The 60,948-nt window shown below is 41.3% G+C and overlaps 2 protein-coding genes across 2 annotated transcripts; both read right to left on the bottom strand.

Moving 5' to 3' along the window:
- Positions 1 to 443: 443 nt before the first annotated feature.
- Positions 444 to 14,592, bottom strand: LOC310938005 (alpha-tectorin-like; the record flags this gene model as incomplete). The annotated part of the gene is made up of 24 exons (XM_083902396.1): positions 444 to 651; positions 747 to 849; positions 2,049 to 2,208; positions 2,286 to 2,537; positions 2,825 to 2,985; positions 3,066 to 3,250; positions 4,584 to 4,703; positions 4,809 to 5,086; positions 5,272 to 5,555; positions 5,659 to 6,048; positions 6,187 to 6,383; positions 6,509 to 6,909; positions 7,249 to 7,403; positions 7,511 to 8,109; positions 8,200 to 8,752; positions 8,870 to 9,453; positions 9,548 to 10,124; positions 10,212 to 10,612; positions 11,833 to 11,998; positions 12,102 to 12,197; positions 12,290 to 12,568; positions 13,814 to 13,929; positions 14,430 to 14,447; positions 14,544 to 14,592. The coding sequence occupies 24 exons, from the start codon at positions 14,590 to 14,592 to the stop codon at positions 557 to 559; spliced, it is 6,219 nt and encodes a 2,072-aa protein (XP_083758522.1). The 3' UTR covers positions 444 to 556.
- A 9,059-nt stretch (positions 14,593 to 23,651) lies between these two features.
- On the bottom strand, positions 23,652 to 37,810 carry LOC310938004 (alpha-tectorin-like; the record flags this gene model as incomplete). The annotated part of the gene is made up of 24 exons (XM_083902395.1): positions 23,652 to 23,811; positions 23,907 to 24,009; positions 24,096 to 24,255; positions 24,333 to 24,584; positions 24,867 to 25,027; positions 25,108 to 25,292; positions 26,131 to 26,250; positions 26,347 to 26,624; positions 26,810 to 27,093; positions 27,191 to 27,580; positions 27,719 to 27,915; positions 28,041 to 28,441; positions 28,798 to 28,952; positions 29,060 to 29,658; positions 29,748 to 30,300; positions 30,431 to 31,014; positions 31,109 to 31,685; positions 31,773 to 32,173; positions 32,813 to 32,978; positions 33,083 to 33,178; positions 33,271 to 33,549; positions 36,281 to 36,396; positions 37,647 to 37,664; positions 37,762 to 37,810. The coding sequence occupies 24 exons, from the start codon at positions 37,808 to 37,810 to the stop codon at positions 23,717 to 23,719; spliced, it is 6,219 nt and encodes a 2,072-aa protein (XP_083758521.1). The 3' UTR covers positions 23,652 to 23,716.
- Between the last annotated feature and the right edge of the window lie 23,138 nt (positions 37,811 to 60,948).

Raw genomic sequence — 60,948 nt, 5'->3', positions numbered from 1 at the left:
CCGCAATGAATAACAGTTGATAGTTTTAAAGCAGGAGCTACTAAGCTAGTGAAATGTTTATTGGACATTACTGGATACAGACCAATAAGTGTAAACTGTAGAACTGCAATCTGGTCATTAAAATTATAACAAATGGGATTTATTTCTGTTTTTTTTACTTTGGTGGCCCTCAGTCCAATGTTGGGTTCCTAAATTGGCCCTCAGGTATCAAAACTTTGAGAACCCCTGGATAGATGAAATGGATCAGAACTACCATCATCTCTTGGATTTTATGATGATTGCTTGGAGACAGCGCTGTATACATTTATGATTAATTTTTTTATTTTGACAAAGTTAATTATTTAATGCTACATTTAAAAGTTCCCAGGAAACAAACAAAAAAACCAAGATCTGACACAAAACTTGATTTGCAACTTTAATGGTAATCACACACTTGATTTGATTATAAGAATCCCAACAAAGAAAACCCACTCATTTACTAACAATAACAGTAACACAAATAAATGAACCATGAACCTTACAATGACAATAACTGTAATCACCATCTTTTGTCCTCTCAGATCAGAACTTTGACCACCAGGAAACTGATGAGCAGGGTCAACAATGGGGTCAACTGGCCTGGGGCACGGCTTGCTTTTTCCCATGTTCTGTCTGCAGCAGAAGAACCACAGGTTAGAACTTTATATGAACTGATAAAGCTCAGTCTCTTCTATAACATTATGATAGTTAATCACCAGTTCAGTTACCTGCTCTGATTTTCCTCGTGTGTAGTGGTCCGACTGTGATGCTTGTAAAATCTTCAGGAGACACATCCCTCTCAACACGTCTGTGGTGACCTGGGTAGCAGTGCTGCAGGAAAACAATCGTAGAGGTTACTAAAAATTCACCTGTTTAAAGGGCCCATATTGTGCAAAATCAACTTTTTAATCATTTTAGTACTGATATTTGGGACTAGGGGGGCCATACCAGTCCCCAAAATATGAAAAAACAAGACTCAGTCATGTTTTAGTGGTTCCATTTAGTGTAAGTATAGGCGATAAAACATGCAATGTTTAAACCTCCCTCGGAATGACGACATAGCAAGCATTTCACCGTGAATGATGGCACTCCGCCAGGCAGAGTACTTCAGAGCTCTGTGAAATACGAGAGTGCAGGCGAGGGAGGAAGAGTGGCTGCACAGCGGAGCACAGTGTTTTACACAAACTTCCAGCCTCAGAGGATTTGTGTGTCCAGTGGATATATTTTATTTATGAAAAAAATGTTCACAAGCTTCACAAGCCCTTTGTTGTTGATCGTGTATGTAAATTATTATGCTAGAAAAACACCTTGAACGCAACAGTTACGTGCTGCTGGAGTTAGCGAGTGACGTGTGGATCAATAATATGAAGAGCACGCGTTTGAAAGCACTGCAGAAAGATGTAGATGTTGTCCTACATTTCTTCTCAACCAAAGGCTTCCTTTCTGTCGTGTTTCCACGTTCTCTCCTCATTATTGATCCACACACGTCACTTGCAGCTGCAGTAACACTGGTGCATTCAAGGTGTTTTTCTAGCATAGGAATTTACATACATGCTGCGCCGCGCGGCGCATTAATCGTTTCTCTTCAATTCTAATGTTTTTATGATAGCGCGAAGCCAAAATCGTGGTCACTCTATGCATTACGGTGAAACACAGTAACAAAGGGTAAACGGACATTACTATGGGGTATATGGAGCGGGGGTTGGGGCGACACTGCATGACAATAGGTGATAAGTGGTGACAGTATGGCTGTGGATAGTAAGTTAGATCGTCACTCCCCTGGAAGCAGTGGGTGTGTGTTTACCTGGGTCTCATTCACATGTAAATGACCAGGCACAAAACCGAGCATTCTGAAAAGGGCTGTTTTGGCAGAGTTATTGAACTGTTATTGTGCTTCATCCTTATGATATTTTGACTAAAGCATGACACAGACATGTTCATTAGGGCATCAGGAACTAGTTAAACTTGGGTATAATATGGGCTCTTAAAAAGTGTTCCCCCCTTCGTGCAACAAACGCATTGATACGTACAGCTGTGCAGTTGTTGTGTCTCAGGAGACAAAGCTGGACATGGCAGTGCAGGTAGATGGATGAGAAGTTGGTAAAGGTAAACATATCGAAGGAGAAACGGGACACGGTGGAGACGCCGTTCTGATGCAGCTCTACTGTGCCATCTGCTGGATTAGGACACCTAGAAGACGGTGGAACAAGTTAAACCAATCCAGTAGTAGGAAATCGACATGATTCAATGTGGAGTTGCTAACTTACTCATCCTGAATGAGATCCCACTTAACAGGGTAGTTGGCCAAGTTGACTGGCGTGGCCCAGCAATTTTCCAGAATGCTAGAAATCTGGCGTGCATCGACTCCTTCTGTTCGCACCTCGATGTACAACTTTTGGTCTATTTCCATTTCAATGTTGTTGCTGCTGCTCAGTGGGTAGTGAAAGCCAGCATCGCGGTAGGGGATCATTCTGACTTGATAGCGGCCCAAGCCAGCTGGAAGCTTCTTGCTCACAATGCTACGAAGAAACAACATTCAGGTAAATGTGATTTACGTTTAAAAAGAAACAATTCATGAACATGTGAAAATGCAATATTATTTTGTCATTTGAGAACTAAATGTCTTTTTTGTATCGTTGATTTAAGTTTAATAAGTATGTTAATTAGCAGTTGTCAATAATTGTCATTGCAATTACCAAGTCTAATATGCAGATGTAGCGACTCGACAGTTAACTGTGGACAAATGCTTAATATGAAAAAACACTGAGTTATGAAATTGTTATATTCAAGGAGATGATAGTGTCACCTTTCTACAGGATTGATGCCCACAGACATGGACAGGGCCTGATACAGAGGATATTCACAGCAGAAACGGAGATGGATATTCCTTTGGCGGCTGATCAGACCATCGTGAGGATCCACGTCACCCTGGATGACGTTCTCGTACACGAAATGGGTTCCGTTGCTCTTTAAATTGAAAAGACAACGCGGCGTAAGTCGCATGCAATCTATTATACCGATGACGTAACCGCGTGGACGCACTGTACCTTGAGAACCGTCCCACACAGCTCCTCGTCGTTGTTAAAGTGGAACACCAGTCGTCCGTCCTCGACAGAACCTGCGCAGGAGGGTTCTTGGAGATGGAGTGCACTGGAGTGGAAGCCAGCCTCAAACAGCTGGCATCTGGACACAGACATGGTGCCTGTGCTACTGACACAAGTGATTGAAGAGTCTATGAAAAAGGAGAAATAAAGCAGAAATGCATATTTTATATAAGCCATGGGCTTATGCCTGGTGTTTGTGTGTGTCATTTCAAAAGCAGAGCAAAAGGACCAACACCTCAGCTTATGGCCATGTTCAAATTGTTTCAACATTGTTTCTCCAGAGCTACATTATCTTTACATCATGTATAATTGCTTGTCCAACTTTTAACTCTGCATTTTTTTCCACACATGTCCAATTATCCCCATCTCTCAAGTGTATTGAGTCTCTGCAGCCCAGTTTCTTTCTTGCTTCGTCTGTTACGTCCGGTTCTGTTTTACTTTGGTTCAGTCTGTCCAGTTTTTATTCTTTCTGTTCTGTGTGTACATGCTTCTCGAGTTCAACGGGAATTTCTTACGTTTTCTGTTAGGTTTTTTTTTCTCCCCTACTTTATAATATATCCTTACAGCCCTGGTTTGTTTTCATCTCATATAACATTTTGAATTTGTATTTTAATTCAGAATTGTAACTTGATTTTTGCACTACTTTTTAACCTTTTAACTACTTTTAACCCTATTACCAGACTGTTTGATATTATTGCACTAGTGTTGCCCTGAGTGGAAGTGTGTATGTTGTTTTTGGGGAGCTACTGGATAAATTAAATTCTATCTATCTATCTATCTATCTAATCGTTTTTTTAATTATTATATACAGATAAAAACAAATGAACGATAAACAGTTGAAAGAAGGAAAAAACGATAATTGTGTAAAACTGAAACAACAAAATGCTATAGTTGTGATTTTTTTTTTTGTATAATATGTGCTAATGCTGGAGAGGGGCATTATCACTCAAAAAATAATACACAATTGGCTGCCGTTTGTTTCTAGACTTCACCCAAACTCTACATTGGGACTGAGACAGGACAGACCCCAGTATGTTTACGCAACCCTGTCAATCAAAAAGGGGCTCCGCCTTTCAAACAGTTCCTCCAACCATCAGGCATGAGTCCAGCGTCTGCCCCCTCCCACTGCTCCATTTACTCCCAAAGACACTGAGCTTCCCTGGAAGTGATCGTTTTGCTGCGTTCTTCCAATCACCATCCAGTTTACGACAGTGAAAATCACCTACTCTGTGCATAGAGCTTCCACTGGTTTTAAATAGCTAGTAATATAGTTGATTGCTTTCTAGCAAAGTTTTAGTTGTTAAATACAACTGTACAGGGTACATGGTTGACCAATATGACATTTTAAATAGAGCAGCTGTCCCTCGACTTACTTCAAGCAAGTCTAATTGCCTACAGTTGACTCCTTGTGTCATAATAGATATGATCTAGAAAACAGAGTTGAAGTGGACCTGGCCTCACCATAGCTCTCATTGTTGGCCCGATGGTGGTGTTCATCACAGAAGCAGCCATGCACACCGTCCCTCTCGCCACACCACTCATACTCTGTGCAGTTCAGGTTTTCACACGGGTCTGACTCAGCTGTGGATATAGCAGAGCATCTGTTAGAACATCTTTAAATGCATTTATTCGTTTTGTTTATCGTCTTTTTTTTTTTTTTTTATGATTAGTCAAGTACAAACGTACCACAGTGCAAAGCCGAGCGCCACTCGGGGATGTCCAAACCCAAAACTGAACAGGTTCTCTCGTAGGATGAGATGGCACTACACAGCATGCCATTGGCCGGAGTGTAGAGGCAGAGATCATAGACACAGGAAGTGAAAAATGGTTGTGCGTTAGAGTGCAGGTGGCAGGCGCTGAATGGGCCTGTTGTGTTTGTGATGACACTGCAGAGTGCAGTGTATTCTTCAATATAGATGCAGTTGTCCAGCCCATTATCGTTCCGTTGATCAGTCAATCCGCATCTGGAAAAGACATTATCCATGTATCACTCGATGTCTTTGTTAACTTTGCCACAGCGTACTTTCCTGTAATTTGCCTTTTGGGCATGGCTGATCGTGGATAGTTGGATATTTACTCAATGAACTGCAAAGTTTTCAACTGACAATGACATTATAATCATACACCATTTTCTTTCATAGCAGCTCACCCTGGTTTGCTTGTGGATGTCTTCCAGCTGTGCCCAAACTCATAATCGTTTCCTGCCAGAGTCCCATTTGGCAAGACTTTGTCATCTGCAGGATTATTGTTGAAATTTCCACACATCCCCGAGACTCTGTTTCGATGAATTTGGCTCACTCTGACCAGTAAGGTACTTCTGCCATCAAATTGGACGACCATGTCATCGGCATCGACCACTATGTAGCTTCCCTGCCTCAAAACCTGTGCAAAGTTTCCTACATTTGTGGGAAGAGCTACTTCACTTCCATTTACCTGGAGGAATGAGATAATAGAGACCGACACAAGTCAACAAAGGGAAGAGGAATTTCTACCAATGTTTACAAAATTCTATTCTTGGAATTCTGTTCGGACTTACTGTTACTATTCTGTTGGATCCAATCCTTACGTACACAGTGTCTGTTTGATTTGAGAGATATATATCCACTGCTGATACAAACGACACATGGTTGTTGCCGCGGTGCTTGTTGGTGGCTGCGACCTTAAACTGCCTGTTGCTAGTCCCATGGCTCTCAGTGATGACGTAAGAGCATGTGCCCTGGAAATGAGCCAGTGCTCCATCATAGGTGACGTAGTGTGGGTCCCCCCATACAGTGCAAGTAGTCATTGCATCAAAGCAGCCCAGATTGCCCTCTCTGATGGTGCACTCTTGTGCAGGGGTGCAAGATTCGGAGGAGCAGCGCAGGTCATTGGGGGCGTGACATTCACAACGCTCGGCGCAACCCTGTGTCCAAAACGACTCGCCAGCCTGCAACGCGTGGGAAATTGAGCATCGGATACAAATACAATGAAAATTGCCGTTTAGAAGAAGTGCAACATTCATCGCTTTCTAGTCAATTTCAGAAAACAATTCTTGTGTTTAATTCTTATTACAGTTATGACTTACATTGTAGTAGAAGCCATCATATTGGCAGCCACAGCGTTCCACAGGGACACACGTCGTTCCACTCCTGAGGAAGCCCTCATCACAGAAGCAACCCTCAGCGCAAACCTGCTCACAGGTGGCATCAACACTGCTGGCACAGGTGTGGCCACAGTCAGTGCCACACAGCTCATAATGACTGTTGGTTGGACAGCTAAGGCCTTAATAACACAGAAAGGAAATGGTACCATTAAGATTGATGTAAGCAGCCCTTCAAGGGAATTGGTAAATTTCTGTGATTATTTTGAACTAAATATTTCACTGGTGCATTGCCTCGCTGACTTACTGCATGAAGTGTTCTGTCTCCAAGGGTAGATTCGAACATTGGCCGACTGACAGGCACTGACATATGATTCAATGGCCCTGCACAGAAGATCGTTGCCCCGATTTCCCGATACGCAAATGTCAAACACGCAGTCGTTGAAATATGGTGTTGGTTCCACCTCATCGTGGCAGAAGCTGAAGGGGCCGTTGGTGGCTTTAATCACTTCACACTGAATTCTAGCGGGGAGATCATTGGTGCACCGAGGGCATGAAGAACCACAGCCGTCACTACAGGTGTAGTTACTTGCTACCTTCCAAGCTGTTCCAAATGCATCTGGAGTGGTGACAATTGAGCCAGATGGGGTGCGGAAGTCATCATTCGAGTTTCCATTGAAGTTCCCACACAGTCCACATGTGTGTCCTCTATAATAAAAATATTTATCAATGACAAATTAATGAATCAATATATTATTACAAATGAATATCTTAACAATTTAATAATTGTGATTTAAATTACTTCTTTCCTTTGGGTTTGTGCAACAGAATTAGCTATTTTCTTTTTCCCTAACCTCAAAAATACACTAAATTCATACCAACGGGCCATATTCAGGGGTTGGCCAAAACAACCCATAGTTCCATTTCAGTTGGAAACCAGGTTGGTTAACTCGGCAGTAAGACCATGAATATCAATATAAAACTGATCATCAGAGCTTAGAGAAGCAGATTTCTTGAGTGATTTGAGCTGTGGTGGACTGCACATACCTGTAATTTGGTGGCACCGATATGGACACCCTACTGGATCCATCGTATGTGACACTGAGGCCAAAATCAGCATTGATAAATGTACGAGATCCACTTGCAAAGACGGACACGTTTCCACTCAGGAGAACTGGTAGATTTGCAGTTATTCCATTTATCTAAAACATTAGAAACACAACATTGTAATAGGAATATGTTTTCAGCATAATAATCCTCAAGATGAAGTACTCTAGGTGACAAAGGTTGTAGCCTGGGTTTTACTCACCTCAACAATACCTCTCCTCTCCCTAGACATGTGCATGCGGTAGCCCATCACATTGACAAAAACCTCTGCTGTAACTGAAACTGACAATCCGTTCCATGCTTCATTCTTGGCTTCCACTGAAAATTGTTGAAGTCTGCCTGTGTCATTGCAGAGGGTTGCTAGAACATAGCGGCAGGTTCCTTGGAAGTCATAGGGCTTATTATCAAATGTAAGGTAGTGGGGGTCTCCAGAAGCAGAGCAGGAACCATGAGGATTGGAATGGCAACCAAAGTCACCCCCCACCACACGGCAAGACTCTTGGGGACCGCAGGACCTTGGAGTGCAGTGCACTATCGAAGTTGCGCCATTACAGTTACAGAAGCTCTGACATTCCTCGTCGTCCCAGAACTGTTCACCACTTTGACGATAACGTCCATTGTGATTGCATCCGCAAGATGTTGGCGGCACACACTGGTTGCCATTGAGAATAAAACCACTATCACACTGGCATCCCTCCTGGCACACAGTGTCACAGGTGAAGGGGAAAGAGAGGCTGGGGCAGGTGGAGGGACAAGGAGTTTCACAAAGTGCATAGTGGCTGTTTAGAGGGCAAGTTTGTCCTGGAAAAAAAACGGGTAAATACGAATATGTCACCACACTATTAGTTTTACAATGTCCAAAGGTTATTTAACAGAAGAAAAGGTGCTTACCACAGCCAGTTACATTCCTCCAGTCCGGCAAGGTTACACCCTTCTGTTGACACATGAGTGCATAGTCTCGTAGGACCTCACATCTGGCTGACACTGGATCTCTAGTGGCTGTAAGGGTCTCCGTGCACACTTCCATATACTGCTGTGGGTCTACCATGGGCCAACACTGGGTAAACGGCCCATTTCTTGAGCCAATAATTCCACAGTACTCATGAGATGTGAAATTTGTCCTGGAATTATCATGTACACTTTCTACACAGTGTGCAGAAAGGGAACCGTCTCGCCAGCTGTCTCCAAAGGCCTGAGAGCTGTTGACCAGAGCGCCATTGGGTGTGCGGAAGTCATCGTATGAGTGACCGTTGTAGTTGCCACAGAGTCCCCCAAGTGAACCATTGTAGACGCCAGGTGCAGTGATGCGCACAAAGTGAGGCCAGACTGTCTGCACAGTCACACCAAAGGAGGTGCGGATGATGATACTGTAGATGCTGCTGTGGTAGATTTGGATACGGTTTGATGCTAAGTTGAAAGGTAGTCTGATCAGCTGACCGTCAACCTATGGGGTGATTTTAAAATTAGGACTCAGATAATCAACAATTTTTACACAAAAACCATATGCCTTATCATTGTTTGACATTAATTTTTATAAGCTTAAAATGTTTTTGTTTCTTACCCGAACTGTGCTTTGATTTGCCATCTCAATGGAGATTTGTGTTCCCTCTGCCTCAAACTTGAGTAACCTGGCAAAACTCTGATGGCCTCTGGGCACTTTTTCTGCTGTTACCATGAAGTGAGGGTGATTTAACAAGCCCATTGCTTTGGCAAGAGTCAGGCGACATGCTCCAGGATACTGAAATGTCAGTCCATCAAATGTTTGATATGACCCTGGGCCTCTTGTCCAGCATGTGGCATAGCTGTTAGGTCTACATCCTCTTTCTCCTTCCTCCACCCTACATGATTCAAGTGGACTACAACTATGCGAGCTACAGGTCATGGTGCCTATCCGGCAGCTGCAACGTCTCCCACAGTCATCACCTAGGATCACGGTTTCTCCAGAGCTGTAGTATTGACCCTCAAAGTTGCAGCCACAACGGGCATGAGGGACACAGACCCCAGCACTAAGGATGTAGCCTGAATTGCAGATGCAGCTCTCCTGGGCAGGGAGAGGGCAATTGTGGGTGGAATTGGGATTGACACACGTAGCTGGACATCCTGTTCCGTGGGGCTCAAAATGGCTGTTGGCTGGGCAGGGGATTTCTAGACAAAAAAAAATAAATTATAAAACAACATTGACCACAAGGAATTATTAACAATGTATTTTGAAATGATGTTAAATGATTGACCAACATACCACAGAAGCCTTGTCTCCTCCAGCTCGGCAACTGGATACCATTCCGCTGACACTGACTTGCATAAACGTGAAGGGCTTGACATAGAATGGGCTGGTATCCTCCTCCTACACACAGATCATACACACAACTCTGGACGGCCTGCTCTCGTGGAAGGGTTCGATTGCAAGCAGCAAATGGTCCAGAAGGGTTTCGCAGGATACCACAATGATTTGCATCGCTGTATAAAGCTGTCTGCTGTGCAGTACAGGAAGCACAGTCCAGACCTCTGCATCGGACCTCACAGCCAACCTCAGTATCTCCTGGTGCTCGCCAACTGTTGGCAAAAACCACATCGGAGGTCTCGATTTCTCCACTGCGACTTCTGAAATCATCGCTCCGGTCGTTGGTGAAGGTTCCACAAAGGCCGCAGGTAGCATTCTGGTAACTGTATGGCACGCTGATTCTGACATAATGATATGCATCGTAAGACACCTCCAAGCCAAAGTCTGCGCTGATGACCACAGAAAATCCTGACTGATAAACATCGATCGTGCCATTGCTTAGGGAGAATGGAGTGGAAGCAAAGTTTCCATTGACCTGTCAACGCAGACACAGACAAAGAAATCAGCGTAAAAAAAGACCCAAACAAAAACACTGCAACAAGAAAGATAGTCGTATGCTAACCTTAGCCCTCCCACGGTGCCCTTTGACAAGCTCAATAGTTTGATTGTGAACAAACACTCGAACCAGTTTTGTCCAAGAGACTCGTGTGCTTCCCCGGTGCTCATTTTTTCCCTCCACTCGAAAGTAGGGCAAGTTACGACCACATTGTTCTGAGAGAACGTATGTGCATGTTCCCTGGAAATGAAACAAGGTCCCATCATAAGTGATGTAATGAGGATCACCACTGACGGTGCAGGTGCGTCTCTGCACTGTCCTGCAGGCAAACTTGTATGTAGCCGGTCGGCAGATTTGGGAAAAGCCGCAGGTTTGTCTGGAACACTGCAGGCCAGCTGAGGTACAGGTGCACCTCAGTGCACAGGATCTGTCAGTCCAGAATGAGTCTCCGACCTGCAATGTTTCACCTTTAAAGAAAAAAAAAAAGTTATTTGAAAGACTTTCATGTTTAACCAAGGGGGGACGGGGGTTACTCAGTATATGCTGCCATCATTATAATGTGCGCGGATATTATGGAATCGGTCTCGCGCGTCCTCAGATTTTAGCCGTGAACGCGATAACTGGAAAGGCATTTGAGATTTTATTTTTTTATTTTTTTTATGGGTCACATACCCCCTGTAGATGATCCCTATTGATTTTGAGCTGTCTACCATTATTATTATTAATTAGTTAGAATATTCTTTCTCCTCGTCTTATGCAAAGAGTAAGTTACTTTTGCATACCAATATATCCCAATATAGATTAAAATTAGTTTTCAGAGGCTACAGAAAACATCTGTGTTGAGATGTTTCTGACTCTTTAGATGGAGTGGTTATGTTTTGTCATCATGAGCCCCCTTGTGTAAAAGGGTTAGGGTTAGTACCAGTTTGATCTAATCTTTAGATCATGGGTGTCAAACTCTGGCCCGCGGGCCAAATTTGGCCCGCCGTGTAATTTCATTTGGCCCTTGAGGCAATATCAAATTAACATTAGAGCTGGCCCGCCGGTATTATTATACACTTATCTATGTGAGCAACTTTTCTCCTCAATGAAGATGACGAAAACGTCTCACAGGATACGTCTGACTGATGAACACCTTCGTTCGATAATGAAGGTTGCCTCAGCTCAAAGCCTGAACCCCGACATTTATGAACTAGCATCCAAGAAAAGGTGCCAGGTATCTGGCTTGGGCACATCAGATTAGATCAGTGTGTCGCAAACTGAGCAGTAAAAAGGCCTGAATGGTTGATTTATTCATTGTTATTTTATTTTCAAATGTATTAGCTTGTGGAAAAAGTTAATGTTGATATTTACCTCAGAAGGCTGCAAATAGAAAAGAGGCATTACATTTTTATCCATCCATTATCTACCGCTTATCCTGTATTTAGGGTGCATTCAATTTTTATTTAAATTTTATTTGATATGCCATTGATATTTTTTTTTAATTATTATTATTATTATTATTTGAAACTCGATTTTGCATGTCACTATAAAGTAATATAACCCTTGCTTGTTCAATATTCAATGCAAAACTTGTTTGGGTCCCTATTAAAAGGTTAATTTGTTCAACCTTGGCCCGCGGCTTTGTTCAGTTTTAAATTTTGGCCCACTCTGTATTTGAGTTTGACACCCCTGCTTTAGATCATACCTTGAAAAGTGCATCCTCTTGCACCATGGTCTAATTGGAAGGCCCAGCGTCCAGGTACATTAACGTTGCTTCGCGTGCGGAAAAGTGAATTTGGGTCTGATGCACGTGAAGTGAATGATCCACTGATGGTGGCATGGTGTGAAGAATGTATTGTGTCATATCCACCCTGCAAATAGAGAGATTTGATGAAATGTAACCTTTTCCTTTTTTTCACATACCCAAAGAAAGCAATATGACAATGTACTTGTAATTGTTTTTTAAGCTCTCACCAGTATATTGCGTGATGTGGTAGCTATCGGCCCATAGTTCATCAACACAAATGAGCTGCTGCCACCAGAGATGAGGACTGCTTGGGCTGTTGCTTGCTAAAATAATTATTTCAAATAGAAATTGCTGAAATACACTTACCCAGCAGTATTATTTATGAACATGTGTACAAAAAAAAAACTTGACTTACTGTGCCAGTTCTTGAAAAATAGGCCACTTGATACCATGTTGCAATAAAGACCCATTGGGCAGTAAAAGACAGTCTTGGGAAATAGGTGTTAATGTCTCGTGTAGCTTGTTGGACGACGCTGCCGGATGTGGTTTGAAAGTAGAAGATATGACCGTTACCCCTGTTGTCCAAATCTGACCACATGGCAGCAATGATGTCTCTTGTTCCATGAATTGGAAACCGCTGTGGTGTGTAGCTGCTGTATGAACTGTTAAAGGTCAGGTGTCCATTATGGTTCACCTATGAAACACACAGTTTTGACATGAATACAAAGTGCACATTGCTAAACTAAAGCCTTATCATGTCATCAGATATCAATACTTAAAGGCGCCATATGTAAGAATGTGGCCAAAAACGGTTACTACACTCAAATTCAAAAATACTGAGGTCTTTTAGGTTTCGTTTTCTCCGCCATTGCAGCTCACGTAACGACGTAACTGGCAACCCGTGGTTGCTCGGCAGCTGAGACTCTACTAACTGCAATGATTGGTAGACGGCGGTAGGTGGCGCCACATGACAAAACATGATTTCAAAACATAAACATGATTTGCAGTCTGCAAAAGATTTTTTTGAATGGAAATATTTTGTCTGTAATGTTGTTGTTGGTGAGTTCAGTTTGTTATATGAACATTATTTCTGAGTCATGTGACATATTAGGAGGATGTTATGGCCAGTTGCTTTAAATTTATTACATAATGCACCTTTAAATGAGAAAAAATTGTGCAAATATTAAGGTTTCTACTTAACTCTAAGTTAAGAAAACTCTAAGCTTTACACGTTCAAATCATCAAAACATTGTAGTTTTCCCAGAATGTTGCTTCTAGAATGTGTATGAAGTTTCATCTACATGTATTTACTTTACCCACAGTCTGACAGCAAGGAGGAAAAACGATGTTTTTTTTCAGCTCATGTTCAGACCAGTGAACTACATCATCAACCATAGACTCCATTCATAAAGCTTTGGTCTTTTCTGGTATAACAAAATTAGATTAAGATAGAGATAAGGTGACTAATTATTATTATTTCAATTTGTATTTGCTTCATTCTCTATGCACTCTGATCAAAATTCCTTAGTTCCATTCCGATCACATACCCTGGTATATACAGTACAGTAGAACAGTATTTCTAAGTACCACATGTACCTGCAGCATTACATCCTACTACAGAGGCGGTTGTTCTTGTCTGTGAGTTTGTCACATCGGTGACATTGTGATTTCAAGGAATTACGTAAATAAAAGATGACTGGACATTTTGAGAGAAAGAGAGAAGCTCTGTGCAGTGGTTTTTTCAGTCAAATAACCTTTAAAATGCAGTATATGAAAGGACAACACTGAAGAAGCAAAATATGACATGAATGTAAACACAACATACTAAAATACTGCTTAAATATCACATATGTAGTAGATAAATAAAAAATATGATTTCACCAAAAAAACTGTATTAAAATTTCAAAATGCCTTTGAGAGATAATGAATGTTTACATACATAGATCTGATTATACGTCCGTCCGAAGTAGGGAAAGGGTCGCTGCAGGACAATTCGAGGTGAACTTCCATCGTCTGATCGAGAGCTTGTTGTACCACTGACTGGGTAGAGAGGCCCTAGAAGAACCAAAGAAAAGTACATAAAACATTTTTTTGAGATTGAGGGTTAAGCCAGGAATTGGAATTCACCCCAAATGATTTCCGTGCATCTGTGAAAGCAGGGTTGGGTGTGGTGACAGATACAGCGCCGTGCACTCCCTGCCACACTCTAACCAACCATTTGGCTCGCAGTCAAACAAGCAGTTAGTCGCCTGAGGTGTCAAAGTGTGGCATCTCAAACCACAACAATGGCCTCGTCTGGGATTAATGTTACATGTTTGTCAGCAGGGAGTGGAAACTAAACCATAAGTGCACTTTTTGGTCTGTTTTAAAACGTTTACATAAGCTGCAGCTGAGGATGCATTAATGCTACTCATTCTAACTGTCAAACATGAAAAACAGTGGGATTAGTTGTAATTCTGTGGTAATGAGTAAAAGCCTGCGGTTACACCTGCTTCTGATCATTTACCGTATTCTGTGATTGGTTTATGAATTTAACAATAGAAGCTTCAACTTACCCTGAGGCGCCGCCGTCCCTATTAAAACAAATTGACATAAAAAAAAGGTCAGTTAATGAGTCTATATATGCATTAAAATAAATGAAAGATTATTTGATTGAATCAAATACTCACTTATCATCATCACCAGAAGCAGCAGAGGCAACAGGATTTGATTTGCCATTTTGTAAAGCTCAAAATTCAAACCTGCAGATTCAGATTCAGATATTGTAAAGGCCACATACGAGCACATGCATTAACATACATCACAAAAAACAACAACAGCGCATCAGTTAAATCAGGTAAAATATGATGTGTTAAATTCCAGGTAGAAAATTAATAGGTTTTAAGGAGATTGCTTATGTAATAAAAGTGATGAAACATGTTTGCATGATAGGACTATTATGTTAATTTCATATTGTTCCAGACAAGTATTAAATGTGAAAAGTGTGTTAAGACACAGTGATTTCATTTATAGAAGCGCAATTATTTCAATATCTTTTGTTGATTTAAAACAAACAAACAAAAAAAAAGATGAAAAATTTTTCCAGATCCACATTTGATTAATCTCTGCACCAAACCGTAACCGATTTTAATCATTTGATATTTTCCTGTATAAACGTAAATAAATTAAAATGCAAAGTCACCAATAAAAGTTTTTAAATCTTTAGAGCAACAAGTAATGATTGACAAAATGAGTGAATTACCTGCTCCAAACACTGCTGTACCCTTCAATGGATGAATGCAGCGCAGCACCAGTGCTTTATACATTGGAAGCTGGCACCGCTCCATCCACCTGTGGTAAGACCAGTTTAGAGGTATTTTATATGGTAAAAATCTCATTGCTTCCTCATAACAAGTGATTATATCATTGTAAGCACGGAGGACAATAGCGAACGGGGGAAACAGAAAGGATGGGGAACAAAAAGGTGGGTGGGTTTTCTTAATAAATACCAGCAACATAGACATTTACAAGAACACCACAGACAGAACTGGAAGAACGCAGTAGAAATGGCGAATGATATAAAGAAACACAATGAGTAAAAAGAATTAGATTGGTCTCTCGGTGTGAGATAAATCACAGAAGAACTGGAACTAGAACCGACTGGAAGAAAGTCTCCATTCTACTATTGGTTCTACAGTTATGCTTTAGATATATCTGCTGTACATTTGGCTATAACTGTAACTGACTTTTAACTGTGGAGGGCAGCATTTAAACTCTCAGTGTACAGACTGCAACCGCAATTTATTATCCAAAGAAGAAGGGGAACCTGTGAGTTATTGTGGGTTAGAGACGGTCTCTTTTCACACAGAGCACGACTTCATGTCTCTGACATGATCATGATTGAGTGGTACATCAAAACAATGATAACAACCTACTCTAAAAGTAATACTACACACATACATGTATTTATGTAATTAGTTTATTTAACCCTGAGTGATCACGCGGCACAGATCTGTAAATTGCTGTGGGAAATAATGCACAACTCCTTATATAGACATCCTGGGGGTGTGTGTTTATAGGTCACATATTCAGGCTTCATGATTCATTTTTCATCACCTTTTTAGTCGTAGCAATAATTTTAGAAGTCGCAAAATACACATTTGCTTTGTTTGATTTGTTTTTTTCTTTTTGCTCATAAAAACTGTGACGTATTTCCAAATTTCACAAATTCAATCAGATTATAAACATTTTGAGGACTCTTTGCTCAGGTGTGTTTATAAAGTTGGTCAAAATGAAAGAAAAACGTTCATCAGATTGTCTGGGTGTGCTGCAAAAAAGGATAAAAGATATTGTACATTCTTATAGCCTCTGTATTTACTGTTTGTTTAAGTATAGTAATGGAAAAAGAAGCTGTAATGCTCTGTGTTATCCCTGTTGGGGATATTGCACATAAAAACCCCCCCACAAAAATGACCACTTAATATCAGATTTCAGTTTTAACGCTAATTCTCTCAGCTGGTTGGAACAACTCAAGGACAGCAGTGCAGAAACATACACAACACTTATTATTTACTGTATGCCATTATTTATGAGAGAGAGACTTCTGGTTTTTAGTTGTGTTGCTAGTTGTCAAAGTGGTCGTCATGTGTGCTGTCAGGGTTTGATGGAACAGAGAGAGACGGACAGAGAGATGAAAAGTCTCAGATTATCCAACCATTTACATTTAATTTAACTTCAGTTTAGTTTATTTTCCCAAAAGGGAAACTTGTCTTGCAGTCAGGTACACATAGTTAGCACAATTTCTTAATCTACTAATTCAATGAGATTTCCCGGGTTGTGCCAATTTAACAAACGTATTGCTCTGGGAATAAAAGAGTTCTTTGTCCTGTTGGACTTAAAACAGGGGACTCTAAATCGCTGGCCTAAGGGAAGAACCTTAAATGAACAGTGAATATGAAAATTAAAAAAAAAATTAATTCATTAATTTAACTGCTGATTTCATTAAACCTCATACTTTTTTATGAGGCCACTTCCTCATGCCGTGCCGCCTCTAAGTAACATCACACGTACGAGGAACTGACCTGCCATTTTTTTCCCATTATCGATTGTTGCAAGAGTTTGCATGACAGTGGAGGTGCCACACATTAACAGGAAGTCGGACCCGAAGCCATTCAAACATAAGGTCTAGAAGTACACGACAAAAACAACTCATGGAGTAGGAAAACCTCTCCATCAAGTGTCAAAATCAATGAGTGCACAGTTTTTAACAGACATCGTCTCTTAAAAATGACATCCCCCACACCAAAAAAATTGCATTCACTTACATTTCTTTAGGGACTTTTACTTTCTCTTTCTCTCTGAACAGCTAAAACACAGATTGTATCTGGTCGGGGACAGTAAGAGATCGACACAGTGACAAAAAACGTGTGTCTTTTGCTGGAAAAGGCGGCCTAACTACAAGATAACACATATCTTTGAGATAGTGAACAGCCATGTTTTCACTGAGTCTATAGTTACAGGGGTTTGCACAGACACTCGCTGTGTTACTGTGTACAACCAGACATACCAAAACTATTACTTTAATTGTTACACTTCATTTAATTAAAAAAGTAAGACTCTTCAGTGCTCCATGGCACGCAACCACCTTGTTTTGTACTCTGTTTCGTTTCATGGTCTCTGTGAAAAACCAAGTGACCGACTGCTGCCAAGAAAATGTTTTCTCACATCGTATTTCCTTCTTAAGTTAAGTCTTAAGTTAATCCCAACTACAATAACAACGGTAAAAGTGCCTGTTCTGTAGTGTCCTCTGAACGTAGGTGCAGCTCCAGAAGGTAAAACGTGGCCTTTCACAGCCACGGCAGCACATGAACACATATACTGTACCACATGTTGCCAGATTATTCTGGTTTGTTTACAGCGTTTACATTGTTAGGGTTAAGGATAAGGTTGCAATAATTAGATAATAATGATGTAGTTATTTTAAGACTAAAGGAGTTGGCAGCTATTTTTCTAATGGTTTAAACATTGGTTATTGGTTTAATATAATTATAATAACAACAACAATAATAATAATAATAATATATGTGTGTGTGTGTTCAAAGGAATCCAGATTTCAGCTTTGGTTTGTTTTAGTGTTGTTTTCGACAGTAAAGGATTTATATATAAAACATTTAAGGACACTCTAATTTCAAAGTTTGGGGACACTAACCCTAACCCTAATAAATATAAGATTTAATGACATTTTGCCATTTTCTAGCATTTTATGGATCAAACAACTAATCAATTAATTGAGAAATGAATGATTGACGAGATTATTTGGTAATTTGGTAAACGTGTTGGTTGCGTCCGCACACTCTGTCCAGCTACTGTATCTGCTGCATTGTTGCGTGTAATCAGCTCATGATAAGGACATTTCTGATATAGGTGTGCATGATTCAGATAATCTCAAAATGAGTCAGCCATTTACTGGGCGTGCACTGATGTCGTGAAGAATCTTTCTTTTTAATCTTTTCCCTAAACACCTCATGCAGCAACGCCAAAGAATGGAATGAAGCTTGGCAATAATAAACGTTTTCCGCTAAACTGCAGAGCAAACGGTAAACACAGTAGAACATGTTTAACAAAAAGCAACACGCAGGTGATTCTCTTGTCAACAGTTTGCACTCATCATTGCTAACCCAAATGTATTTGTCTTACAGTTTAATTTGTACAGAAGCGTACTGCATTCACCTAAAAACATTTTTGTTTATTTGTTTTGCTCCTCAACTCATACAACGGAAGCAGGTTGATCATGTAGCCCACTAGCCCTCCTGCTCAGTTGGCCTCCCTGACCATTTATAGTGCTAACACATGCAAATGTGTCATGTTGACGAAACTACCTTCAACGACTTCAGCATTTAGCAGACGCTTTTATCCCAAGCGACTTCCAAAAGAGGAAGAAGTCTTGGAAGGAACTCCACTAGGAAGAGTGGATTGATAGAAGGTGAGAGTGCTGAGGTGGATCCAAGTGCAGGTTGAGCGAATCTGGAAATCTACTGACCAATTGCATTCGACTTAAGCCATCCCACGTGACGCCACTAAAAGCCAATCAAATCTGTGCATCCCGCTAAATATTGCGACCCTGAATACGGACAGATGAAGGCAGTGAGGAGCGAGTGACAGACAGGGAGACGAGTGAGCGATACAGCGATAGAAGACAGAGAAAAAAGAGAGTTTACAGCGAGAGAAGACGGAGAGAAAAGTGCGTTTACAGCGAGAGAAGGCACAGAGAAAAGAGTGTTTACAGCGAGAGAAGACACAGAGAAAAGAGTGTTTACAGCGAGAGAAGACGGAGAGAAAAGAGCGTTTACAGCGAGAGAAGACGGAGAGAAAAGAGTGTTTACAGCGAGAGAAGACGGAGAAAAAAGAGTTTACAGCGAGAGAAGACGGAAAGAAAAGTGCGTTTACAGCGAGAGAAGATGGAGAGAAAAGAGTGTTTACAGCGAGAGAAGACGGAGAGAAAAGAGCGTTTACAGCGAGAGAAGACGGAGAGAAAAGAACGTTTACAGCGAGAGAAGACGGAGAGAAAAGAGTGTTTACAGCGAGAGAAGACAGTGAAAAGAGTGTTTACAGCAAGAGAAGACGGAGAAAAAAGAGAGTTTACAGTGAGAGAAGACGGAGAGAAAAGTGCGTTTACAGCGAGAGAAGAAAGTGACGAGTGAGCTCTACAGGTAGAAAAGAGTGTGCCAGAGAAAGATAATTAACATGGCGCTCTCTAAGAAGAGAAAAGTCAGCGAAAATAGAGCTTTCAAACCAGAATGGACGACTCATTCATGTTCAATCTTCATCCTGGAAGCACAAACCCAGTCTGTCTCATATGTTCAGAGACGGTGGCACTTGGCAACATGAAACGCCACTATGAGACAAACAACATTTTTGACCAAACACACCCACTCAAAACTGAACTTAGGTCACAGAAAATAAGCACTCTCAGAGCTTCTTTTCCTTTAAGAGAGAAGAAAATAATACATATGTTCAGTGTTACATCTATATAATTGCATAAAAGTGACAATAAATATTGTCTAAATGTTTTTGAATTGTTCTTTCTGTATTTGATCTGACAGTCAGTTGTTGATTACATGCAGACTACTAGGCTACTTCAGTATATATCCCACTACTAAATAATAACGCAAGTTAGACATTATGATGTTCTGGACCTTTGCTTGAGGAGATTTTCTCAAAGTGGACCTATTACAATTTTAGTTGATTTTCCCTGCTGTAGAGTTAGGTAGATCTTTCTTATTGAATAGTGCAAAGCAACGTGACAGAGGCACGATCTGTAAAGGTAAACTGGTCATCAATCATGACATAAACATGTCTGTGAGACTGCTGTTAGAACAGCCACCTTTTATTTGTGTCCACGCTGGACGAGGAATCGAAAACTAAAGACATTTCTTTCACTGGATATCAAACTGGATTAAACTGGGATCATCTTTGATTTCAAGTCAGGGATCAAGATGGGAACCTCCCACAAAAAAATCTTGTAACTACAGACCCAAAAAAGAAAATCTCGTAAAAACACAGTCTTTTCAAAAATGATTTTAGGTGAATTCAATATTTTGGGTTATTGGTTATTGCTTTATTTGATCTTCAGGGTCAACTTGAGGTCTGCGCATGTGCAGTGGTTGCAGTGCAGTTTGCTGTGAGTTTGCTGGTTCCAAATTCTACTTAAATAATTTATTTAATTGAAAAATGCGTCTCTGCTTGGTCAGCTACAAATACAATTTATTTTCTGGGGTGGAATTCCCCAAGTGTCGTTGTCCATCCCTTTTTATTTCCTGCATGTTTAATATGTGTTGGATAAGGGCCACAGTAATAAAGACATAAGCTGTCGTGCAAATAAAGATTGCCTTTGTTCTACCGGTGTTGCTGCTCCAGCTTTGACAACTGTGTCTAATTAAATTTTTGTCATTTTTGTCTCATCAAAGAAAACAGTGACTAATCTGTTGGTACTTTTTGTGCCATCAAATTTCACATTGTGTCTCTGTTTAATTAAAAAACTCAACACTTGTCATGTTTTATATTGTATAACTCTGCCGTAGCATGTCATGTCTGTTACTATGCTTATATTGTTAATAAGAACTGGAGTTCATCAGTGCATGGCTGTAAAATACAGGAGGAATTACATATGGAAAAGTGCATTTATCGTCAGAGATTTCATAATGGGAAAACTGGACTGGTCTACCGTATTATTGACTTGCAGAAGCAAACAAACATAGTGTGAACCGATGAAAGGTTAATCATTTTCGGTGTCAAAATAGCTTCAGGCTCCTGTTAAACTAATTGGAAAACTGCAATTTACCTGGCAAATGCTTCCTTCCAGGTTAAGCAATCAACAAAAACCCCTGAAGATGAGTGACTGTTTCCTGATTTAAAAAACAACAACAAAAAAAGAGTTTGGATGCTTACTCAACCCTCATTCTTCAGGTGGTATTGTATGAGGAAATCTTTGTGCTACCATGACATAGCCACATGCATACTATAGAAAAGCATTGCCTCTTAATACAGCCCACTGCTGCATGAAGACATGGAAACTGTACACAAACAGGTAGTATATCAATAGTGTGCAGAACTGTTGCTGGGTTCTCTGGACCCAAAGTCATCCGTGATAGACAGTGGGAACATAGGGTGAATTCCAATTCCTTGCTTAACCCTCAATCTCAAAAATTGCGCGCTCCCTCTAGTGCAAGTGCTGTCCCGATTCTCAGAAAAATGTAAAAATCAAAGAAATGTAACTGCATTTAGAATCATGTTTGATTTTTATATTTTACTTACTGTTTTCGGAGAACAGAAGTGTCATGTTACACGTTGCAAAAGGCGTTTCTGTTATCTTCACCACTCAACGGCACGCCCCGCAGAAACGATAACATCAACACTTCACTCTAAATTGTTCCAACAGGAAATGAACTCGATAACCACCAAGCAGTGATAAATGATGTCTGAGTGTGCATCAGTTTTGAGCTACAGATCTGTCTGCAAGTGAGCAGTGGTGGTGGAAACTGAGCGGACAGAAAAGAGCTGGGGAGTGTGGGTAAAAGAGGTGGCGATAGAAGAAAGAGACAGAGACCACGGTCTGATTTATACCACTTGAGATGTAAGAGCAGTTAATGGTCATAATCATCATACGACAGCAATCGATATCAAACACAAACATACAACCCTTTTCCACCATTTACAGGAACTCCTATTACCAGGAACTTTAAAGGTGCCATATGTAAGAATGTGGTCAAAAATGTTTACTACATTCAAATTCAAAATACTAAGGTCTTTTTGGTTTCGTTTCCTGCCATAACTGGCATCCCGTGGTTGCTCGGCAGCTCAGACTCTACTGACTGCAATGATTGGTAGACAGCGGTAGGTGGCGCCACATGACAAAACATGATTTCAAAACATAAACATGATTTGCAGTCTGCAAAATATTTTTTTAAATGCAAATATTTTGGCTATACTGTTGTTGGTGAGTTCAGTTTGTTATATGAACATTATTCCTGGGTCTCTGTGACATATTAGGAGGATTTTATGGCCAGTTTTAGATTTATTACATAATGCACCTTTAATAATTGCCAGTTTTTCAAAATCAGGGGGAATGAAAAAAGGTCCAGTTCGAGCCTCGATTGGAACAAGGGTCATTCTGCATGGAGTTTGCATGTTCTCCCCTTGTGTGTGTGGGGGGGGGTTCTCCGGGTTCTGCAACATGCAATATGGGGATTAGGTAAATTGGACACTCTAAATTGACCGTAGGTGTGAATGTGAGAGTGGTTCTGAGAGCGGGTGTGCTAATTATGTCACTTTCGGGTATTGGCCAATCACAAGACAGTTGGGAACCCTCTACGCTGGCTGGCCAATCACAACACACTCTGTCTTCTGGGGGTGAGAGTTGAGTCTGAACCCCTAACCCTCAGAAAAGAGGATTTCTATCGGCAACTAGGAGGTTTTTGACCATAAAAACAAGTTAATGTATGCAAGTAGACCTCCATAACTAACTATACTAGTACACTGTACTGTATAATACTATAAACTGTACTTTTCTGTATTGTACTGTAGTGTCCTCATCAACAGTACCACTGAAATTGTTCCTCAAACCTCTCTGATGTCTCCAATGCTACAAACACCATATATTGGTGAGCATAGATCATTGGTTCTCAAAGTGCGGCCCGGGGGCCAATGGTGGCCCGCAGAAACATTTCTGGCGGCCCGCAATGAATTACAGTTGATAGTTTTAAACCAGGAGCTACTAAGCTAGTGAAATGTTTATTGGACATTACTGGATACAGACCAATAAGTGTAAACTGTAGAACTGCAATCTGGTCATTAAAATTATAACAAATGGGATTTCTTTCTGTTTTTTTTTACTTTGGTGGCCCTCAGTCCAATGTTGGGTTCCTAAATTGGCCCTCAGGTATCAAAACTTTGAGAACCCCTGGATAGATGAAATGGATCAGAACTACCATCATCTCTTGGTTCTTATGATGATGGCTTGGAGACAGAGCTGTATACATTTATGATTTATTTTATGTTTTGACAAAGTTAATTATTTAATACTACATTTAAAAGTTCCCAGGAAACAAAAAGAAAAACAAGATCTGACACAAAACTTGATTTGCAACTTTAATGGTAATCACACACTTGATTTGATTATAAGAATCCCAACAAAGAAAACCCACTCATTTACTAACAATTATGCAAAATATTGGTGCCCCTACTATTGCAAAGTTGTCAACACAAATACATGTTACTGATATTTTGATGGATATGGCTTGTAACACAAATCAATGAACCATGAACCTTACAATGACTATAACTGTAATCACCATCTTTTGTCCTCTCAGATCAGAACTTTGACCACCAGGAAACTGATGAGCAGGGTCAACAATGGGGTCAACTGGCCTGGAGCACGGCTTGCTTTTTCCCATGTTCTGTCTGCAGCAGAAGAACCACAGGTTAGAACTTTATATGAACTGATAAAGCTCAGTCTCTTCTACAACATTATGACAGTTAAGCACCAGTTCAGTTACCGTCTCTGATTTTCCTCGTGTGTAGTGGTCCGACTGAGATGCTTGTAAAACCTTCAGGAGACACATCCCTCTCAACACGTCTGTAGTGACCCGGGTAGCAGTGCTGCAGGAAAACAACAGGAGAGGTTACTAAAATGCACCTGTTTAAAAGTGTTCCTCCCTTCGTGCAACAAACGCATTGATACGTACAGCTGTGCAGTTGTTGTGTCTCAGGAGACAAAGCTGGACATTGCAGTGCAGGTAGATGGATGAGAAGTTGGTAAAGGTAAACATATCGAAGGAGAAACGGGACACGGTGGAGACGCCGTTCTGATGCAGCTCTACTGTGCCATCTGCTGGATTAGGACACCTAGAAGACGGTGGAACAAGTTAAACCAATCCAGTAGTAGGAAATCGACATGATTCAATGTGGAGTTGCTAACTTACTCATCCTGAATGAGATCCCACTTAACAGGGTAGTTGGCCAAGTTGACTGGCGTGGCCCAGCAATTTTCCAGAATGCTAGAAATCTGGCGTTCATCGAGTCCTTCTGTTCGCACCTCGATGTACAACCTTTGGTCTATTTCCATTTCAATGTTGTTGCTGCTGCTCAGTGGGTACTGAAAGCCAACATCGCGGTAGGGGATCATTCTGACTTGATAGCGTCCCATGCCAGCTGGAAGCATCTTGCTCACAATACTACGAAGAAACAACATTCAGGTAAATGTGATTTACGTTTAAGAAGAAACAATTCATGTGAATTCATGTGAAAATACAATATTATTTTGTCATTTAAGAACTAAATGCATATTGTATGGTTGATTTCAGTAAGTATGTTAAGTTAGCAGTTAGCAGTCAATAATTGTCTAATAAAGTCTAATATGCAGATGTAGGGACTCGACAGTTAACTGTGGACAAATGCTTAATATGAAAAAACACTGAGTTATGAAATTGTTATATTCAAGGAGATGATAGTGTCACCTTTCTACAGGATTGATGCCCACAGACATGGACAGGGCCTGATACAGAGGATATTCACAGCAGAAACGGAGATGGATATTCCTTTGGCGGCTGATCAGACCATCGTGAGGATCCACGTCACCCTGGATGACGTTCTCGTACACGAAATGGGTTCCGTTGCTCTTTAAATTGAAAAGACAACGCGGCGTAAGTCGCATGCAATCTATTATACCGATGACGTAACCGCGTGGACGCACTGTACCTTGAGAACCGTCCCACACAGCTCCTCGTCGTTGTTAAAGTGGAACACCAGTCGTCCGTCCTCGACAGAACCTGCGCAGGAGGGTTCTTGGAGATGGAGTGCACTGGAGTGGAAGCCAGCCTCAAACAGCTGGCATCTGGACACAGACATGGTGCCTGTGCTACTGACACAAGTGATTGAAGAGTCTATGAAAAAGGAGAAATAAAGCAGAAATGCATATTTTATATAAGCCATGGGCTTATGCCTGGTGTTTGTGTGTGTCATTTCAAAAGCAGAGCAAAAGGACCAACACCTCAGCTTATGGCCATGTTCAAATTGTTTCAACATTGTTTCTCCAGAGCTACATTATCTTTACATCATGTATAATTGCTTGTCCAACTTTTAACTCTGCATTTTTTTCCACTCCAATTATCCCCATCTCCCAAGTGTATTGAGTCTCTGCAGCCCAGTTTCTGTCTTGCTTCGTCTGTTACGTCCGGTTCGGTTTTACTTCGGTTCAGTCTGTCCATTTTTTATTCTTTCTGTTCTGTGTGTACATGTTTTCCCCTTACTTTATTATATATCCTACAGCCCTGATTTGTTTTCATCTCTTTTGTTTCTTTTTGATTACTAACTCTGTCCCAGTGGCGCTTACTGGTCTTTGAAACAGGTGAAGCTAATCGTTTTTTTTGTACAGATTAAAACAAATGAACGATAAACAATTGAACGAAGGAAAAAATGATAATTGTGTAAAACTGAAACAACGAAATGCTATAATTTTTTTTTTTATTTACAGTGTATAAAATGTTCTAGGGCCCACAGTTGGTGTAGTGGTTAGCACTGGGTTCCAGCCCCATTTGGAACAACTTCAGTCCAAAAACATGCGATATGGGGATCAGGTGAATTGGTCACTCTAAATTGACCGTAAGTGTGAGAGTGTGAGTGAATGGTTGTTTGTCTCTATATGTGGCCCTGTGATGGACTGGCGAACTATGAGATCGAGATATGATCTAGAAAACAGAGTTTAAGTGGACCTGGCCTCACCATAGCTCTCATTGTTGGCCCGATGGTGGTGTTCATCACAGAAGCAGCCATGCACACCGTCCCTCTCGCCACACCACTCATACTCTGTGCAGTTCAGGTTTTCACACGGGTCTGACTCAGCTGTGGAAATAGCAGAGCATCTGTTAGAACATCTATAAATGCATTTATTCGTTTTGTTTATCGTTTTTTTTTATGATTAGCCAAGTAAAAACGTACCACAGTGCAAAGCCGAGCGCCACTCGGGGATGTCCAAACCCAAAACTGAACAGGTTCTCTCGTAGGATGAGATGGCACTACACAGCATGCCATTGGCCGGAGTGTAGAGGCAGAGATCATAGACACAGGAAGTGAAAAATGGTTGTGCGTTAGAGTGCAGGTGGCAGGCGCTGAATGGGCCTGTTGTGTTTGTGATGACACTGCAGAGTGCAGTGTATTCTTCAATATAGATGCAGTTGTCCAGCCCATTATCATTCCGTTGATCAGTCAATCCGCATCTGGAAAAGACATTATCCATGTATCACTCGATGTCTTTGTTAACTTTGCCACGGCGTACTTTCCTGTAATTTGCCTTTTGGGCATGGCTGATCGTGGATAGTTGGATATTTACTCAATGAACTGCAAAGTTTTCAACTGACAATGACATTATAATCATACACCATTTTCTTTCATAGCAGCTCACCCTTGTTTGCTTGTGGATGTCTTCCAGCTGTGCCCAAACTCATAATCGTTTCCTGCCAGAGTCCCATTTGGCAAGACTTTGTCATCTGCAGCATTATTGTTGAAATTTCCACACATCCCAGAGACTCTGTTTCGATGAATTTGGCTCACTCTGACCAGTAAGGTACTTGTGCCATCAAATTGGACGACCAAGTCATCGGCATCGACCACTATGTAGCTTCCCTGCCTCAAAACCTGTGCAAAGTTTCCTACATTTGTGGGAAGAGCTACTTCACTTCCATTTACCTGGAGGAATGAGATAATAGAGACAGACACAAATCAACAAAGGGAAGAGGAATTTCTACCAATGTTTACAAAATTCTATTCTTCTGTTCGGACTTACTGTTACTATTCTGTTGGATCCAATCCTTACGTACACAGTATCTGTTTGATTTGAGAGATATATATCCACTGCTGATACAAACGACACATGGTTGTTGCCGCGGTGCTTGTTGGTGGCTGCGACCTTAAACTGCCTGTTGCTAGTCCCATGGCTCTCAGTGATGACGTAAGTGCATGTGCCATGGAAATGAGCCAGTGCTCCATCGTAGGTGACATAGTGTGGGTCCCCCCATACAGTGCAAGTAGTCATTGCATCAAAGCAGCCCAGATTGCCCTCTCTGATGGTGCACTCTTGTGCAGGGGTGCAAGATTCGGAGGAGCAGCGCAGGTCATTGGGGGCGTGACATTCACAATGCTCGGCGCAACCCTGTGTCCAAAACGACTCGCCAGCCTGCAACGGGTGGGAAATTGAGCATCCGATACAAATACAATGAAAATTGCTGTTTAGAAGAAGTGCAACATTCATCGCTTTCTAGTCAATTTCAGAATGTAAATCTTGTGTTTAATTCTTATTACAGTTATGACTTACATTGTAGTAGAAGCCATCATATTGGCAGCCACAGCGTTCCACAGGGACACACATCGTTCCACTCCTGAGGAAGCCCTCATCACAGAAGCAACCCTCAGCGCAAACCTGCTCACAGGTGGCATCAACACTGCTGGCACAGGTGTGGCCACAGTCAGTGCCACACAGCTCATAATGACTGTTGGTTGGACAGCTAAGGCCTTAATAACACAGAAAGGAAATGGTACCATTAAGATTGATGTAAGCAGCCCTTCAAGGGAATTGGTATATTTCTGTGATTATTTTGAACTAAATATTTCACTGGTGCATTGCCTCGCTGACTTACTGCATGAAGTGTTCTGTCTCCAAGGGTAGATTCGAACATTGGCCGACTGACAGGCACTGACATATGATTCAATGGCCCTGCACAGAAGATCGTTGCCCCGATTTCCCGACACGCAAATGTCAAACACGCAGTCGTTGAAATATGGTGTTGGTTCCACCTCATCGTGGCAGAAGCTGAAGGGGCCGTTTGTGGCTTTAATCACTTCACACTGAATTCTAGCGGGGAGATCATTGGTGCACCGAGGGCATGAAGAACCACAGCCGTCACTACAGGTGTAGTTACTTGCTACCTTCCAAGCTGTTCCAAATGCATCTGGAGTGGTGACAATTGAGCCAGATGGGGTGCGGAAGTCATCATTCGAGTTTCCATTGAAGTTCCCACACAGTCCACATGTGTGTCCTCTATAATACAAATATTTATCAATGACAAATTAATGAATTAAAATATTATTACAAATTAACATCTTAAGAATTTAAAATAATTGTGATTTAAATTACTTCTTTCCTTTGGGTTTGTGCAACAGAATTGGCTATTTTCTTTTAGCCCTAACCTCAAAAATACACTAAATTCATACCAACGGGCCATATTCAGGGTTTGGCCAAAACAACCCATAGTTCCATTTCAGTTGGAGGGCAGGTTGGTTAACTCGGCAGTAAGATTGCAATATAAAACTGGGTAGAAATCCTTCTCAGGACATCATCAGAGCTTAGAGAAGCACATTTCTTGAGTGATTTGAGCTGTGGTGGACTGCACATACCTGTAATTTGGTGGCACCGATACGGACACCCTACTGGATCCATCGTATGTGACACTGAGGCCAAAATCAGCATTGATAAATGTACGAAATCCACTTGCAAAGACGGACACGTTTCCACTCAGGAGAACTGGTAGATTTGCATAAATTCCATTTATCTAAAACATTAGAAACACAAAATTGTAATAGGAATATGCTTTCAGCATAATAATCCTCAAGATGAAGTACTCTAGGTGACAAAGATTTTAGCCTGGGTTTTACTCACCTCGACAATACCTCTCCTCTCCCTAGACATGTGCACGCGGTAGCCCATCACATTGACAAAAACCTCTGCTGTAACTGAAACTGACAATCCGTTCCATGCTTCATTCTTGGCTTCCACTGAAAATTGTTGAAGTCTGCCTGTGTCATTGCAGAGGGTTGCTAGAACATAGCGGCAGGTTCCTTGGAAGTCATAGGGCTTATTATCAAATGTAAGGTAGTGGGGGTCTCCAGAAGCAGAGCAGGAACCATGAGGATTGGAATGGCAACCGAAGTCACCCCCCACCACACGGCAAGACTCTTGGGGACCACAGGAACTTGGAGTGCAGCGCACTATCCCAGTTGTGCCATTACAGTTACAGAATCTCTGACATTCCTCGCCGTCCCAGAACTGTTCACCACTTTGACGATAACGTCCATTGTGATAGCATCCGCAAGATGTTGGCGGCACACACTGGTTGCCATTGAGGATAAAACCACTATCACACTGGCATCCCTCCTGGCACACAGTGTCACAGGTGAAGGGGAAAAAGAGGCTGGGGCAGGTGGAGGGACAAGGAGTTTCACAAAGTTCATAGTGGCTGTTTGGAGGGCAAGTTTGTCCTGGAAAAAAAACGGGTAAAAAAGAATAGGTCACCACATGTATTTTTAACAATGTCCAAAGGTTATTTAACAGAAGAAAAGGTGCTTACCACAGCCAGTTACATTCCTCCAGTCCGGCAAGGTTACACCCTTCTGTTGACACATGAGTGCATAGTCTCGTAGGACCTCACATCTGGCTGACACTGGATCTCTAGTGGCTGTAAGGGTCTCCGTGCACACTTCCATATACTGCTGTGGGTCTACCATGGGCCAACACTGGGTAAACGGCCCATTTCTTGAGCCAATAATGCCACAGTACTCATGAGATGTGAAATTTGTCCTGGAATTATCATGTACACTTTCTACACAGTGTGCAGAAAGGGAACCATCTCGCCAGCTGTCTCCAAAGGCCTGAGAGCTGTTGACCAGAGCGCCATTGGGTGTGCGGAAGTCATCGTATGAGTGACCGTTGTAGTTGCCACAGAGTCCCCCAAGTGAACCATTGTAGACGCCAGGTGCAGTGATGCGCACAAAGTGAGGCCAGACTGTCTGCACAGTCACACCAAAGGAGGTGCGGATGATAATACTGTAGATGCTGCTGTGGTAGATTTGGATACGGTTTGATGCTAAGTTGAAAGGTAGTTTGATCAGCTGACTGTCAACCTATGGGATCATTTTAAAATTAGGACTCAGATAATCAACAATGTTTTGGCAAAAACAAAAACCATATCCCTGATCATTGTGTGACATTCATTTTTATAAGCTTAAAATGTAAAATATTTTTGTTTCTTACCAGAACTGTGCTTTGACTTGCCATGTCAATGGAGATTTGTGTTCCCTCTGCCTCAAACTTGAGTAACCTGGCAAAACTGTGATGGCCTCTGGGCACTTTTTCTGCTGTTACCATGAAGTGAGGGTGATTTAACAAGCCCATTGCTTTGGCAAGAGTCAGGCGACATGCTCCAGGATACTGATATGTCAGTCCATCAAATGTTTGATATGACCCTGGGCCTCTTATCCAGCATGTTGCATAGCTGTTAGGTCTACATCCTCTTTCTCCTTCCTCCACCCTACACGATTCAAGTGGACTACAACTATGCGAGCTACAGGTCATGGTGCCTATCCGGCAGCTGCAACGTCTCCCACAGTCATCACCTAGGATCACGGTTTCTCCAGAGCTGTAGTATTGACCCTCAAAGTTGCAGCCACAATCGGCATGAGGGACACAGACCCCAGCACTAAGGATGTAGCCTGAATTGCAGATGCAGCTCTCCTGGGCAGGGAGAGGGCAATTGTGGGTGGAATTGGGGTTGACACACGTAGCTGGACATCCTGTTCCTTGGGGCTCAAAATGGCTGTTGGCTGGGCAGGGGATTTCTATACAAAAAAAAAATAATGATAAAATAACATTGACTACAAGGAATTATTAACAATGTATTTTGAAATGATGTTAAATGATTGACCAACATACCACAGAAGCCTTGTCTCCTCCAGCTCGGCAACTGGATACCATTCCGCTGACACTGACTTGCAAAAACGTGAAGGGCTTGACATAGAATGGGCTGGTATCCTCCTCCTACACACAGATCATACACACAACTCTGGACGGCCTGCTCTGGTGAAAGGGTTCGTCTGCAAGCAGCAAATGGTCCAGAAGGGCTTCGCAGGATACCACAATGATTTGCATCGTTGTATAAAGCTGTCTGCTGTGCAGTACAGGAAGCACAGTCCAGACCTCTGCATCCGACCTCACAGCCAACCTCAGTATCTCCTGGTGCTCGCCAGCTGTTGGCAAAAACCACATCGGAGGTCTCGATTTCTCCACTGCGACTTCTGAAATCATCACTCCGGTTGTTGGTGAAGGTTCCACAAAGGCCGCAGGTAGCATTTTGGTAACTGTATGGCACGCTGATTCTGACATAATGATATGCATCGTAAGACACCTCCAAGCCAAAGTCTGCGCTGATGACCACAGAAAATCCTGACTGATAAACATCGATCGTGCCATTGTTTAGGGAGAATGGAGTGGAAACAAAGTTTCCATTGACCTGTCAACGCAGACACAGACAAGGAAATCAGCGTAAAAAAAGACCCAAACAAAAACACTGCAACAAGAAAGATAGTCATATGCTAACCTTAGCCCTCCCACGGTGCCCTTTGACAAGCTCAATAGTTTGATTGTGAACAAACACTCGAACCAGTTTTGTCCAAGAGACCCGTGTGCTTCCCCAGTGCTCATTTTTTCCCTCCACTCGAAAGTAGGGCAAGTTACGACCACATTGTTCTGAGAGAACATATGTGCATGTCCCCTGGAAATGAAACAAGGTCCCATCATAAGTGATGTAATGAGGATCACCACTGATGGTGCAGGTGCGTCTCTGCACTGTCCTGCAGGCAAACTTGTATGAAGCCGGTCGGCAGATTTGGGAAAAGCCGCAGGGTTGTCTGGAACACTGCAGGCCAGCTGAGGTACAGGTGCACCTCAGTGCACAGGATCTGTCAGTCCAGAATGAGTCTCCGACCTGCAATGGTTCACCTTTAAAGAAAAAAAAAAAGTTATTTGAAAGACTTTCATGTTTAACCAAGGGGGGACGGGGGTTACTCAGTATATGCTGCCATCATTATTGTTATTGTTGTCTTGTATAATGACAAAAAAAGGCTTATTATATTGTATAAGAATGAAGACGGATGAGAGGACAAGAAGTACTGTGTTAAAAAAGATAAAGAAAATCAAACTGAGATTTAATTGTTGTTATTATCATCATCATCATTGGAAGAAGAACTTTGAACTGCAGACAAAATGTATTTTGTTCTGTGGCACAGCATTGCTCTTCTTCGTTTCTTCTTCTATGGGTTTAACTGTAGCTTGTGTTCATGATGTTGCCTTACTGCCATCTTTTGGAATTAGAAAACACCTGCAGTACCCACTCCAAGATATTCTTTCTCCTCGTCTTATGCAAAGAGTAAATCGGTGACCAAAGGAAGATGTCCTCACCATTTGATATTCAAAGTTACTTTTAGATAGATTAAAATTAGTTTTCAGAGGCTACAGAAAACATCTGTGTTGAGATGTTTCTGACTCTTTAGATGGAGTGGTTATGTTTTGTCATCATGAGCCCCCTTGTGTAAAAGAGGTAAGGGTTAGTACCAGTTTGATCTAATCTTTAGATCATACCTTCAAATGCGCATCCTCTTGCACCATGGTCTAATTGGAAGGCCCAGCGTCCAGGTACATTAACGTTGCTTTGTAAGCGGAAAAGTGAATTTGGGTCTGATGCACGTGAAGTGAATGATCCATTGATGGTAAAATGGTGTGAAGAATGTATTGTGTCATATCCACCCTGCAAATAGAGAGATTTGATGAAATGTAACCTTTTTCCTTTTTTTCACATTACCAAAGGAAGCAATATGACAATGTACTTGTAATAGTTTTTTAAGCTCTCACCAGTATATTGCGTGTTGTGGAAGCTATCGGCCCATAGTTTATAAACATAAATGAGCTGCTGCCACCAGAGATGAGGACTGCTTGGGCTGTTGCTTGCTAAAATAAATATTTCAAATAGAAATTGCTGAAATACACTTACCCAGCAGTATTATTTATGAACATGTGTACAAAAAAAAAAGTCGACTTACTGTGCCAGCACTTGCAAAATAGGCCACTTGATACCATGTTGCAATAAAGACCCATTGGGCAGTAAAAGACAGTCCTGGGAAATAGGTGTTAATGTCTCGTGTAGCTTGTTGGGTGACGCCGCCGGATGTGGTTTGAAAGTAGAAGATATGACCGGTAGCCGAGTTGTCCAAATCTGTCCACATGGGAGCAATGATGTCTCTTGTTCCATGAATTGGAAACCGCTGTGGTGATAGGCTGCTGTATGAACTGTTAAAGGTCAGGTGTCCATTATGGTTCACCTATGAAACACACAGTTTTGACATGAATACAAAGTGCACATTGCTAAACTAAAGCCTCATCATGTCATCAGATATCAATACTTAAAGGCGCCATATGTAAGAATGTGGCCAAGACCAGTTACTACACTCAAATTCAAAATACTGAGGTCTTTTAGGTTTAGTTTTCTCCGCCATTGCAGCTCACGTAACGACGTAACTGGAAACCCGTGGTTGCTCGGCAGCTGAGACTCTACTGAGTGCAATGATTGGTAGACGGCGGTAGGTGGCGCCACATGACAAAACATGATTTCAAAACATAAACATGATTTGCAGTCTGCAAAAGATTTTCTTTAATGCAAATATTTTGTCTGTACTGTTGTTGTTGGTGAGTTCAGTTTGTTATATGAACATTATTCCTGAGTCTCTGTGACATATTAGGAGGATGTTATGGCCAGTTGCTTTAGATTTATTTTACAAATGCACCTTTAAAGGAGAAAAAGGAGACATATTGTGCAAATAATAAGGTCCCTTCTCTTAATTAAGATCACTACTTGAAAAGCTTTACATGTTCAAATCATCAAAACATTGCTGTTTTCCCAGAATGTTGCTTCTGGAATGTGTATGAAGTTTCATCTACATGTATTTACTTTACCCGCAGTCTGACAGCAAGGAGGAAAAACTGTTTTTTTCCTTTAGCTCATGTTCTATCAACGATAGACTCCATTCATAATGTGATTGTGACTCAAAGATTACAGTGGTGTAAAAAGGTCAAGCAAAGTCAGCTTTGGTCTTTTCTGGTATAACAAAATTAGATTAAGATGGAGCGAGAGATAAGGGGCCTCATGTATGAAGGTTGCGTACGCACAAAAACGTGGCGTACGTCCTTTTCCACGCTCACGTTCAGGTGTATGAAACGTGAAATGACCGTGGAAATGTGCGGTGCCCACGCCAACTTCATGGCTGGCGTACGCCCGTTTCTCCAACTATTGTTCCTTTGGCGACACTTAGTGGTGATGCTGGGAAACTGTTAATAATGTGAAAACATGTAGTCATCATGTGCACATCAGAGACACATTTATGAACAATCTGACGTGAGCGAGTATTTAGGGAAGGCGAGGATTTACTTGCAAACAATGATAAGCGGTCAGGAGTGAGCCAGTCAACCCTAAGCCGAGCCATGCCAGTTGTGTGGGATGGAATCATCCGAATGTCATCCAGGTACATCACACTCCCATACAATGCTGTTGAACAGGCCAACATTAAAGCGCAATTTTCAGCGAGAGCCGGTTTCCCTAATGTAATCGGAGCTATTGACTGCACACACATCGTTATAAAAGCGCCGTCACAGAATGTGTTTACGTTAATAGGAAACATTTTCATTCCATCAATGTTCAAATCATATGTGATGCACAAATTGAACAGGCTGGAGGCTGGAACAGTGCGCGATGGGTGGCTTCTGGGTGAGTAAATAGTTTATTATTTTAATTGTCCCGTATGATGAAAACCAGCGCCATGCACATTTGGGCATGTGCGCATTCACATATCATGTTTTTGGTTTACTTTGCTTTTTTCTGCTGGTGAAATTAGAGCTACAGAGCTTTCTAACAAGCCCCTGATTGTCTCTCTGTGTTCAGTATTCATGTCAGTAAAAGCGGGCGTAAAGTTGCAAATGTCAGCCGTGGTGACTTCTGCATTCTTTAATTGTGAGAAATAATTTAAAAAAAATTTAACATGAGTCAAAGTGTTTAATGTCCTGCCATCTTAACGCACGAGCGATGTGTATTGTGAGTGTGTGTGTGTGTGCGTGCGTGTGTGTGTGCGCTGCTCTGATCCCACAGACTCAAACACACTCCCACTCACGTCTTTTTTGTCATATTTATACCTGTTGACAGGGTGTCAAACAAAATCTTCCTGCGCGTTTTCATTCATTCACTAGAATCTCTTGCTCAGACTGTGTGAAATTCCTTTACTTTTCTTTGTTCAGTGCGTTATTTGATCAAAGAGGTGAATCGCAGGGCCTATTTAAATTGTGTGGACAGGGAGGAGTTTGGCACCTCTGCATGTGCGCTGAATTCCATGTTGATTTGGGATGTACAAAGGAAACGTGCTTGGATCCATGCGTACGCACACTTTGATACATCTGAATTTATTTGAGCGTACGACAGTTTCTGGGTTTTGGCGTACGCCAAGATTTAGTAGGAAATCCACGCAAGTCTTTGTACATGAGGCCCCAGGTGACTTATTATTATTATTTCAATTTGTATTTGCTTCATTCTCTATGCACTCTGATCAAAATTCCTTAGTTCCATTCCCATCACATACCCTGGTATATAGAGTACAGTAGAACAGTATTTCTAATATCACAGGTACCTGAAGCAATACAGCCTACTACAGAGGCGGTTGTTCTTGTCTGTGAGTTTGTCACGTCTGTGACATTGTGATTTTACGTAAATACGTAAATAAAAGATTACTGGATATTTTCTGGGTGAATTATGAGAGAAAGAGAGACGCTCTTGGTAGTGGTTTTTCACTCAGCAGACCTTTAACTGAGACAAATAACCTTTAAAATGCAGTATATGAAAGGACAACACTGAACAAGCAAAATATGACATGAATGTAAAAACAACATACTAACATACTGCTTAAATATCACATATGTGTTTTTCATCAAGTAGATAAAAATATGATTTCACCAAAAAAAACTGTATTAAAATTTCAAAATGCCTTTGAGAGATAATGAATGTTTACATACATAGATCTGATTATACGTCCGTCCGAAGTAGAGAAAGGGTCGCTGCAGGACAATTCGAGGTGAACTTCCATCGTCTGATCGAGAGCTTAATGTACCAGTGACTTGGTAGAGGGGCCCTAGAAGAACCAAAGAAAAGTACATAAAAAAAAGTGTTTTTGTGGACTGCAGGAAAAGCTCATCTTTGATTTGAAAACCTGCATTTGGTTCAAATGCCAAGACAAAAGATCCCGACACTCATCTGCCTTTAAAAATGCCAATGAATTAAATGTATTTGTTCAGTACTTCCTCCATACATGAAATACAGCAGTGGGGATTGTGATGCCGGTCGCCGGTTGCAATTGCGATCTGCAGTGCTGTCGCTAAATACACCAGACTCCTCTGTTAAATATTGAGATGTTAGACCCTGGTAATTGTTGGAGGATTGTTAAGTCTTTTTAACTGATCTTCAGTTCGGCATTGTTTGGCTTGATTCTTGTGTCGGACGTCTCTTCCTCTGACCAATCAGTGGCCGGCAGTCTGGCGACGTCACGCATAGTATCGCTTTACCATTTGGCTCGCAGTCAAACAAGCAGGTAGTCGCCTGAGGTGTCAAAGTGTGGCATCTCAAACCACAACAATGGGCCTCGCCTGGGATTAATGTTACATGTGTGTCAGCAGGGAGTGGAAACTAAACCATAAGTGCACTTTTTGGTCTGTTTTGAAACGTTTTCATACGCTGCAGCTGAGGATGCATTAATGCTACTCATTCTAACTGTCAAACATGAAAAACAGTGGGATTAGTTGTAATTCTGTGGTTATGAGTAAAAGCCTGCGGTTACACCTGCTTTGAGCTTCTGATCATTTACCTTATTCTGTGATTGGTTAGTGAATTTAAAGGGACACTGTGTAGTATTTATGGGTTTATATGACCCAAAATCCACGTTTGTATACATATTATGTGCTCCTGCATTGTCTAGTCGCTGTATAATAGTTTTTGTTTCATTTTCGTAGTGTTTCAAAAAGTCATGTAAAATAACATGGTCGCGGGCCGCGGTTGCATTGCCACTGTTAGCAGCGAGACGCCATGTTTCTACGGGAGCCTGTAAGGACAAACACGAGAGAACAAATCAAGCGTCTCTTTAATTGTAGCTGAAGTCCCGCCTCCACTCTCTCCGCTTCGTCTGCTACGGCCGCGGTAGCTCGCCCTCTCCCTCGCCTCACGAACCTCATCTGCTGACACGGAGAAAGACGACGAGGACGACATTTGACCTGCTGAGGACACCGTAGCGCTCAGGGAAGGGAGTTATTTGTTGTAAATTTCAGCCTCTCATCTAGATGGCACTATAAACTACTTACTTCACCTTTAACAATAGAAGCTTCAACTTACCCTGAGGTGCCGCCGTCCCTATTAAAACAAATTGACATAAAAAAAAAGGTCAGTTAATGAGTCTATATATGCATTAAAATAAATGAAAGATTATTTGATTGAATCAAATACTCACTTATCATCATCACCAGAAGCAGCAGAGGCAACAGGATTTGATTTGCCATTTTTACAGCTCAAAATTCAAACCTGCAGATTCAGATTCAGATATTGTAAAGGCCACATACGAGCACATACATTAACACACAATACAAAAAACAACAGCAGTGCATGAGTTAAATCAGTTAAAATATGATGCGTTAAAATCCAGGTAGAAAATAAATGGGGATAAAGGAGACAGCTTAAGCATCGCTTATGTAATAAAAGTGATATTTGCATGAAAGGACTATTATGTTAAATTCATAAGTATAAAATGTGAAAAATGTGTTAAGACACTGTGATTTCATTTATAGAAGCGCAATTATCTTTTGTTGATTCAAAAAAAATTAAATAAAAAATATGTATATATATTTTTACATTTCCAGATCAACATTTGATTAATCTCTGCACCAAACCGTAACCGATTTTAATCTTTTGATATTTTCCTGTATAAACATAAATAAATTAAAATGGAAAAGTCACCAATAAAAGTTTTAACATCTTTAAAGCAATGAGTAAAGTAATGATTGTCAAAATGAGTGAATTACCTGCTCCAAACACTGCTGTACCCTTCAATAGATGAATGCAGCGCAGCACCAGGGCTTTATACATTAGAAGCTGGCACCGCTCCATCCACCTGTGGTAAGACCAGTTCAGAGGTATTTTAAATGGTAAAAATGTAATTGCTTCTTCATAACAAGTGTCTATATAATTATAAGCACGGAGGACAATAGCGAACTGGGGAATAAAAGGAACAGGGGAAACAAAAAGATGGGTGGGCGCAGTACAATAAGCCTCCAGTAGTTTCGTAATAAATACCAGCAACAAAGACATTTACAAGAACACCACAGACAGACCTGGAAGAACGCAGTAGAAATGGCGAACATGAATGATATAAAGAAACACAATGAGTAAAAAGAATTAGATTAAAAGAGAAATGTCCACGTTTGTGTCTCTCTCGGTGTGAGATACATCTAGAACTAGAACCGACTGGAAGAAAGCCTCCATTCTACTATTTGTTCTACAGTTATGCTTTAGATATATCTGTTTTACATTTCGATAAATCTGTAACTGACTTTTAACTTTAGAGGGCAGCATCTAACCTCTCGGTGTACAGACTACACATCGTATCTTATGTCTCTGACAAAAGTGGTACATGGCACAGATCTGTAAATTGCTGTGGGAAATAATGCACAGCTCCTTATATGGACATCCTGGGGACGTGTGTTTATAGGTCACATATTTCAGGCTTTTGTCGAGTCAAAGTTATGATTCATTTTACTCCTCCTTTTTAGTCGTAGCAATAATTTTAAAAGTCGCACTCATAAAAACGAGCCAAGCTAACGTTGAACTGTGACGTATTTCCAAATATTCAATCAGATTTTAAACATTTTGAGAACTCTTTGCTCAGGTGTGTTCATATAGGTGGTGAAAATGAAAGAAAAATGTTCATCAGATTGTCTCGGTGTGCTGCAAAAAAGGATGAAATGGATTGTACATTCTTACTGTATGTTTAAATATAGTAATGGAAAAAGAAGCTGTAATACTCAGGGATTAAAGAGATATTGCACATTAAAAAAAAACCCACAAAAATTACCACTTAATACCAGATTTCAGTTTAACGCTAATTCCCTCCGCTGGTTGGAACAACTCAAGGACAGCAGTGCAGAAACATACACAACACTTATTATTTACTGTATGCCATTATTTTTTTAGTTGTGTTGCTAGTTGTCAAAGTGGTCGTCATGTGTGCTGTGACGGACAGAGAGATGAAAAGTCTCAGATTATCCAGAACCAGAGGCGCGTCTACACTATTAAACCTATACATTTTTTCTTCTGTATATTATACTTTTTAAAACATTTCTTTCAACTTTATGCTGGTATTTTTGAGCGGACAGCAAAGTAATAATTTCATTGTACAGGGAAACATGTTTCTTTACTGTACATATGACAATAAACACTTTGAATCTTTGAATCTTGAATCTCCAAGGTGACGTCCGCAGCTAATTATGGGTCATGTGTTAGTAGTGAGTGTCTGCGTCATGTCACAAGTAACAGTCGATCGTAGTCAGTCATAAATGTTATAAAACCGGGTTATATAACATTATTTCATTATTTACCTGTGTTACTGCGTACAACGAGACATACCAAAACTATTACTTTAATTGTTAGACTTCATTTAATTGAAAAAGTAAGACTCTTCAGTGCTCCATGTCACGCCCCACCTTGTTTTGCATTTTGTTTTATGGTCTCTGTCAAAAACCAAGTGACTGACTGCTGCCAAGAAAATGTTTTCTCACGTCCTATTTCCTTCTTAAGTTAATCCCAACTACAATGACAACGGTAAAAGTGCCTGTTCGGAACGGAGGTGCAGCTCCACAAACATATTGGCGCTATTGCACGACACAATTAATCATTATATTGCACGAAGTGCCAGTTAACCCAAACAGCAGAAAAGTTGTTAACGTACAGTATAACATAGGCTACATCAGACAGAATTCAGTTTGGCACCATCTGTGCCATTTGAGATTTCTATGTACCAAATTATTAAAGGTCACATAGAGTGGTCCTGTTGCACATAAATGTTAGTTATGGAGGTCTACTTACATATATTAACTTGTTTTTATGGTCAAAAACCTCCTAGTTGCTGTGAACTAGCCGATAGAAATCCTCTTTTCTGACAGTGTTTTTCTGCTGCGAGATTTCAGAGTGAACTTTCACCCCCAGAAGACAGAGTCTTGTGATTGGCCAGTACTCGTCACGACTCCCCGCCGCAGTCCCTTTGACGACTTTGACCTGGAGTCAGAACCAGAGTCAGAAAACACTGTGAAAACACCTCCACAACGGACGTTATTCTTCTTCTGCGGTTCAATGTACGTAACCGGATGTGCCCGGACTACCGCCCGGAGCAGGACGATCGGTTGTTCAGGAGAACCGCTGCTTACGTAACTATTACGGGATTTTCAGTTATCAGTTATATCAGTTCATGATAAGGACATTTCTGATGTAGTCATGTATGTCCTTTACTGGGCGTGCACTGATGTCGTGAATTATTTCTCTTTTTAATTGTTTCGAAACAACTCATGCAGCAACGCCAAAGAATGGAATGAAGCTTGGCAATAATAAACATTTTCCGCTAAACTGCAGTGCCAACGGTAAACAATGTAGAACATGTTTAACAAACAGCAACACGCAGGTGATTCTCATATGTCAACAGTTTTGCACTCATCATTGCTAACCCAAATGTATTTGTCTTACAGTTTCATTTGCACAGAAGCGTACTGCATTCACCTAAAATTTCCTTTGTTTGTTTTTCCGATTTTTTTTTTTTTTTTTTCGGCTCTGTTTATTTATTTGTTTTGCTCCTCAACTCATCCAACGGAAGCAGGTTGATCATGTGGCCCACTAGCCCTCCTGCTCAGTGGGCCTGCCTGACCATTTACAGTGCAAACACATGCAAATAGTTCCATGTGACATGTTGACGTAACTACCTCCAACGACTTTTCAGGATTTAGCAGACGTTTTTATCCCAAGCGACTTCCAAAAGGGGAAGAAGTCTTGGAAGGAACTCCACTAGGAAGAGGGGATTGATAGAAGGTGAGAGTGCTGAGGTGGATCCAAGTGCAGAAGGAGAAGAGCTAGGACAGTGCTAGACAAGCTCTTGGAAGAGCTGGGTCTTCAAGAGCATGACCTGACAGGCCTGTTAGCAGGACGTTGCCGTAGTCAAGGCGGGAGATGACCAAAGCCTGTACCAGGAGCTGGGGAGCCTGTAGAGTTGGGTACAGTCTGATCTTTCTTATTGACTAGTGCAAAGCAACAAGGTCAAGTGGTCATCGATCATGACATAAACATGTCTGTGAGACTGCGGTTAGAACAACCACCTTTTATTTGTGTCCACGCTGGACGAGGAACTGAAAACTAAAAACACTCCTTTCACTGGATATCAAACTGGATTAAACTGGATCATCTTTGATTTCAATTCAGGGTTAAAGATGGGAAGCTTCTCCACTATCTCATTCATTTAGAAAAACTGATCTCCCCCCCCCCCACAAAAAATCTTGTAACTACAGACCCAAAAAAGACAATCTCATAAAAACAGTCTTTTCAAAAATTGTTTTAGGTGAATTCAATATTTTGGATTATTAGTTATTGCTTTATTTCATCTTTAGGGTCAACTTGAAGTCTGCACGATAAGCATGTGCATGTCCGGGCACTGTGACACTTTAGATTTGCTTTATTGGATGGTTGCCGTGCAGTTTGCTGTGAGTTTGCTGGTTTGCCTCCACTTGCAGGGAGGCAATTGTATTTTTAGTTCTGCTTTTTAGTTGTTTTAGGCATTTCTTCTTAATAATTTCCTCCTTAGGTGGTTTCCTTTTTAAATCATTCCCTTTCCAGCAGAGGTGGAAAGTAACAAAATACAATTACTCAAGTTACTGTATTGAATACTTTTTTTGTGTATTTTGTATTTTTTAAGTACAATTTAAAATCAGGATTTTGTATTTTACTTGAGTACGTATTGACTCAAGTATTGTACTTAGTTACTTTATAAATCCTATCCGTTACTGAGTAAAAATAAAAATTCAGCACAATGAAGACCTACAGGGGGAAATATATTAGGGCTGTAAAGTCAAAGTCTATGGTAGGCTATGGTTTTGCGCAGATGAACGTAATGCAAAACGCTCTCAGAGCCGTCAGACTGTTGAATTCCAGCCACCGATGCGGCTCTTTTCAAATTAAAATAGCCGCACTCCCTCACGATTAGTCGAACAAGTTTCGTTGGTTGATTACAGCCCTAGAAAATATACACCAGAATCAGACGAATGATGATGTGATTAGCACCAGCACTGGCGTGTGAACATAGCGGGTGAGCTCCAAAATAGTTTTGGATTTCTGACCCCTTGTCATATTTCTACTACCCTCACACCCCACGCAAAGTAACTAAGTAACTTTTACTTAAAGTACATTTCAAATCAACTACTTTTGACTTCTACTTGAGTAATATTTCATCAAAGTATTGGTACTTTTACTTGAGTACAATATTTAAGTACTTTTTCCATCTCTGCTTCCCAGCTACAGCCCAGCCCAGCTATATAAATTCTACTTAAATAATTTATTTAATTAAAAAATACGTCTCTGCTTGGTCAGTTACAAAGAAAGTATATTTTCTGGGGTGAAATTCCCCAAGTGTCGTTGTCCATCCCTTTTTATTTCCTGCATGTTTAATATGTGTTGGATAAGGGCCACAGTAATAAAGACATAAGCTGTCGTGCAAATAAAGATTGCCTTTGTTCTACCGGTGTTGCTGCTCCAGCTTTGACAACTGTGTCTAATTAAATTTTTGTCATTTTTGTCTCATCAAAGAAAACAGTGACTAATCTGTTGGTACTTTTTGTGCCATCAAATTTCACATTGTGTCTCTGTTTAATTAAAAAACTCAACACTTGTCATGTTTTATATTGTATAACTCTGCCGTAGCATGTCATGTCTGTTACTATGCTTATATTGTTAATAAGAACTGGAGTTCATCAGTGCATGGCTGTAAAATACAGGAGGAATTACATATGGAAAAGTGCATTTATCGTCAGAGATTTCATAATGGGAAAACTGGACTGTGAAAGTTCACTCTGAAATCTCGCAGCAGAAAATTACCGTCAGAAAAGAGGATTTCTATCGGCTCGTTTACAGCAACTAGGAGGTTTTTGACCATAAAAACAAGTTAATGTATGCAAGTAGACCTCCATAACTAACATTTATGTGCAACAGGACCACTCTATGTGACCTTTAATACGATAGAAAAGCATTGCCTTTTAATACAGCCCACTGCTGCATGAAGACATGGAAACTTTACACAAAGAGGTAGTATATCAAAAGTGTGCAGAACTGTTGCTGGGTTCTCTGGACCCAAAGTCATCTGTGATAGACAGTGGGAACATAGGGTGAATTCCAATTCCTTGCTTAACCCTCAATCTTAAGGGTCTTGGGCTGTATCGCCCTCAATATTGAGATTTTTCGAGACCACCCTTGGGAGCAAGGGCTACCCAGAATGCATTGCGTGTTTTCACATGAGAAAGATGGCGTCGAAAGCAGCGAAGCGAGTGTGCTACAAATGAAGTATTTTATTTGTTAATAGAGATATAAAAATGATGAAAACCATTGTATTATCTTAGTTTAGGCCCATATTATGGATTACTGATGTCATTGTTGCGTAACATTTATTTTTATTTTACCATCTTTTGTCAATAGCCGGCTAGGCTGACCACCTGGGGGGGACAAGGGGTATGTTTCTGAGGGACAATGTGGGACACTGCCTGGCACGGCGGTGCCCCACCTCACGGGCAGACTGACTGGTAGCGGTTTACCCATTTCTCGCAACACCTTACATGGTATATTAATAATGCTCTATTCCCTTAAACATGTGTAATTGCTGATGTATTTTTTTCTAAATAATACTTTGAACATTCAATGAATTGACGGATGCACTTCCACTTACGATTTAATTTGATTTATTTTTCATTGCAATTTATTCACTTTAAATAAACTATAATTATAGGATTAACAGGAATTGTAGTTGCTCAACACCACAGGAACAGTTAAAAAAAAAGTCTTAACTTGCGACTCCAGAGGTTCACGGAACGAGAAGGATGGATGAAGGATGGTGAACTTGCATGTTAGTAAAGGCAGGCGCAGGAAAAAAAAAAACGGTAGCTTGTTGGACAGTGTGATACACACTCGTCACCTCTGCAGCAGTCACTTTGACAGCTAGAAAGTCGTTTTTAGGTCGGAGGAAAGCATCCATAGATTTGGATGCCTCTTTCTGTTGGACATGTTTCTTGTTAGTCTCCGTGAGTCTGTGTCGTTTGACATCGTGTTCCCCTCCGTGTCTGATTGAGAAGGACGTTTTGCAAAAGTCACAAAAAGTGACATGCCCAAACTCTATGTGGATTATCTTGGTATCAAACAGTTTCACTGTAGATGCCACTGTGTCAGAGTAAATGTACATGGAACACAGCATAACTGTGCATAACTGAGGAAAGACCTCATCAGATCATACAATCATCTGTCTATGATCTGATGATTTCAATCAGGAAGACACCTCTGAGGATTTTACCAACCCGGTGAAGTCCCGGGAGACAAACTGTGCTTTGTAAACTGTGGTCTATGAAAATCAAATTTGATTTATTGAAGACACAAAACTACCAGTAGAATAATCTACTCTCAGCTCCTTCCTTGTTTGTGTTTCGAGTTTGCTCTGATTGGCTTCTTACCACAATGACCACAATTTATTTTGAAGCCAACCTTGAAACTAGGTTAGAATGTAAAATAACTTGTTCTCCTAACAACTGGGCTATCAACACCGTCTACAAAATGACCAAAGAAACACATGCGGTTAAAAATAGAGCATGTTAACTCATTTTTAATCAAAAAATCAAAGAAATGTAACTGCATTTAGAATCATGTTTGATTTTTTTATTTTACTTACTGTTTTTGGAGAACAGAAGTGTCATGTTACACGTTGCAAAAGGCGTTTCTGTTATCTTCACCACTCAACGGCACGCCCCGCAGAAACGATAACATCAAAACATGTCTTAATTGTTCCAACAGGAAATGAACTCAATAACCACCAAGCAGTGATAAATGATTACCAGGAGCCCCGGTTGGAACAAGGGTCATTCTGCATGGAGTTTGCATGTTCTCCTTTTGTGTGTGGAGGGGTTTTCTCCTGGTTCTGCAACATGCAATATGGGGATTAGGTAAATTGGACACTCTAAATTGACCGTAGGTGTGAATGTGAGAGTGGTTGGTTGTTTGTCTCTATATGTGTCCCTGCGATGGACTGGCACACTCTCCAGGGTGTACCCCACCTATCGCCCTATGTCAGCTGAGATTTACACAGCGACCTCCTGTTGAGGATAAAGCGGCAGAAAATGGATGGATAAAAAATAGTCAGACAACTAAATAGAACATGGGGTTCTATAATTGTTTAAAGCGGACCTAGACCGGAAGATCCAATTAACGCTGTTTTTTAGTGTGTATCTGCGTCATTAACTTGTTTACGAAGCCCTGAAGGTTCTAAACAAACAGTTCAGCCACTGCTGAGAACGCTGTGTTTTATTGTAATCTCGGGCTCAGCGAGAGCTCTGAAAAAACCCTGTCCGGTTACGTAACGATCTGCTGTGACGAACGTGACGAAGCTATTTTTAAACATTGTTAAAACAATGTTTTGATAATGAGGAGCAGTGCATCCACCGTTCCAGAGGGGGGAGCTGTGCTTCTGAGAGCTGGTGTGCTAATTATGGCACTTCCGGGTATTGGCCAATCACAAGACAGTTGGGAAGGCTCTACGCTGGCTGGCCAATCACAACACACTCTGTCTTCTAGGGGTGAGAGTTGAGTCTGAAATATCACGGCTGGGTTTCTATCGGCAACTAGGAGGTTTTTGACCATAAAAACGAGTTAATGTATGTAAGTAAACCTCCATAACTAACATATATGTGCAACAGGACCACTCTATGTGACCTTTAATTATTTTAAAACATACTGATAAGGATTGTGCTGTGGTCAAATCTGACTACAGTGCAGAGGTGGGAACAACGAGGAGGTAGATGATACAATAAAGAAGTAGGCAGTTATATAATCGTACTTCCCTTCTCACTGAAAAATAAGAGTTTGTCTGTATGTTTATCTTAGTTTCTATCATAACTCATGTAAACGATCGATTGAAATATGATCATGAGGAAACAACTCATCGTGAACCGGCATGCCACTCAGATTCAATCAGAAAACACATGGAGGTTTAATCAAACACATTTTGTTTCCGCCTGATATGCAGATCAAGTCCAGCCACTAAGAGTCAGCAGGAAAGTGCAGACTGGTATCGAGCTTTGTCCTCAGTGATATTTGATCATTTATTTTACTCCTGTTCCTTTTCGTAAATCAGGGCTTAGAAATTTAATCCAAGTGAAAAACAAAACCGGCAACGTGATCTGAGCCAGGAGCGAAAGCCAGGTGCTTGGTTATCCTCCAAATATATGCAACACTTGAAGGAATTCAATTACTTCTGCTGGAATTATTTCTCACCTTTTCTGTAAAAAAAAAGGGAAATGCAAAAACAAACAAAAAAGTGATGAATTAAAAAGGACAGAATGGGAATTCAACAACACCAAGTTTGGTATTTTGTTTGTCTGGAGTTTGTTTTTATTCACCATAGTAACCTCTGTAAAAACATCCACACCCCTTCACACTGTAATTGTCTTACCTTTAGATGCACTTTCTGTTTGCACGAAGAGCGGACAAACTTTACAAATTACACTTTTTAAACTTAGTGTATTTATCATTTAGATTTACATGATTTTAGATTTATTACGTTATATCCAGATCCAGGCTGACACACTGGTGATGGCAAACCAAAAGGAAAGGGTTTTTATATATGAATAAATAAATAAATAAATAAATGACAATAACCCCAAAGAGAAACAGCATTAGCTTTGTTCCATTTTACAAATACTTATACAAATGTAAAATATTCTTATTCCTTTAAAGCACTGGTTCTCAAAGTGCGGCCCGGGGGCCAATGGCGGCCCGCAGAAACATTTCTGGCGGCCCCGCAATGAATTACTGTTGATAGTTTTAATCCAGGAGCGACTAAGCTTGTTAAATGTTTATTGGACATTACTGGATACAGACCAATAAGTGTATATAAAAATACTGGGTATTTACCTGGTTTCTATATGGTGAATTTTATTGTATTATTGGTTTATAAGCTGGTAATAAGCAGGTAGCTACAGCCCCCAATTACTAGTTATTTACCCAGTAAATGGTAACAGAAATGTGTTACTTGGTATTAACCTGTAATTAGAAGGTAAGAACAATGGCCAAAATACTGGGTAATTACCCAGTAAATTATAAAGCGTTATTATATTAATGCTTAAATTACTTGACACTAAACTGTAGAACTGAAACCTGGTCATTAAAATTATTACAAATGTGATTCCTTCTGGTTTTTTTCCCAAGGCGGCCCTCAGTCCAATGTTGGGTTCCTAAATTGGCCCTCAGGTATCACAACTTTGAGAACCCCTGCTTTAAAGATAATGCATGGCAAAGCATAGAGAAAGAAAATTGTCTCCTGCTCGTATACAAACACAGAACATGGTTACATCCAAGTACTGGAAGTATCAGTATGTTTACACATCTTGTGAATATGGTGAACTTTTTGGGGGAAAAGAATGCACCAGGATCGTTAAAAAAGTTTGACATTTGGGCTCACCGACTGCCATCTCCTGCTGTCAAATAGACGAGACTTTGAGAGGACTTTAAAACACACATTGCTGTCATGGCTTGAATCCAACATACTAAATAGAAATCCCCCACTGACGGCTCATGGCAAGATCAAACACTTGCTGCGCAGTTTACCTCTTTGTCTCTACGCGTCTCTCTTTAGGTGCACGGTGCATTTTCCTAATCAACAATAATTGCTTTATTCTGTCATTACTGTGGAAGAGCAATGGAGATTTTATACAGTTATGCTGTACAAGCTGAGGGGATGAGGGCGCAAAAGGGGGAAGCATACGTGCCTGAACAGCTTGTGGATCTTATAATGAGATCTCCAGAGATAAGCAGCACAGTAGCTCCAAGACACAATTAGGCCCAGCTTTACTGTGCCTCCAAGATATAAGTGTATAGGCAACCCGCAGAGGTGTGTGTGTGTGTGTGTGTGTGGTGGTGTTTTTTTCTGGCATAAACATTGACCAGGACCAGTAGTTCTCAGGGAGACCGAAACCTAGTCCCAATAATGCATCCATCCATCCATTTTCTACCGCTTTATCCTCCACATGAGGGTCGCTGGGGGTGCTGTGCCAATCTCAGTTGACACAGGGTGATAGGCGGGGTGGACAGATCACCACCGGTCCATCACCGGGACACCTATAGAGGCACACAACATGCCAACTCCAGGCAGAAAGGAGCTTGTTCCGACCAGGGCTCAAACCTGGGCCTTCTTGCTGCAAAGGCAAGAGTGCTACCCACTATACCAGTCGTGTGGCCCGGTCCCAATAATGATTTGAATTGTGTTTAGTTTAAAGCGGACCTAGACCGGAAGTTCCTATTAACGCTGTTTTTTAGTGTGTATCTGAGTCATTACCTTGTTTATGAAGCCCTGAAGGTTCTAAACAAACAGTTGCTGAGAACACTGTGTTTTATTGTAATCTCGGGGCTCAGCGAGATCTCTGAAAATCCCGTAATAGTTACGTAAACAGCGGTTCTCCTGAACAGCCGATCGTCCTACTCCGGGCACTAGTCCGGGCACATCTGGTTGCGTACATTGAACCGCAGAAGAAGAATAACGTCCGTTGTGGAGGTGTTTCACGAGCGACAGTGTCTTCTGATTCTGGGTCTGACTCTGGGTCAAAGTCATCAAAGGGACTGCGGCGGGGAGTCGTGACAAAGCTATTTTTAAACACTGTTAAAACAATGTTTTGATAATGAGGAGCAGTGCATCCACCGTTCCAGAGGGGGGAGCTGTGCTTCTGAGAGCTGGTGTGCTGAATAGTACTGGCCAATCACAAGACTCTGTCTTCTGGGGGTCCGAGTTCACTCTGAAACATCGCGGCTGACGAACAGCGTCAGAAAAGAGAAGAATATCTAATTTCTATTTTTTATGTAAAATATCCATATTAGTTTACTTCGGAATTCATATTTTGACAAATGCACTTACTGTAACCTATCAGATTACACTCTCTTCAGATAATGTTCCAGGAAGGTTTGGAAACCTTAGGAGGAAACTACTGTACAATAATATATCCTCATCACTTTGAACTGCTGCTATCCTCAAACAAGCCTTACTCAGCTCAGTGCTATAGTCGACAGACCTTGGTGTGGAGGGTTCAAATCCCGGTCAGGGCAGGTCAGGTAATACCCAGTGTGTGCCCTTAGGCCCTGCTACGTTGCCTTTCTGAATTGATCAATGTAAGTTAAGTTGCTTTGGATTTATAATCCGAAGAAGAGTTATCTGCAGTAGAAGCTCATGAGCAAAGAGGAGGAATCTCTCTCATACAGTAGAATGACACAATAATGCAGAATGTATCTGCCTTTGGAGGCATCATTAAAAAAATCATTATGCTGCATTCACTGGCAGCAGACCCCACTTAATCATCGTATCAACTTTAGTGTTTAAGACCTGAAGAATCCACAGTGCAGGGCTTCTGTTGCAGGCCACTGTCATGCAAGTCTAATGAGGGTTTGTTCGATTCAACCCTGCATAGAAAGTGAAGCATCTCATCAAATATATATGTTTCTAATACAGTGATCTCTCGTCATCGGTTCTAATGTTTAATACATATCCACTATAGTGTTATATGTATCTTCTTATTGACCTATACAGTCAAGTCAAGTCAAATTTAGATTGACCAAAGTGCTTTACAGAGTTAAAGCAGCATAACAAGTATAAAACAGTAAAATAGCAACATAATAAAATTGTAAAATGGTCAAATATAGAAAGAAGTGTCCAGGTTGACTATTTTTATCCTGAAGTGAAGGTCAAGGAGAAGAGGTGGGTCTTTAAAAGTGATTTAATATGTTCAATGGTGACGGCAGATACATTTATATGGGTAAATGGTTCCAAAATTTAAGGGCAGCTATACAGACAAGTCACAAGTCTGGATTTTGGCAACATCTAAAAGCAACGCGTGAGACCCTGAGAGCTCAGGGTGCGGTGTGAAGAAGAAGAAGAAGAAGAAGAAGAAGCTTAGGGACGTAAGATGGTGCCAAACCCTTAAGAGGTTTAAAATAATTAACAATAACATTTTAAAATCTATCCTAACACGAATAGGAAGCGGAAGTGGTTGGAGTGCAATACATGTACATACATGTGATGTGATCTCTCTTCCGTTCTCCTGTCAAAAGACGAGCGTCAGCGTTCTGGCTGCAGTCGCTCGACAGATGACTGATCTAAGCCAACAAACAGAGAATGACAGTAATCCAACACAAACAAGAGTGACTTTTTGGAATCCAGTGAGCACCCTCACAAGCTCCTTGGTTGAAATACCTCTCTCTTCTTCCAAGTGATTTCAAAGCATTCTAGATGATCCATGGGAATGGCGCCAAAACATTTATAGCTAAGGTAATCCATAAATCCTTATTGTTGGATAGTTTAGAGCCACAACAACACAGAGAGTACATCATGAGAAATCCCTGCTCATAAAAAGGCTCTAGAACTCTTCAATAGAAAAGCAACAGTGGTTCTCTTAATAAAATGTCACTGCCCAGCTTAGAAGCTGAAAATATGTTCTGAAGAGCTCTTAAGCTGCACATTACATGTGTAAACTATTGTGTTAGATTACAGATTATACGACGCGTAATCATTTACCTCACATTTCAGAGTTGTTGCTACAGTCACACAGTGAACATGACACCAGTGCAGCCTAATTTCTTGTTCTTTGGGTTTTTATAATACTAGGAAAATGGGAACAGCTTACTGCACCGACTACATTTACTCATACACGCAACCACGCAGCGTGGGGCCCCGGAAATCTGCTTTATGCTAATAAGCTCGGTCAAGGTCAGCCAGTCTTTGGACTTTAAATTATGCGATTTCCCATAACGGCACAATGACTTGAGGGGAGAATGCACTAACCTCGCAGCTGCTTTTGAGGTTATTTGCCACAGCAAGGTTCCCTCAGCCCCTGAACTGTTTTTGCAGCTTCATCCCACCACAGACCACGGCCACAGGAGGTTTCCTGCTCTGGTTTCCTGACATCTTTTACACTTTAACACGGCACTGCATGAATGGCAAATGGTGCATTAACATCCCATCAGTGAAATACTGATTCCGGCAGCGGAATCAGTCCGCCGCTGCCGGAAGTATAGTGCTGAGAAAGTAGTCCCTCAAAAATGCATGCGATGCGACGTTAGTTTTATTTCAAACATTCTATCAACACAGATATGTACATCGATAGTCTGCTGTTACAATCGATTTGCCTCGGGTGCACTGTGGAGTCGGTATGAGTGTTTTTAATGCCATGCTAACTTGTATCATTGACTTGCGCTAGCCATAGCATCAGCGAACTCGGCAACTAGAAGAACTGAATGAAATTTCTTGAAAACGTCTCCAGACGTCTCCATCACACCGGCTGAGTTGGAAAATAGGTCTTATGTCCAAAATTCCGAACTATCCCTTTAATGCTTTTCCACAGCTGGTTTCCCTCGGCTGAAGAGTGAATATAAATAGACGTGGCAAATAAGTAAAATCTCTCTGAATTGCAAACCAATGTGGGAGGAGAATCCTAGGAGTTCTACACCAGTGCTGAGAAGTATTGGTAATGGAGGTAATGTCATTTGCCTAAAACCTTGTCAAAGGCACCAGGTTGTGAGGCAGTGAGTTGTTACGAGTGCTACTTCTGTGCTTTTACTCGTGAACACGTCTAAAGGCTTTTTTCATGCTGTGGGATTTGTCCATTTTAACCTTGATATAATTCCCTCAAGTGGAAAAGAGTGAAAGTCAGCACGTCAGCTTTTAGTATCAACACATTTCAGGCAGCCGTGTCATCTATAGGAGACCTGCTGGTGGACCAGTCACCCTCATGGAAAACATCCTCTCCACTTGTTTGGCTCGTTGCCAAATATCATTACGGTGACTCCTGTGCAACAATGGCTGCTGCCAAGGCTCATTCCATGCTGCTGTATCAACGCACGTTAGTTCCACACTTCAAGCACCTTCTCTTCCTTTTTGGTTCCACTTGTGCATTAGATCCACTCCCACTCTTTGTGCAGCTGTGATGTGGTTATTGAATTTGACAAAGAATCAGCCCAAAATGGCATGTGTGGATTTAAAATAAACAGTGTGATCAAAGGAATAGTCTTCTTGAGCTGCTCGCGTGGATTGTCCATATCTTCTCTCATCACGGGTTCACGAAGCAGTCAATGTTCAAACGTGCCTTCACTCTTTTTTCACTTCAGTTGGTTCTTCGCTTGCCTCCCATAAACACCATTCTGACTGGTGAGCTAAATTATGAATTATGAATGTGAATTACATACCAATTACAGCATGCGTGAAGACCCCCTCTGTATTAGAGCTTAGATCGGGCCCAAAACATCAAGCCCGACCCGACACATAACGGGGTTTCCCCCAGAAAACCTGCTAAGCCTGGTGGTATGACCGCTCGGGCAGCCCACCGGTGGCCCATGGCGTTTTTGTAAAAATAAATTAAAGGTTCACAGGAAACAGCCCTTTTATTTCTGCGCACCGCCCCTGCTGAACTTTTCTCCCTCTCCTGCGCCGTTCGCCGCTACTGAGCTCTGCGCTACTGCGTCTCCAAGCGGTTTCTTCTGGGTCATTTCTCTACGTGTTTCATCCCCACATAAAAATAATGATCTTCATGACGAGGATCGAGTACATTCGCGATAAAGTGCAGGTGATCCGAGTAGATCTGAGTAAAATGTTGTGACAGACTCTTAAGAGCAGAGCGCACTTTTCATCAGGCAGGTTGGACGGGAACGCATTAATTTATAGCATCAATTCATCCATCGTCCCATCAATTTTTCTACCGCTTTATCCTCCACAGGAGGGTCGCGGGGTGCTGTGCCAATCCCAGCTGACATAGGGCGACAGGCGGGGTCACAAAATTACAAAAATCTTTTGGCCTTTGAGGCTTTCAGAGGGTCTCGAATGTTAATCAGGGTCCTAGCCCCTGTATTCCACACAGTGGAGGTCAAAGGTCGACAGGAAGCTATAATCTTCGCTACGGTAAACAGCTGAAAAGAGCCACTAGCTCATTTTGTAACTCACAAATCCAGAAATAAAATAGCAGGTTATCAGAGAGGAGCTGCAGCTGCGAGGAAAATGATTATATCCACTGATAGCACACCAACCAATTTAAGAGAGAATAGAGGTGAAAGATGTCATTTGAATGTGATTTTGTGGGTTGTGAAATTGAACCGTTGCTGATTTTCTTCAGCTATTATACTGAACCTAGTCTCTCAACGGCAAATAGCAAAACAAGCTCCCTCTTCCCAGCTCCTTAACCTTGCTTGCATTCAATTCGCAGGCCAAGGATGATACCACTTTACATAGGTTGACTGTCAGCAAAAACTAGTCATGCAGGGTCATGTGGAGGTGGCGCAAAGATGGAGGCAGCTAATTGAATTGTCACCATAGCTCGGCTGTGCAGTACTGTACTGCCTCTTCATTGGCCACCTTCCAGGTCTCTAATAACATGGATGAATAGAATCCATCTCACAGCACAGAGTCGTGGTAATGGCACATTCAGACACTCTTGCATCTGGGTGTGAAATAGGCTGAGTTAAAATACGGCCCAATCAAACACGTGCAAGTGATCAGGTGATCTGTGGGATAATGTACACTCTCCTGAATGGAGGCATTTTCTCTTGGAGCCGTCAAGTTCGCACATCAGCCCACACAGACAAAGATCACGCCATTGTGTGGTGGACTGCTCTTGTGCTTTCCTTCCATCAGGCTTACAAGCTTCTTGAAAATCACATTTTTCGCCCCCCAGCTTTGACCAAAGCAATGCTCTTTACTGGGTTCAGCTCAGGGTTATTCTTCTACATCCTCCTCCTCCTCCACATGTGCTCTCTGGTGACTCGGGTGTTGTGGGTTTGCCACGAGAAAGGAGTTTGAAGTGAACCTTTACACGTGAAGATCCAAACCCTCATCTGTCACAAAAGAAGGATCCCCACAAATACAAAAGCCACCGTTCACTTCCGTTGTGGGTCACTTCAGTTGTGGCTTTTGCATTCGTGTTGTGGCTTTTGCATTCGTGTTGTGGCTTTTATATTTGTGTTGTGGCTTTTACATTTGTGTTGTGGCCTTTGTATTTGTGTTGTGGCTTTTGCATTCGTGTTGTGGCCTTTGTATTTGTGTTGTGGCTTTTGCATTCGTGTTGTGGCTTTTGTATTTGTCTCGACACCTCTGGGCCACCGTACTATGGGACTCCTGTGACTTTTTAGACCTTTTCTTTGAACTTCCTCTTCCTTACCTTGCTTGACTCTTGGATGAACTATGAACTATTCTATCATGATTAATAATATTGAATATTTGGTCATACTTGTGTATTGCTCGTAAAAGTGTCAATGTTATAATACATGTTGTGCAGGTGGGGCGTGGTTTTGGCAGTCATTTGTAGGTCAGCGAGATGGCAGAGCAGGTTCAGCAGGAGCAACATCAGGTGAGTTATTTGGCTGAGCTGGAGTGAGTTGACTAATCAACCTCTCTTTGTCTCAGCACAAGTGGCTGCACCTGCCTGTTGTGGTTTCTGCTGGGAAAACCCATCTTATCTTACATCAGGGTTTTTGTCAATCTCTGATCCGTCTGCTCCACCCTAGTGTGATTTCCCTGTAATGGACTGGAGTTTATCAGAAGTGTGTCTTATTAGCTCTTCTTATGACACATTAACCCTTTTCAAACTAATATTTGTTCATTTATTTTAAGTAGTAACATGGTGTATTATTCATTATATTGCTATATTTTTGTAAAAACAATTCCTGATCCGTCGCCCTGACCTGGTTCAGGTCCTTGCCAGATAACTTTGGCTCACTTAGACCTCACATCACACCCCGCGCCAGGAATCTTGTTGTGATCATTGACGGTGTTTTTACAAACAAACAGGTCAGCTCAGTTGATCAAGTCTAGCTTTTTTTCAGCTTAGACTTCGAGCAAAAATTGGAACCCTGTCTAAGCCAGAAAAACCTGGAAAATTTAATTTATAACATCACGCTTAGATTACTGCAATTCTCTATGTGGCCAGTCAGAGCTAAACCACCTGCAGCTTGTCCAAAATACAGCAGCTCGTCTACTAACTGGGACAAAGAAGCGTGAGCACATATAACTCCGGTGCTCTGCTCACTTCACTGGCTTCCAGTTAAACACAGGATTTCTTTTTAAGATTCTGAATGGGCTGGCCCCTGAATACCTGTCTGACCTTGTAACCAGACAGATGTCTGACCTCCAGAGCCCTTAGGTCAGCTGATCAGCTGATCAGTGCTCTTAGACACTCCTCAATCCTTTTTAAAAACTCGAGGTGATCGAGCTTTTGCAGTTGCCGCTCCCGCTTTATGGAACGTGCTACCTCTCCCTGTGTGGACTACAAATAGCCTCTGCACTTTTAAATCCCAACTAAAAACACAACCTGTTCACTTTGGCCTTTGACGGATTTTAGTTGCTTTTATTTGTTATCCTTATCTGCTTTATTGATTGTATTGCTTTTATTGTTTTAACTATAATTATTGTATTATTATTATTTTACTGTAAAGCACTTTGGTATGCCACTGGCTGTTTTAAATGTGCTATATAAATAAAGTTGACATTGACATTGAAAAGTCACTTTGACACCAAGAAATTGCAGAAAAACGGCACAACTCCAAACATGGCAACCCATCAAAGCAAAAAGTTCTGTCTCTCCCAACTTAACATAGTCTGTAAAGGACAAACACATTTTATCATAATACAGAAACTCAGCACTGCATAACCTGCTTTGGGCGATGCACAGCAATAAAAACATAGTTTAAAATGCTATTGTGCTATTGTGTTATTGTGATATAGTTTGTATGAGTGTGTGTGGATTTTCTCCAAAGATTAATGCAGAGGTTAATTGGACGCTGTATTGTGTGCAGGTGTGAGTGTGGATGGTTGTTCGTTAGTGTTGTGTCGGTCATGAAAGATTTGTTCGAAAGAACTGGGATCACTTCATGAACTGATTCGTTCCTTTCTTAGTTCAGTTGAACTCAGCAGCGATCGTTCAGCCACGTTCTGTGAATCACTCATGAAGTCGTTCGCCGGCGGGGAGGGAGTGACTAGTAAGATGAACTGTGTCTGCCGTGCTGCTGTGATTCGTTCGCGCTGTCAGTCACTGACTCACTCATGATTCACGAACGAACTGAGACACAGAGAACTGGTGAACTGTGGCTGTGGACGTGAATCTCGTGAACGAACTGACACACAGAGAACTGGAGAACTGTGACTGTGGACTGTGTCAGTAATAGCATGCATTGTGTTGCGATGTGGAAGGTACTGATATCAGAACACAATAGGACATACATTGTTACTATAATCTATACAGGAAGTTGAACCTTTTCAGTTTTATTTGAAGTCTGCTAAGGGAATGGATTATCAATTCAAATAAGGAAGAAGAGTGAGGAAGAGAAAAGAAAATGTTTCAATGCCAATCAGAGACTGGCCAAGGAGGAAATGGAAATTTAAATTTTGAGAACTGACTCTTCTAAGACGTGTATTTAAAATATGAATTAAACATTCTGCCAGATTCTCTTTGTATCAATTTTCCTGTTTTTTTTGTAAGAAAAGCATACGGATAGATGACGTTTGGACTGTGTTGTGGTGATTCATGGTATTGTCATATTATCGTAGCCAAGGTATCGTTTTTGACCTGTGGGTTGATTTAATTAGCAAGAATGGGCTTTGTGATGTACTCACTCCTCCCTGCACATCTCTGGATACAAAATAAGACTCCTTTTTTATTTATCACCTGCATCTGAACTTCAAATGTCAGCAGTTGCAGATGCCCTTGCCCGTAGTTCTTAAAAGGAGACATTTGCACAACAATCATACGTGACAATGCTTGTCCTTAACTGCTGCAGAAGGACAGTCAATGCAGTTAATCTACAAACTGGAGACAAATACAACTTCTAAGACGTGTACGTAGAGACAGAGTAGCCTCGCAGATGGAGGGGAACTCTGTTCAAGGTTGTTCCCATTCCACATGTATGCTGAACAGGTTTGATTACATTTATATTCTGTACTGACAGTCAATGTTCACTGACTTTAGTCCGCAATAAGCATGTATCTGTATGTGTCTGTGTGTGTTTGCGTCCTCCAGTGGACACCCCCCATCATCATCAGAGGAGAGAATGTTACGCGAAACCTCGTTTTTTTAAACACTTCTCCTCTATTTTCACGCGCACTCCGGCCTTATTTTCTCTTCTAAGAGTTACTGCACTCCTGTTGCCAATTGCCATGTTTGTCACTCAACCTCTCACACGTCACACCACTGACAGCCGAGGTCACATACCATACAGGTGTGGTTGTGAAGCTCACATGCCACCCTCCGCTGTTGGGCTTGCTCCTGTCATGGTATTTCATTTGCATGATGGGGTTGGACAGCCCCAGGCACACGATACTCAACGCAAAACCTTTCTGCAAAGGTGTCAACGCTTACCTCTCATGCCCTCGTTGACAATCCATGACAAATGAGAAAATTTTATTCATATACTGGTAAACAAATTCCTGTTTTGAACGGCAACAGCTGGTGTGTGCTTACTAAAGAGAAAAAGGGACAAAATATAAGAGAGAAATTATTAGACCTTCAAGTGATTTTAATATGTTCAACTTTTAAAGCCTAATGAGGCAAACATGCTGTATAAAACAAATTTGAAAATGCCTCCATCAGCATCTGAAATAGTAGTACTCACATTTTTATTCATCGTCCCTAACATGATTTTTAAATACAAATGGAAGTTATCATCAATTTATAGTTATAGTTACATATCAGCATGGATCAGCATCAAGGAACAGATCTGAAGTCGACCTATATAGTGATCTGCAGCCTGAAGACTGGGCAAAACAAAGACATATCACATTGATCACACACTATGGGCCAATTCCAATTCCAATCTTAACCCTCAATCTCAACCCTTAATCTTAACTGGCCTCAAAACCAAGTGTTGAGGGTTATTTTGTCACTTAGAAATGGGACACACCTTAAATGCAGATACGTCTTTAGACTGTAGGGGGCAGAATAACGCCAAAGCTGCGTCCAGTCTGTCAACTCCAAAAAAGAAGAAGAAGAAGAACACATTTACGTCACGATTATTTCTTACGATCCGTTTGTCAGTCAAGTTATTAGGTTGTCAGTTAGTTATAAGATGATACTCATACAAATATTCAGCTGACAGTTACCACACACCACGACTTATTGAAGGGTAAACGATAGCAAACGATCGCGTGTGCGCACCGGCTGGCTATTGACAAAAGATCGCAAAATAAAAATAAATGTTACGCAACAATGACGTCAGTAATCCATAATATGGGCCTAAACTAAGATAATACAATGGTTTTCATCATTTTTATATCTCTATTAACAAAGAAAATACTTAATTTGTATCGTACTCGCTTCGCTGCTTTAAACACCATCTTTGTTATGTCAAAACGCGCAATGCATTCTGGGTAGCCCTTGCTCCCAAGGGTGGTGTCGGAAAATCTCAATATTGAGGGCGATACAGCCCTTAAACTCGCCCCTAAACTTAATTTTTCTAAGAATCGGGACAGCACTTGCACTAGAGGGAGAGCATTTTTGAGATTGAGGATTAAGCAAGGAATTGGAATTCACCCTTGTTTTCTCCTTTTGGACGCTACAGTTGAATTTTTTTCTTGACACCAAGTGGCACAAATCCAACATTACTTCGATGGCAGCCTCCACTGTGCCCACATGCAGTCATACCATCTCATTCACCACAGAAACTCTGAATGTTAGTCACATGCGTCCTGTGTTGACAGCGTTTAGATTGCTCTCCGTGCTTGATTGATGAGGCGGTGAAACAAGCACTCTCTATCCATTTCCTTAGCAGGCTCTGTCTCCTGTGTAAGACATGTCATTTATTCAGGTTGCTCTAAAGATACTGTGCTCTTCTATAAGTTGCCAAGACTTAAATAGCCGCAGTCGTTTTTGCATTTTTGAACACGTTTTCAGTCCAGATGCTGCTCTCCCGCTTAAAAATGGGAATATTGTCCAGCCCCAACCCCAACATTAAAGATATACATTATGTAAGTAATTATGATTTATGTTGGTACATTGCTAATTATCTTCTGTCAGAATGTTTAGGGGTTGTTATTTGAATATAGGTTTCTCTGTAACACTGTCATCTGTTTGCTCTGGGCCATCTTATTAACGCTCTCTGTCATCCTTTACTGTACATGTCATTTGTTTTACATTGTTCTGTTCCATGTTGATTCATCTGCACAGTTTCATGTTGTGTCTCTGTCAGACAGCTGTAAACATGCAGGGACATTAAATAATTTGTTCTCTAACAAGCCTCCCGAATCACTCAAAGGCGCCATATGTAAGAATGTGGCCAAAAACGGTTACTACATTCAAATTCAAAAATACCGAGGTCTTTTAGGTTTCGTTTTCTGACGTAACTGGCAACCCGTGGGTTGCTCGGCAGCTGAGACTCTACTGACTGCAATGATTGGTAGACGGCGGTAGGTGGCGCCACATGCCAAAACATGATTTCAAAACATAAACATGATTTGCAGTCTGCGAAATATATATTTTTTATGCAATTATTTTGTCTGCACTGTTGTTGTTGGTGAGTTCAGTTTGTTATATGAACATTATTCCTGAGTCTCTGTGACATATTAGGAGGATTTTATGGCCAGTTGCTTTAGATTTATTACATGATGCACCTTTAAGACGAAGACGTATACGGTTCATTTCAGGCAGAGGAGACGCGCTATTTTCATGAATGTGGTCGCTTGGTGCGCACCAACTGCTGTTGGTGTGAAAGCGCCCTTAAAGTCAAAGCAAAGTGCATTTTGTCACATTTCTGCTACTCTTTCCATGACGAGATGGGTCTTGACAGCCCTGTGCTGTGCATTTGATCTGTGGCCTCCAAGAGAGAATCGCCAGGGGCCCCAGGGTTGACCAAAGCAGTGCTACACAACCTCCAAGAGACAGAGCATCAGCAACCGCACTCCAATGTGAACGAGGAATGTTCTCCTTGTAACATCAGCTAAACATTTCCCAGACCTCAACGCACCAACAAACAATGCACAGAGCTGCGTTCGCTGTCGGAGCGGAACAAGATCATTTCACTGTGCTTTCCCCGTGTGGCCCCGCTTCACTCTAACTATGCAAGACAAGGCCAACGCGCTCGGGCTCTGTTGTGTTGCTTGTTATGCAGTTATTTCAGTGGAAATGGAGATTTGCTCTCAAGTTTGATTTAATTACTCCGTGTCCTCTTTGTCAGTGGTTCAGTATAAGCATTCATTCTTCCCAGATGATGTGTCTCACTGACTTTGTTTCCTAACGCGTGACCTTTAAAAACACATCGTTCCTAATATTACCGTGTCTGCTTCAATCCAGATTAAAGTTCTGCTTCACCACCAATGTCAAATCAGATCTGACTTTTCCCTGAAAGACCTTTA

Source organism: Microchirus variegatus (genome assembly GCF_963457635.1).
Source record: "Microchirus variegatus genome assembly, chromosome: 16".
Taxonomy (NCBI): domain Eukaryota; kingdom Metazoa; phylum Chordata; class Actinopteri; order Pleuronectiformes; family Soleidae; genus Microchirus; species Microchirus variegatus.
This window is presented reverse-complemented; position numbering and strand designations above follow the sequence as displayed.